Source organism: Hetaerina americana, unplaced genomic scaffold, assembly GCF_022747635.1.
Source record: "Hetaerina americana unplaced genomic scaffold, ioHetAmer1.1.p SCAF_100, whole genome shotgun sequence".
Classification (NCBI taxonomy): domain Eukaryota; kingdom Metazoa; phylum Arthropoda; class Insecta; order Odonata; family Calopterygidae; genus Hetaerina; species Hetaerina americana.
The window spans coordinates 957,950-1,030,038 of NW_027286071.1; the positions used below are offsets into that span (position 1 = coordinate 957,950).

Consider the following 72,089-nt stretch of genomic DNA (forward strand, 5'->3'; position numbering starts at 1 on the left):
GCCCAAAACACTTCCCAGATACGTAAACTGTTCTACCTGCTCTAGTTTTTGCCCTCCTATTTTAATGTTTAGCTTAGCCTTTTTCTTTCTATAAAATCGCATAAACTTTGTTGTATGTCTCATAATCTTTGTTGTATTGAGTCTCATCCCATATCTATCGCACTGAATTTCCAACTCACTCAGAGATGTTTGCAACCCCTTGGCTGACTGACAAACTAAATCTTGGTCATCAGTGAGCCTAACTGATTTTACGAGTTCCCTGCCGAATTTCATTCCTATCGCCAGCTATTCCCATGCCTCTTTAATCATTTCTTCCACATACAGGTGTACATTGAGTAGCACCGGTGACAATGCACAACTTTGGCTTACACCTCTTCCTAACACTGCCTATCCAGACTCTTCGTTCCCCACTCGCACCTGAGCAGTCTGAGACGTACAGGTGGCGGATTGGCCTCCTGTCTCTCCAATCTATTCTTATTTCCTACAAAATACTCAATAGTTTTTCCCAATATACTCTATCAAACGCCTTTTCGAAATCTACGAAACATGCAAATACGTCCTGATTTAATTCTAGCCAATGTGACCATTATTTGGTATCTATTTATGTTATGAATAGGTTTACCTGCACTCTAATTGTGCAAACATAAGCTGAAGCAGAGAGTGTTGCAAAACTGATCTCGGTAATCGGCGCATGTTAAATTCCTACTATTATGAACGCTTTCTATGCGTATATAGCATTCATATCTAATATACTATTCCTGTCGCTACCCATTTCATTGCATCATATTTCTCTTATTTATTTCACTGATCATCGTTTCTCTTATTTATTTCACTGACCATCACGCTGGTGATTTGAATGGTGGGGAACGGAAAGTTGAACACGAAAACATGTTACGTGAAAGTTGTCCACAATGTTATATATGGTATCTTTGGCCCGTATCTTTTAGCTTAAAACCTTTCTTGAACATTTGCGGCGATATTTCACCGCAAAATTACTACGAAGCAGGGCAATAGTTTGAAAAGTAGAAAATTTCAGGTTTATCTATTTATTTCAAAACTCGGTCGGAAACTAGAGTCGTAAAGGCGTACTACTGACTGGGCTTCAAACCCAGGTCAAAGATCATCAACCTCTGTCTCTTCTTCTTTCCCCCACCTTCTCTGTTTTGTGAATATCTGATCAAGTGGCGCTTTTCATTGACATGAGGTCTACCATTATCTATGAGATCATCCCACGGTTTGGTCCTAGTGTTTTTCTCATAAACAAGCGGATTGAAAGTAATAAATTAGCCCATTACTGAGAAATCATTGAAAAGTTTCACAATTGGTTTATTTATCCTAAAATATATGTTGTAGTAAATTAAGGCGAAGTAATGCTTGATGCTCGGACATTCTTTTGCGTATGTCTTAAGTTAAGAGACTTTAGGAGTCATGTGCTTACACTCTAAGCATATGTCATGTACACATTGAATAAATGAATAACTCCAATAGCCGTAAACAGGTTACAGGAGTTTTTCATTTATTCAATACTATTAGCCGTAAGAGCTCAATTCTATCAATATGTACACATTAATAAAACGTAACATGAATCGGGCGGGTGATATCGGATTTGGGATCGAATAGCTGGGTAGATAATGATAATAGATAAATATAGATTAATGAATGAGGTACAACTACCCAATGAGGAGACACTCTTGTGACTTCTTGTTGTCTTCCTCATAGAACTGTTTTTCCGTACCAACCCATGTAGTTCCCATCTTCAATCATACGCAAAAGAGATGATGCTCTCCCATTAACGCAATCCGAAACTTATCACACATAGCTTGATGCTTCCAATATACACGCCGTCTCGTATGTCGTGGCGCTTCCATAAGATTCTATTAGATTTTATCAACCCAAAGATAGGCCTTAATAAACCCAAACATAGGTTTTATTGACCCAATGATAGATAGACCCATACAACCTGCAGGTGCAGCAGTTCATTACCCATGACTGTTCGTGGTCTGTGCAATTAATGCGCAAACTGGTGCAATCTGGCGGCCATGACGCGGACTATAGCCCCGCCCACTAGCGGCGCTAGTTGCCTGAGACCCAATGGGCCATCTGTGATTGGCGGATCGTCGAGCTGTGTGAATGGAGCTAGTTATGTTAGTTTCTGTTGTCCTTGTTTTTACTGTTTGTCGAAAATGGAGATTGATGAAATCACGGAGCAACGAATCAACATAAAGTTTTTGGTGAAGTGCGGTAAAAGTCATCAAGAAATTACTGAAATATTGACAGCTGTTTATGGTGATAATGCTCGGAAGAAAACATCCATTTCATGTGGATTAAACGTTATTAAGATGGCCGACAAGACGCCACGGATGATGCAAGGACAGGACGACCTTCGACCACCTGTGTTGACGACAAAATTGATCGCGTGCGGTCCCTTGTCCTTACCGATAGTATATTTATCGAGTACTCTAGTTTCCTTCGCCGTTAATGTCAACATAAGAGGTCGACTAATCATTTGGGAACGTGGTATATGTACTTGGTAGTTTGACGTTAGGGCTGGAAAAGGTTTTTTGAAAGAAAGGAAAAAGAAAAGCCACATTGACACACCTTTTCCCGGTAGATCACCGGAGTTGAGCAATATTGGGCTCGGATGGAGGTTAGATGGGTGACTTTCAGTGCCTTTCCCGTGGTGTTCTTCTATCCTTTCTGCATTTGGCAGGTAGGCTAAACAACGGTTTCCGCAATGGACCATATACCTAACTCCTCAGTTCTCTTGATAAAAGGCACTGCATCCCCTCTCTGCAACGTATCGTGATAGGAAGGAACTGACTCATGCGCTGATCGCAATGTCTCGGATTTGTAATCCTTCCCGGTTGTCGACATCTTGAGTTCTCATATCGTTGAATCTTGTATCTAGGCTTGAAAAATTCGTGTCTCGATACCTTAGGCGTCAAAGTACCGGATACCACGAAACTAATGTTGTTCTAACCGGCGGTTTCCATTTCTTCTAATTGAAAATTGGAGCTGATTATTATCACAATATTTTCAGGTGCCCAAGGAACTGCATAGCTTAAGTATTCTTAAAACCTATGTAACTAAAAAGCTCTGTTGAATCAGATTACGGAGCGTGCAACTTGCATTTGTAATATTATGTGAATGTTGCAGGAATACTCTTAATTGGTAAATTCTTTTATTTTCCTTCCTCCGCAGCAATATTGGGTGTCTCTTCTACATAAAAAATTGGCCGGAGTTGTCGTCCTAGAGACCAGTCCGTCATTAAGAAATGACGTTCCGGCAAATTACTACGCCCACTGCACTCCTCATTCTACCGATTCATCCCCACTGACAGTAGATGCATTTCCAAAGGGTTCCGTGACAGTGTATGCGGTGAACCCGAGGAATGAGGCAACACAGGCTCTCCTCCGTGGATTCTCCCGAAGTGAAAGCCTCCGGGATACCGATGACGGTGATTCAGTTCCAATGATTTATGAATATGTCCTTACTGAATTTATTCCAGAAGAAAACTCTGGCAATAATTCAAGGTGAGAAAATCTTTTCAATAAAATATAAAATAATTTATGTAATTTCTAAAATATAATTGCATAAAATAATGTCAAATTACATGTCTAGTCACATAAAATAACGTCAATAATGGTTGCTTGTCGCAGGCCAGTTGCGTCAAATGATTAACTGGGTTGTAAAACTTAGGATTATTATCATAAATATAACACAGCATAAAGTAAGTTATTACAGCTACTTAATGCGCAGCGTTTCACTCTTGGAAAACATGTTGAGATTATATATTAAGGTCCATAGTGTGTCTCAAATTATTATGTTGATGAGAAATTGTAGCTTAAAGTATCCAACCCCGTGCGAGGTTCCCATGTCAGGAAAAAAAGATAATTATTCGCTTTTCAGGATAATGAAATTTGCAGTTCAATTTTGCCATCGATTTTTGTGATCGGTTCCAAGGAAATACGATGGCAAGCAAAGAACCATGAAAATCACATTGATACATCGGTAATTCAGTAGCTTCGACTAATTAAAAAAATAATTATCATCACGGGCCATCTCGGAAAAAAATTGTCTGAAAATAAATTGAATGGTCTAATTTTGCATAATGAAATTCCATTTAAAGCACTTTAGAGTAATATATTAATTGGATTTAATCGGGCATCAAAAAAGCTCATCATTGCCCCCACATTCTAATGCATGTCGGATAAAAAATGTGTTAAGATATTCAGAGCCATATACGAAAGACATTTCCAGCCAAATTATGATTACATTAAAAGACAAAAATAACCCACCATAGCAATTTAGCAGAGAACTCCTGAGTTTATTCAACCAACCAAACCTGGAATAAAACTAATTCCAAGGCTAAATTCAAACAATTCAATGTCTCATTAAGTATATACTTTAATAATAAATGTTTAAGGATAGTTAATGCAATCATTGTGTATTCAATGTGCATTGTAATTACTTAATTGGGAAAGTTGTAATTGCGTTTAATTTATTGTTGGAATAATATGTCATAGATGAACATCGAGTACGAACACGCATTATCAAATTATTTTTGTTTTAAAAAAACTTAAAATATTTTACAGGGGAACATTGTTGAATGGAAAACTATTGAAGATGGATGAAAATGGAACATTGCCTTATCTGGCCCCTAATATAATACAGATGACGCTGGGGGAGTCAAGAAAAGTCAATGAAGCCATGAACATTGACAACACCATTAGGAGCAAAATGGCGGCCGATGAAGATCGGTATGAATTGAAAACTAGAGAAATGGGAAATAAGAAAAAGAGGTCAGCTGGAGATCAGAGAGAAATTTTGCTGAAATTGCCCGCAAAATCAATCGTCTTCTGGGTTTTGCCACCAAGTGCCGGAGTGAAGCCTTGCTTAGGGAAGGAGAGTGGAATCGAGCGGGAGACTTCAATGCATGGCCGTAAGAAGAACGACATTAACTCAAGACGCGCTGATCACCATAAAACACATGAAGTGGAAAAGACGGGGGAGTCATACAAAAGGAAAAGTAGAGTCCACGAAAAAGAAATGAAGGAAATGAATAAACGAGAAACTATCCTGAATATTCTGAGCGCGATGAGGAAAGACATAAGAAATCCGGGAGATGTATATACAGACAGGGAATTCGGCAGAAGACGAAGAGATCTCCCACAGCTAAGTCTTCCGAAATCACTGTTTGAGATACCACCTCTAGGAATCCGCACTCCTCGACCAGCATTGATTAATAGGCTCGGGACTCCTGGGATTTTCGGTTTGAAAGACGGACGAAAACTCGGACTGAAGAGTCTTCTCAGTGGAAAAGGCGTGATTGGAGCAGGTAGCGCGGAGGCGGACCTGTGGAAAGAGCAGAAAAGGATAAGAAACCAACGAACAAAAATAATGAATCTTCCTAAGGTAGTTTCCTACGACGTGGGTGAGGAAGAAGAATCATCATCAGGGGAGGCTTATGCCAAAGGAACCATGTATCTCAGTGAAGATATCCCCTCCCAGAGCAAAGAAGGCTATGACAGATACGATGAGTCTGTTGATGATTATGACTACTTGGAGGATGATTTCGGTGAAGACAATGGAGAAGGAGAACTCGAGGAAGAGGGCGAAGAAAACTCCTCCAGTTCTGCAAAGGCCAATGAAGAAGCAATGGAGACAGAGGAATATGACTACTCCTGGTCACCCTCCCAAGATGGACTCGGTGGCACACCGGAGGGACACTTAGGAGAAATTAACATGTTTCCCCAAACTTTGGGGACAGATGAAAGCGAGGGGAGGGTAAATGACCACGAGGAACAGGACATGGAACTGTACCAAGCTGAGCTCCCCTACCAGAATTTGGTCATGGAGGGAGAGGAGGAAGTTATGCTGGTCGAAGAGCCGGTAGAGGAAGGCAGTTTGCAGGAACCAACCAAAGAGGTCAACACGTATTCAGAAGAGGGAGAAGGTTTTGAGAGGACAGAGAATATAGAAGATAATAAGTCCCGAGAAATATTTTTAAGCAGTGACAAAGTCGGAGAAGAAGTAGCAGATATTTTAACTCGTGAAAGGTTGACCGACCCTGTCCAGGAGACGGACAATGCGTACGCCGAAGCGAGTAAGGTTATTCCCAAAGAAACTTATACTAGCTTCGGGTCAATAGGAGATTCTCTTGGTGACTTGAAAACTTTAGGGGGTGAAAACAACGCTGAAACTTCCCAAGGAGTTTATAGTGGTGAAATAATCGACAAGGAAGCATATACTGATTCAGCTACTGAAGGGGAAATAGAAACCGGTAAAATGGAAAATGAACTAACTCAACAAGCGGATGAAATTTATGTAGTGGACGGAATGGAGGAAACTATTAAGGCGATTACTTTGGAAGAGGAAGAGGCTGAACATGCACGAAATGAGGAGGTTGAAGATCTCGTCAATAAAACCCACGACACGAATTCCAGTATGCCGTCGTCAGATTTGAAGGAAACTCTTCCAGATTCTGATCCTGCTGGAGATTTGAAAGAGAGTGCAATCATACTCCAGGGAGATACCGGAATCCTTGAGGAAAATCTGGAGGGATTTGAGGAAGACTCGTTCTCCGGTAGAGCAAGTCGTGAAAGTTCTGCCCGCGAGGAAACTTCCAGGTTGATGGCAAGTGGTGAAGAGGACCCGATACCTCCGTTGACTGCCCCACCTAGCAATTTAATGCCAGAAAATACAAAGTTATTGGTTATGAGAAGGAAAAGAGAAGCATCTTTTGAAAAAACCGTCCCAAGCGATGCTTTGATCAATGGTTCGGACAGAAATCGAAGATCACCTGAAGTAAACCGAGAGGCATCCGAGGTAAGTGCTCCAGGAGTGGCGGGCAAAGTGTCAGATAAGATGTCTAGCAGTGAGGGAAGCAAATCTAACGACGGCATCGGGGATGAAAGCAGTCGTGCCAAGAGGGATGATGCAGCAAGTGGAGAGGAAAGAAACAATATTACTACACCCACGTCAGCAAGTGTTCCGAATACCTCAACAACACCTTCACCCCAAGGTGAAACACTACAAATAAGAACTCCATTTGAAATCGGACTAGACCTGAATTTGACTGATCGTGAATTATACCAATTGGATGCCAGATCCCAACAACTTCAGGCATCGAATGAGAACGATATTTCCAGCTCCTCCACGGCCGTGCCCTTAACGGCGGGAAATTTCTCGGAAAATCCACGCCCGGCCACGAACATCAACAGTCCCACTCCAAGTTCTAACCGAGGCGTTGAAAATATTCCAATAATTGAACCGGAGGATACTATCAATGATATATCTGAAGGTGGTGGAGAACCATTGGGTAGTATCCGTGGGCTCCCGAGGATTCAGGGACCTAGACTTCCCTCAAGAGTAAGACCTGCTGTACCAACGAGAGAACGTATGCCACCAATTCCTGCAAGACCAAAAATACCTGTGTTGCCTGCTGGCCAACCAGTGCCAATGATTCCCATGGCACCTCGATCATCCATCCTGCCTTCAAGCCAACCAGTACCAATGATTCCTATGGCACCTCGGTCATCTATGCTGCCTTCAAGTCAACCAGTGCCAATGATTCCTATGGCACCTCGAACATCTATGCTGCCTGCAAGCCAACCAGTGCCAATGGTTCCAATGGCACCTCAATCCCCTATGCTGCCTTCAGGCCAACCAGTGCCAATGATTCCTATGGCACCTCGAGCATCTATGCTCCCTGCAGGCCAACCAGTACCAATGGTTCCAATGGCACCTCAATCCCCTATGCTGCCTGCAGGCCAACCAATGGCTTCGATGACACCTCAATCATCGATGATGCCCTCAGGCCAACTAATGCCAATGGCTCCAATGACACCTCAATCGCCTATGCTGCCTTCAGGCCAACCAGTACCAATGGCTTCAATGACACCTCAATCCCCTATGCTGCCTTCAGGCCAACCAGTGCCAATAGTTCCCATGGCACCACGAACATCTATGCTGCCTGCAGGCCAACCAATGCCGATGGCTTCCATGACACCTCAATCACCTATGCTGCCTGCAGGCCAACCAATGGCTCCGATGACACCTCAATCATCGATGATGCCTTCAGGCCAACTAATGCCAATGAATCCTTCAGTACCAAGAATGGCTATGACTCCCACGAGACCGCAATTGCCTATGATGCCTTCAATACCAAGAGCGTCTATGCTTTCTACAATTCGCACAGGGTCACCAACGTCGGATAGGTCCTCAATGGATATGAGTGGACGAGTTCCCGCGAGGTCCCGGACGCTAACGGTTCCTACCAGCGCCTCGAGGTCATCAACGGGTGAGATTCCACCGTCTTCGGGAACCGGAGTCCCAGGCAGGCCGACTGCCACCGGTACACAAGTTCCCTCTACCCCCCAAAATTCCCAAATCATCGTTTCCCCCACGAATGACTCACTGGCACTCCCAAGGCCCCTGCCGGTGTTGCCTGTTCCTCGAAGGAGGAGGCCCTTGATGCAGTTGGCTGCTCGAGAGCAGCAGCGGCAAGAGAGGAGACGAGCTGAAGCCGAAAGGAGAAGGATGCTCACAAATGCTTCGGCTGCGAGTAGGAGGGCGGCCCTGGAAGCTTTACAACGCAGACTTGCGAGACCGGCCAGAGATACCGGAACTACTGACGGCGATAAAGTCAATAAGAGGGCTTCAGAGGTCATGCGACAGCTCTCCGAAGAAATAGCCACTCCGATGAGGCATTTGTGGGAGGACATGAAGGACAGGATAGGACACCTGCGAGAAATACTGAGGGAGAAAGGGGACCAGATTAGAAGACGCCGAAGCATAGGATCGGACACGAAAAAAGAAACGGCGGAGGATATAAAGATGAGGGTGTTGGATGCAATTGCCAAGAAGCGTTTAGGGAAGAAAGTAGAATCGGTGGAAAAGAGTTCGGAAAAGTTGCGCGTCAGGAATAGAGTGAAGAGGGATATTCCTGGGATGGTGTGCAGTGACTCCTCGAATGCCGATCACCAAAGGGCTGCCCGCCTAATAGAAGAGCTGAGGAGGAGCCGGAGGCATTTAGTACAATCACTTGTTCTTTCCCAGCCAACAAATTCCAGGGCCAAGCGAGAGATCCCGGATTGGGGAACATCAGACAACGAAGAGTGGCCGGTTGATAACGAGTTCATGTACTACCCGTCGGACGGTTTCGATGAATTTACTGAAATTTTGACGGGCAATGAACACCAAAACAGAGAGGACATGGGAAGCCCTTGGCCGGAGTCTGAACACGATGACAAATTAGACCCGTCCTACTTCGCGATCGACACGGCTAGGAGGGGACTGTATCCTATTGGACCTTACGGGGTCATAAATCACCTATATGCCCAGGGGGAACTGTATAAACTGGAAGACTTGATCAATGATTCGCATGAACATCATGATGCTCACGAAAATCTGGCGGGTGTAGAGAGATCAAGGGACAATGCAGACGAAAATTCCAAAAAACTAAAAGGTAATTTAAGTAGTTTGGAAGACATTAAAGATGAGAAAACCCCCGAGGAAGGGATTTTGTCCAATGAAAGCAAAGACATATCTGAAGTGCACAAAAAAATAATGGAAAATGACAGGAAAAGAATAGCAATGAGGAGAAAAAGAAGGTGGTCTTTAGACTGGAAGGACAATGACCTCAACGAACAAAATCAATTAAAATGGGCCATTGCTACCCATCCAGTGAGTTACAACGACGATCTCATTCCGCAAAAGGAAGGCATGCTCCCGGAAGAATACTTGAGATATTATTCGAACCGTGAGGGGGAGGGAGAGAATGTATACCTGGTGACGTTGCAAGATGAGGAGAAGAGAGAAGACGAATCCCACGACGATTCAAAACTGATTCGCGTCGAAAAGAAACAATCAAAAAAAGAAAATTCCTTTGATGAGAATTCGATACATAGTATTATTAGTGAATATGAGAGCCGAGTTCAAAGGATTCCCTCAACGGAGGAAGATCATACGAGTTTTGATTCAACTGATACCGAAAGCACTAGTGTAAGCGCCACTCCCGAGGACTCAGAAGCAGCGGTAGCGGTGGATGCATCTAATTCCTTCATGTCATACGTTATGAAGAACATGACAGAAGTCATTAATTTCTTCCGCTCTATGATAGGGTGGACATGACATCAGTGAAGTGCACTTTCCCGAGCAATTTACTGCGGTGAACTTTGCAAATTATGCACCGTGGCCTTATTATCACATTTCAATGCAACAATTTCAGAGTGTAAAAATCATTCGCCTTGACTTTATTATCACATGTTAGTACCAACTAACACTGTTACACTCAGCTATACTGTCATATACCAAGCTGTAGGAATGGATAGGAGTGAATATTTTTTAAATGTGAATATTGGAAGTCGTACAACGCGGTGTGTCCCAAAGTGTGCATGCGTGCTATGAAAGCCATTTTATCACCTCTGTTTATGTGTTAGTCTTGAGGATCTCATACATTTGTAATTTTCCATACATTGGCATGATAAAAGCATTAATGCGGAACATGTAAGCGGTGAACCGCATAAAGACAATTCATGTACCAATGTTCTCTGAGTTCGTTAAAACTTATTTTTTCAACTGAATGATTCAGTAATTCTACATCTTAATTCAAGCCATCGAACAGCCTCAGAATTTTTTGTACATATCATTGTTAACAGACCTTTCGCAGAACTGGGTATTTTTTTGTTATTTTTTATTAAAATAAAAACTACATTATAAAGTATCAATTTAATATTACATTAACAATCATATAATTTGGTGACATGAAATGGATTCTCTCTTGAATAATGTTTACGAAATCAGCAAATAAGGAATTATAATTTGAATTCGGAAAGGCGAGACACCTTGATTTCTCTCGTGAAGTGCTGAATCTTGATGACAATGAGCAATACCCTAAGAGTTGAAAATCTTTGCAAATTATAATCATTTACCACAGGAAAGAGTGTTTGGAGGAGTCGACTCTTAATAAGTGACATCTTGCATATTAACTAACAAGTGGAAGAAAAAAGAGCAATCTCTGCAGAAAATTATCTCTATCTAACACTTGTACATCTCGTAAAACATGGAGTGTCTGAAAGGATATAAAACCCTTTCCATCACCAAAAATGTATCACTTCTTAAATCACAGAAGAGGTTCTGACCCTTTGGAATCGTCCATATTGATCATCGACGTGATACAATGCTGGTACCTCATTGTTATGTTGAATGCGCAGTAAATACATAAACTGCAAATGCGCAGTTTATGTATTAACTGCGTATTTGCAAATCTCAAATGGAATATATGTAAAAACAGGGACGCACCCAAAAGTGGTAGGACTGATTTTTTTACAAGAATTTTATTGACGATATACTTACATCGACTTAATAATCTTCAAAGTATGCTCCTTGAGCTGCTATACACTTAGTATAACGTTGCTCCCATTCCCCGTACGCCCGCTGGAAATTTTCTTTGGGGATGCCGTTGATGACCCTCGTCGAAGCCTCTTGAACGGCCTTTATCGAGTCAAAACGTCGTCCCTTGAGCTGTCTTTTCATCAGGGGGAAGAAGAAGAAGAAGTCCGGTGGTGCCAGATCGGGAGAATAGGGCGGGTGCGGCAACGTGGCAACGCCGTATTTGGCCAGGAGCTGTCTGACGACGAGCGCGCCATGGCACGGCGCGTTGTCATGATGAAGCACCCAGCAGTTTGCGATGGCCGGTCGTACTCTTTTCACGCGTTCTCGGAGGCGGGTGAGCACCTGCACGTAAAAGTTCGCATTCACAGTCTCCCCTGGTGGGACCAACTCCTTGTGAACAACTCCATGACGGTCGAAAAACACAATCAACATCGTATTGATTTGCTCATGCGAGCCTTTTTTGGACGTGGGGACGCGGAAGTGTACCATTCCGCCGATTGTCTTTTCGTTTCGGGGTCATATTGAAAAACCCATGTTTCATCACCAGTTATCACATTGTCCAAACAATTTTCATCTCGGTGCAAATTGGCTAACACTTCTTCGGAAATGCGCACACGCGTTGCCTGTTGGTCGACACTCAGAATTTTCGGCACCATCTTGGCGCACACCTTACGCATGGCCAAATCCTGTGAAATAATGCGTTGAACGTTGGATGCAGACAGACCCAACTGGTCTGCAATTTCTTCACTGGTTAAGCGTCGATCTGTGCTCAGCAGTGTCCTCACTCTGTCCACATTCGTGTCGATTCTTGCCGTCGACGGCCGTCCGGAGCGATGGTCGTCTTCAACGAGCTCCCTACCCTCTTTAAACAACTTGTAAGAGCCCCCTCCACCATACCCTGCCAGGCAGAACCCCCTCCACCGCTCCGTTCGCGCCAGAGAAAATTAGTCCTACCACTTTTGGGTGCGACCTTGTATATATATATATATATATATATATATATATATATATATATATATATATATATATATATATATATATATATATATATATATATATATATATATATATATATATATATACAATTATACATATATATATACATTTTAGCTAGGGGTTTCGTTAATTCGTGAACGGCTATTTGCTGCGATTATTTACAATGGAGGACTGATATTTTTATTTAAGTATTTTGTTGTAAAAAATGTTAAAAGTCGTTTCCGTCTTTGTAAGATTATTCCCAATTAGACTTGAGAAATGAAGTAAAAAGAACAATAATAACTGGTTCAGAGAAACATGTTAAAGTATGACGTAAATCATCGTTCGTATCCCGTTCTTCGGCGAAATAAGTCGACAAGTTTGAATCCCGCTTGGGTGGTAATCATAAAGAGCTCTTAAAAACTAAAGATTTAATTAATTACGTCGGGTTTTCACTTCCCGTCAAATACTACGGTGTAAAAAATGGCAACCCCCCTCTTGAGAGTGGAAATATCACCGCTTCTGAAAAATAAGAAGCAAAGAGAGTTTCTAGGGGAAATGTAATTGTGTCGAAGAAACTTTGCTTGCAGTAAATAAGAGGAGGAAAGCTGGCGTAATCACTTTTTCTCTGGAAAAGTGACTTCACCCGGAGAGACAAGGAATCAAGCGGTTGCCTAATGGTACAGTATGCAAATTATGGCCCTTGACAAACTTATAAAGCCGGCGTGAAGAATATATTGCACCTCAGAATAGAGGCTTCTTCAAAGGCTGACCCTTTTTTACGGAAGCCACGAGGACTTAGCAGACAGTACCTAATCAACTTATTACGAAGATTTCTACCGGTAATGAACGAAAGTCGAATCCCCTGAGCTGTTGAAGTTTCTAAATTAATTGATAAGTGGAAAATCCTAAGTGCCAGATAGAAACCACTGAAATGAATAATCGTGCCAACATGTTATAAGAAGGCTTCATTGTGAGTACCTGGGGAGATTACTAGGAAGACGTTTTTGGTGAAAATGAGAGGAACATACATTTTCCAGAACGGAACATCGCTGGACGAGATCATCTGCAAATTATCCATCAACAAAGGTGAGGGTTCGCTTTAATTATAAGTTTTCGATGAATTGTACAAATCTGCCTTGCTTAAATGGCCTATGAGAGTCTACACACTACATTGAATTTAACCAGGAAGTATAGAGGGTCTTTATTTTTATTCCTTTGCATGGGGCCCTCATACTATGCACATGGGTATAGGCATACATATTCTTCGGTAGGTCACACACTCCAAGGTGAATGCTAAAATTGGATGGGGCCCATTGTTAAAAACAGGATGGCACTGATTAAGTTATTAAATTACATAATTATTTATTTGCTTTGATCGCTAACACAATTTACGGTGTCATCAGCTATTGATCCTATTATTTCTCAATAGAAGTAAACCCAGCTATTGTTCATCCTTAAAGTTTAGGTACTCGATGAAAAAACTCAATTTATTTTATAACTTCATACATTTAATCTCTTCATTCATGACCCTTAAAAACTGAAAGCTCAACTGAAAACTTCAGTAACATTGGCCATCTTAGATCCTTGGAAAATCTTTGAAAAACTTTCACCTTCAACTATGTCTTCTTTTCCAAAACCAATTCCTTTAGGACTATTGCCAATTTTGTGTGTTTTAGTGATTTTCTGCCATCAATGATCGCAGTCATGTTTAAACATGTCTTAAGTAACGAGATAACCTTTCAATAGTAGAAACTTCTAGAAAAGGGTTGTATTGTTGTGGTTATCGGATATTTTTGTGGCAAGAATGAATGTACTGTCTTCTTTGAACACTTTGGAAATTTTCAAACATTTTAATGTTGGTTAATCAAGATTTTGTCATAGAATAATTCATAAGATTCAGCATCTTTTTCAATTTATGTTTAAAATCTGCAGTGGTTGAATCCAAATAAGGAGGAAATAAAAATATATGATATTATGGAAAATGCCAGTATGTTGTCCTCACTCTCCAATAATGAGGTAGATTTATTAATGTAGGTTTGGAATATGAATGAATAATTTACAGTACTCAGCAGGTGAGGCTGTAGGAGGATTCAAATGGTGCTGCTGATTTTTTATAATTTTCTGTACCTGAATTTCTACTAGAATTTCCTCAGTGATGACATTGGTGGAAACAAGAAGACCTTGCTCAGGGGAATTGGTAGTTCTGTGAATCACCTTGGTCAAAATTTTCTTTACGTGATTCACCCATTGAAGAAAACTTTATTGAAGACTATTGAACTCTTAATTGAAGAATTATTGCAGCATGTAGTAGCATAACAGCGTATTTGGTCATTATGTAGAAATAGGTAATGAATATAAACTTCATGTCAGCATAGTGAAGCTGAAAGGCTTTATTTTTTTTGTGGCAGCGCTTCTTTCTTCTCTCAGTCTCTTCAGACCTTGAAAAATTCCTACAAATTTGTTTTTGAGAATGGAAATGTTGCTGTATTTTATAGGTCACTTTATCTGTAATGTCACTGACAACTAAATTTGGAACATATTTTCTCCTTAAAATTGATTCTCAAAAAATATTTAGCCTGTCATTTATAGCAGATACTATATTATGAATTTGCTTATTATGAACAGACCTTTCCTGATTTTTTATATTCTAATGATTTGTATACCATAGACTTTCCCTGCCTTTATTGCACAACCCTGACATCCTTGTCTGGCACAGTTTTGTGGATCTAGTCTCTTCTCTCTTTATAAATTTGTAATTTGGGTGCAATATCTTCCACCCTCATTGCTCAGTTCTTTGAATCTGAGACCCATTTATTTCTTTTCACTCACACATTCATCAGACTTCATCACTGAAAAATCTCACTCTGAGATATAACTGTTCTTTTCTTGTTATTTTGGATGCTTCTTCAACCAAGTACAATTGGGAGATGATATTTTTAATGTCAGAGCATGAATTCTTGCACATCACTACCACACAAATCAAAGAATTCATTAAGTATCAGCACTAGCACATATGAGTATGTGTATCAGTTTTTCTTCTATTGGTCATTTTAGCTCTGCATCGCCAGTGTCAATTCTAAATTGAATCAAATCTTCTAAAATTCCCTCATACTGATCTTTTCCTTTTAAAGACAAATTGTAGACACCATAGAAGATTATGGTTGAGACAAATGGACACAATGATCTACTTGTTTTCTGCTGCTAACTTCTGGAATGCAGAAACTATCTGAGCTCTTATGGGTAAATCCTCCATTAAGTATTATTTTTTACTTTGGTTTCTTTTAAGGCAAAATTTAGCACGGATAGTCCAATAGCAAGACTTTTAAAGGTATAAAAAAGAGAATGAAACACTGAGCCTGAGGTATTCTAATTAGTACACATTTTGGTAATAAAATGAGTCTTAAAAGCAGTAAGGAAAATGAAAATTTTTATCAGAAAATGCAAAGATTATACTGCTCTCTACATATTAAGTACCTATACTGCACAGCTGTGTGAGGAAACATATTTTGTAGCCCCTGCCCCTCTAGTAAATTAGACTCTTAATGATGCATAGTTGGATGAGAGACCTAAAGAAAAAGGTCTTATTTTATGCAATAATATATCTCTATGATTTTATAGTTTGCAATTTGTAGAATCCATTACATAATGTATTTATCAATTACATTATTATTACTGGCCTGCAAATTAAATAGCTACTTTCAGAAGTACAGTCAAGGCCAGTGGAAGATCATTCAAAAAAGGAGCATCATTCATGTGTTGCAATAGTGACTGCATCAATGGAGTCATGAACTACACACATAGATATCAACCACAAAATCAGATATTTCTTAGCAGTCTCTCGATAGTAGGTGTTTTTGTGATTCATGAAATTTTAACTAATAATTTCCACTTGCATCAATTTTAGACCTCTCCAGAGAAGTTTTCATTCTTAAAGCCTCCTATGAATCTGTTACTTAACCTTTTTTGGAAGATTTGGAATATGCATTGGCAGAAAATTGTATTGCCTAGATTTTAGCCGGGGGTGCTTAATATGTCAATTAGAACTGTACCAAGGACACAGGTCAGCACCCAATCATATACTTTAACAGCCAGTTCTATTCATGAGATTTCCCATATATCTGTAGTTCATTGTCCTTGAATTGGGTTGGGTTGGGAAGCAGTACCAGCAGTCCTCTTTACTCCCCCACCATACCTAGAATTTCCCCTTAGTCCACTTCACCTTCTCCACACCCACATTTCAAAAGCCTCCAATCTATGCTGCTTAGAAAACCATGTTTCTGCACAATACAAAACCACTCTCCATGTTAAAGTTCTTTTTATCATTTTTAACCCAATGTCCCAGCCATCAATTCTCTCCTCCTTGCAAAAGCTTCTTTGTCTGATGCATACTCCTTAAGTCCGTTATACTTTGACCATTTTGATGCAAAACACTTCCGAGATTAGTAAACTGTGCAATCTGGTTAGTATTTAAAATAATACTTACAAGTACCTTAAAGTAATAAAGCCTTGATAATGAAGGGTAAGGGAAGGAGTTACACTTTATGACACTTTCTCCAACTCTGGTGAATAAAATGTTGATGCCCTAATAACATTTGTGGAACATTTCTTCTCATGCAAAAATAATTTTATCATTGATTTATGTATTATTAACATTCTGAAAGTGCAACACACTTCCCTGTACGATAATTGAAGGCTTTGTTGTTTTTCTGCACTGTGAAAGTGAATGAAATGCACAAAATGAAAATGAATAGAAAAATTCTGTTTCCTAGCATTTGATCAGAACTAATAAGGGAAAACCTGATTTTTTATGGAAGGGGACTGAATTTATTGAGTATGTTAGTTCAGTGGATAGAGTGCTGAGTTACTCCCCAGGGGGCTCAGGTTCAATTCCAGATGACACATCTGATCACCCTTAGCTTCATCCAAACTGTGAGATTTTTTGAGCAACACATCTTTCTGGAAAACCACAGGTGGTAAAGGGAAAGAAACTGGCCCTCCTATCCTGATGTGTGATTTTTATGTGACATATTTGGTTTGGCAATAGGTGTTCTTTACATATTTTGAATATGAAAGGCCTTTGTCTTCCATATTCAATTCCATCATCAAGCTGTAGGAAAGTATGGGGAAAGTATGGCAAATTATGTGATTTATCAGAAACAACTTATGGATAAGATGCAGAAATTAGGTGCCTAATTACTGAGATCTTAATTTTAACTGTCATAATTGGAACTATTGTAAGTGCCATTAAAAAGAGTCTGGAGTACTCTTTATATAATGCATTTATTCATCTTTACAATTAAGCAACTCTTGAAGATTAAGCCCAGTTTATGATTGGAGTTAATATGAACTTCAGTATCAACCTTTTGCTTAGAATATTTGTAAGTTTCTATGAAGGGGTTTACCATTGGGTGATGGTGACAACAATGAGTTTCAACGGCAACGTTACAGCTCAACTGGCCCCAATTTTCAAATTCAAAGTTGATTGCAGCAGATTTTCACTCATACAAGACGTCAAAAATCAAAAAATTACGGTTAGTTGCAATGTAAACTCCCATTCTGTTTGACAAATCAGTCACAACCATGAATTTAATTCTCAACTACATTTGACATTCCAAGTTAACAGTAATTGTAAATTAGTCTTTAAACTTTACAGAATGATATTCTTTCAAGAACTATGATCCAAAACAAAAACTGAGATTACTTATATCTCTCCTAGACTATATTTTGTCTCTATGCCTTCTTTTCTGTTACTTCCTCCAACTCTGCCCCACCATCTTCACTCCCTGACATTTGAATGTACTGAAGGAAAACTGCTACCCCAGAGTGTAAAATCCTACACCAAATAATCCTTAAACGTATACACCTCTGCCAGCTATTTCTTGCATATGTGATAGTATTAAATATCCAGCACATCTCTTTCATTTGTGGTGATTCAGAAAGCCGAGTAACACACTGACAGTGAAAATACGTCTCTTTTTCTTTTCCCTTCAGAGGTTTTGTTTCTCAAGAGAGTCCTCTCCACTCTCCCCATAGTATTCAACTTTATGCTTATGCTCCACCTACTGTGAACAATATGTATGTATTACTTGAATAACAGAAATTATTAGATTTGAAGTAGTTTTAGGGGAGGCAACCAACAGCTGAGGTCATTTCCACCATTAGGGATGGACAGGAAAGGATGAAGAGTGGAGAGAAACCTGGCATTGGCATTAGCCTTCTCTTAACAAAAGGCACCAAGGGGTCTGCAGTTTAACACCCCATCCGATGGACGGCGTACTCACTCAAAGTGCCTTCCACAACTCATCTCAAGTAAGAATTGGGATATCACTGAGAAATATCTGCCATTGCCAGGATTTTAATCTGGGCCCTCTAGGCGGGAAGCCATTACGTTAGCCACCATACCATCCAGATCCCCAAAATTATTAGAGCTTGAGCAGCAGCATCGACCTGAACCATAATGACAAATGGAATCAAAGGAACCCCTATTATTTTTATAAAATTCTATTGAATGTTCTCAATATCACACTGCTTATGTATGTCAAATAAACAAAACAGATTATTTATTTGCTAACCTTATTCACATTAATTTGAATTTCACTTCAACAGGTTTGGCTTTGCAGAATTATCAGCTGTTTGACTCTTCGAAGTTCCATTTGAAACATCAAGGTCTTGATTGGACCAGATAGAAGAACTCTGTAAAACGGTGCCATGCCATCATTTCATTTTTATGCATTATTGGTGTGTAATCTTCTGTATTTTTGCGTGTGCCTTTCATTTCCTTGGTATCCTGGCAACCCGTCCCTTAATTACAATGGGGGTGACCCATTGCCATTACCACCAGAAATCTATCTGAACCATGCTGTGTTTCAAGAATCAGACAAATCATCAGGACAATTAGATGCAAAACTGTATTCTCAGAAGGATGTGGGAGGAATTTGGTGTTTCACTGATATTGAGCATTTATTCCCTCCATATGTATTAATTAAACCAGAGCTTAGGTCACAACTTTTTGTTCCATATCGTGATCTCCACTTACCAAAACGCCAATTAATGAAGAGATGCCCTCCCAGCTCATTTGAATTTAGAAATTACAATGGAAAAGTGAGGAAACCATTACCTCTAATGCAGATCCACAATTCCCCTGTGTTGCAAGCAGCATCCCCTGTCCCTTATAATGAATTCAGATGGCCTGATGACCCGGCAGTGGAAGCACCTACCTACTTGGAGCCGGAGCAACCACTGGAATGCTGCTGCTGCTGCCGTCAACATGAAGACAAGAGGCAAGAAGGAAGTGAACTAATAATCCCATTGCAGCCATTAGCAACTGATCAAAGCTCATCCAATTCCCCACCTCATTATTCAGTTAAAGGGAGTTTTTCAGATCTTTGCAGTTGTGAAGATAATGCAAGAGACAATTGTGATTGCAATTGTATGGAAATAATCCCTGGAACGGACTTTGCGCATGACAGAAATGCTAAGAAAAACTTAAAGCAGTTTTTCAAAGACATTAAGGCTAGTATAGAATCTAAAATAGCTAACAGAATGAGAATAAGCTCCCCCACCTTTAGTCAACCAAACAAGAAAATTCAACACTCAAGTGAACAATATAATTCCAAGGCATCACCTCATTCATCGGAGACTCTTGGAAGGAAATCTTCACAGTCTCTGACAGAAAATTTGCCAATCATTAAAAATTTCATTGATGAAGAACAATATTTAACTAATGAAAAATTTTTTAATCAAGGTGAGAACAGTATACAAAACAAGCAAACTGATTTAGACAACATCAAGAACAGTGAATTAACCAATGATGAAAATATATCCGGGTCCTTAAAATATTTTGACAAAATTGGTATGCTGGAAGTAATTCCAAAAGTGAAAAATGAAGACATTGAAAAAATTAGGACTTCAGTAAAAGTAAGCGCAAATCTACCTGAGAGGATTAGTGCTGCAGTGAATAGAAGTGATAGTAGTTACTTTGGTGAAGATCTGAGTGAAGATGACATGAAAGTAAAAAGCCAAAAAGACTACGGGCTGACTGGAAATGCTCAATATTTTAATTTTGATATTAGCTCATTACGTAAAGCAATCAATCTTGAAGATAAAATGAATATTAGCACTAAAAATGAATTTCTCAAAAACGAATTGAAATACAACACATCAACATCTCCACATATTCTGCTAACAAAGAATATTTCAACTCAATCAAAAGAGCAAATTCTTCATTTGCCTAATATCCCAGTCATTTCAACACACACAACAGTAAAAATGGATGAAGTGTCTTCAGAAATGTCTTCTGAACCTGCTCTTACATTATTCAAAGAAGAAAAATCTACAAATATCTCAATACACAACTATCTAGGAAATAATAATATCACTCAAGATTCCTCTGACACAATGGAAACCTCTTCCTTGTCATATGAAGATCTTGGCGATGAGAGTGGACCATTTTTTACAATAAATAGTTCAGTTGCTAAAAGCATTGCTGGGGATGCTAAGAATATTACTGTAAATAATACATTAAATCATAACACAGATGTTCATAAATTACTTGATACCAATGAAACTCTTCAAAGTTCTACTAAATCAAATAGTGTGTATGCTACAAAAAGTCCACCACTTGATAATCAGCATGACAAAATTATTTCAAGAGGCTCGATCACTGACAAAAATGGAAATAGCTCTCAGTTAGCATTAAAGGAAAATTTCAATAACAGCAGAAGAGAGGAAAACAAATTAGGCTGGAATAGCGGCCAAAATATCAAAAGTGTTTCAGAAACTTCAAATGATATGGCATATGCCAATGATGAGATTGGCTACAGAGTTTTCACAACTCAGGCTGCTTCTCTAATTTCACAACAAAAGCCAAATCTGATCTTTAAAGGCCCAGATAACTATCAAAAGAGTGAATTAGGAACAAATTATAATAGTTCTGAATTACTGAACAATGAAACCTTTTCTAGCCATATTTCTGAGGATAATATGGAACCTTTAGAAGAAATAAAAAAAATCAAGTATCTTAGCAAAGCTAAAACAATTCAACTGCAAAATCAAGGGAAGATCAATAATATGATTCCAGAAGAAGAAGAGGTTTTTTCCCAGAAACAACAAGCAAACTATTTACCTCAAATAATTGAAGCACCAGTTTCATTGACAACAAGCGGTCAATTTAGTGACAATAAAAATATATGGAATCCAGTTTTTATCACCGATGCCTCTGAAGCTTCAACTGATGACACCGATTTGATTGAAACTAAGGGTATGAATCAAGATGATGTAGCAGTCAACTTTGAATATAGCACTGTCAGAGCAGAAGAAATGGGACATGTTTCATTCAGAACCACTTTACAAAGCATTTATAATACAACAACGCAGAAAGTTGACTATTATGTTACAAGAAATGACTTCCTCTCTTTAAAGAATTCAGAGAAGGAGGGCAGCTTTCCAAAGGCTTCCAAAAATGGCACTCTTAATGGAACAAATGCCTTGAAGCAAGAATCACAATTAAGTCATTCAAAAAATCTTATATCATCTGACAAAAAGGAACATCAGCCTTTGGTAGTGTCACCTAATTCTTCTGAAGAAGAAATTGAATTTTATGACAACCCTGAGTACACTAATGTGAATGACAGTGCTACTACCATGAAATATGAAGTACTTCATGACTTAGGAAATGATAAAATACATTACACAGTTATGTACCAAAAATCTCCAACCACTTATGCTGGCCGAGAGACTACCATTCCTAGCAAGGATGACAACCTTTCAAATGAACCTGCATCTAGTCACTTCGAGGTGACAGAAAACAGCAATACTAATATTAAAACATCACCTCACTACCTCACAACCCCAATAATTAATTTGAAATTAAATTCACTTGGAAACCAGAGCGACAGTCTTCAAACAGTGAATGGCAGCAAGAATGTGCTCATAGGAAATGTAAAGCTTGGAATTTTGAATTCTACTGAAGAGAGGATTGACTATTCCAAAGAAGACGGAACAATGATCAATTCAGAGCACAGTATGACAGTGCCTGTACCCTACATAGAGAAGACTCATCTTCCTAATATTGTGTCCAAATTTAATACGGATGGCAAGCAATTAGTTGATCAATTGCATCAGTTCCAGAAGTATGATGATGATTTGCATCCCCATTTCCTTCCAACAAATCAACCATTAAAAGAAGGTTCCATCCCTCTAAGCATGGAGACCATAACAGAAATTGCTCAAGCCTATGAGAACTTAAATCAAAGGAAAGAAACGGAAGGATTAAACATAATACTCATTACAACCCAAAAGCCACCTATGGCCAGTACTAATATGCAAAAACCAGTGAACCCTGACCCTATTCTTAAACTTCCATTACCAGGAGACCCAATAAACTCATCAGAGAAAGGTGGGAAGGACACAAATTTGCAATTTCAAGGGAATGAAAACTTAAATAAAATGGTGGAATCTGAGGGTTCACTAGTTAAAACTAATAAAACCAGAAGCTTGAGTGCTCATAAACCATCTGACAAAAAGGAACATCTGTTTTATGATGAAAAGGGAAACTTAGTTGAGTTTCCTCTATTTGATTTAACCACTAAACAACCAGAAGCCTCTGGGGAGAATAAAAAAAGTACACTTGGTAATTATATTGAAAAACAAGAAAATACACCATTTCCATCATCTGAGCTAAGTAATAAAGTTATAAAAACTCAAGTAAATATAAATGAAACAACTGCCTCTACTGGAGGAAACCTTAATACCAAAGCAAATGAATCTAACCAAAATGTTTTAATTCCATTGATGAATTACCCACAGAAAATAAAAAAGACTACTATTAAAGTAGCCAAAGGTGATCTAATCTCATCTCCTGCTGTAAATTTGCCAGCATTCGCAGAGAGAATCTTAAAACCATTAAGCTGGGATGAATCAACTTTGAAATATGATGACTTAAATGAAATAGGCATAAATACTGGAAAATCTCCTACAGCTCTTCATTCAAAATATAATGATGAAACAACTACAGTAGATGTTCCAATTAAAAATTCTGAGTCAACAGTTCCTCTTCAAACCAACCACACCCCTTTTAGTAAGATCAAATCCAACCAGAGCGGTGAGATGGATCAATACAATGTTAATAACAGCATTTATCCTATTGCTGATGTGACGTTTTTGTACAGTGACCACTCTTTAGGGAGTTCAATGGAAAATGGCACACAAGAAACGGGCATTGTAATAACCTCCAATGAGTTCAAAGAGGCACTGATGAACACAAATGAATTAAAGAATGGCCTGGGAAAGATAAATGATATTAAAGATGGTTTAACAGAGCAAATTAAAAATGATTCAAATATTACATATTCAAGTGCTAAAGGTTCAACAAAGAATGACAAAGTGGAACATGTAATTTCAAGTCTATCAGCAATTTTGAATGATTACCAGAGTTATAAAGAAGGAAAAGGTTTAGGGAATCAAAGTGATTTTGCTTTATTATCTCATATTTGTGAAGAGTTTGTCAATGAAAGATTAAAAATTATAATATCGATCATTGAAGAGTTGAAAGATGAAATGTAATAAGGCTACTATGGATTATTTATGTAAATAAATGATTTTGGGAATTGCATTTCCTCAACTTTGTACTTGTTAATATATACATAAAACCAAATTAACTAATTTATGACTGCAATGAAAACTCCTCCTCCCACCCAGCATCCCAATGTCCTCATGTATTTATACTGCATAAACCATTACGTGTTGGGGTGCAGGCCATAGCAGGTTTACTATCAAGTGACTTCAGAAAGTATACAAGCTAGTTTAAGCTATGGAAAGCAGGCCTAGGGGTTGGCCAGGTTTTGATGTTGTTGGTGGTAGGCTGAAAAAAAGTGCCACAGCTATTTTGTTTAGTGCCATAACCATTAGTAGAGAAGATACCTGAACATGGCAAAGACTTTACAAAACCTATCTTTCATAGCTTAAGAAATGAACTAATGCCTCACACCTTGCTTTCAACAACAAACACTTTCAACCTTGTGTTGGAGGTGTTTTCCCTTCGATTCGCTGAAGAGGGCCACTTTGTGGCCGAAACACGCGTGTTCGACGCATTTCCTAGTTGCTCTTTACCTGTGTCCAGATTCTCCCAGAAGTTGGGCCCTTTTGAGCGTGTGTTTCTTGAGTGCTTGTGTGTGTGATTGGTCTGTACCAGTCACAAAGCGTGTGCTTGAGAATATCCTGGAATCTTTAACGGGGTCTACTCTACAGCCTCGTGAAGTATTCCATCTCCATCTGAAATTCTTTAACAGGGTCTTACAGCCTCGTGAAGGATTTCAGTCAGGATAGTGTGCGTGTGGCTGTGTGTTGGTCCCTGACGCAGATTAATTTCCCGTAAACCACCACAGAGGGTATTCTGGTCAAGAGGTTGTGGTTGGTCCCTGACGTAATTCCTGTTAAACCAACACAACAATTGGTCTGACGAGAGATTGGCAACTAATTTTTACGGCCATTGGAGTTTTCTTCCCCTTTCTTATTTAATTGAGAGGCCGTAGAGCTCATTATTTCTTACTAATATAGCATCGTATAATATTTAGAAATCATATTTAAGCAATTGTAAGTACATCACAAGATTCCCAGAGATTAGAAGACAGCTAACGTAACTTCAATACTTAAAAATGGATACAGGGGGGAACCGAGCAATTACAGATCTTTTTCCCTCACATCTGTTTCGTGAAAGGTTGTGGAACATATAGTTGCTAGTTCGATCATGAGACACCTCCACAATCAGGAGTTATTCATGAAAAATCAGCATTGTTACAGAAAAGGTAGATCCTGCGAGACACAACTTGCACTATTTGTTCATGATATTCTTACTTTGGGAGAAAGCAATGTTCCTGTGGACTCGATTTTTCTAGATTTTAAGAAAGCCTTCAACAAAGTATCTGTACCTATAGTAAACTACTCGCAAAGCTAGAAGAAGCATATGGCATAGATAATAATATCCGGGGTTGGATTAAAGACTTTTTGAATGGTCAGGTGCAGAGAGTAGTGATCGATGGAGTTAGCTCAAATGCAGTAATTTGAATTTGCTTCAGGTGTTCCCCAGGGGAGTGTTATCCAACCGCTATTATTCCTACTTTACTTTAACGACATTGCCTCCGTAGTCACTAGTAAGATATGTTTATTTGCTGACGATGCAGTGGATTAACGTGATCCTTAAAACACAGCAGCTTTATCAGATGACCTTAATACTATACTACGCTGGTGCGAGACTTGGCAATTGGAATTAAACTTAAAAAAAGTGCGTAGTGATGAATTTTTGGAAAAAGAGCAATTCTCTCCCGAACGCCTACTGCATCGGGAACACGAAAATGAGTACTCAATTAAATATAGGCGTTTCCCTCACTCACGATCTCTCTTGGGTGAAACACATATGGGGACAAGCTATCAACATTTAGTATTTACTAGCTGAATACCCGGCTTTGCACGGGTTAGGGAGAAATAGTAATAGAAATATACTACATAAATAAAAACAACAAATTATAAAGTACAATAATACACTACTTTATACAAATTTAAGAATCTTTTTTATTTAACACCTGTTGATAAACTACATTTTTTGTTTCATATCCAGGAGAAAGAATATATAAATTTTTAGGCGAACCTACTCTGGAGCAAGCAACATAAAGTTGCCCGTGGCTAAAACATGGCGATCTTAGATCAACACCACAAAACTTTAAAGACTGTCCCTGTGATTTATTAATGGTAATTGAAAAAGCTACCCGGACTGGAAACTGTAATCTTTTAAAGTTGAAGGGAAGATCGGTTGGGATTAGAGGTATCCGTAGAATAAAAATTATTTCACCTTTTCCTTTTCCAGTTAAAATGACTGCCTGGATTATATTTTTCATTAATTTTGTCACACACAATCGTGTCCCGTTGCAGAGTTTTGGTGGATGTAAATTTCGCAATAAAATGATTGGAGATCCTACTTTAAGTACAAGGCGATGTTGTGGCAATCCAGCTGGATCAAGTGAATTTAGGAATTCCGTTGGATAATCGACGGCTTCGTCAGCATCCACTACGGTATCAACCGATTTATATTCAATCACGTCTCCTGGCAGCATGGCTAGTATCTCCTTGTTAATTTCATTAACATCATCGTTCTTAGGAGCAAGAATATGGCTCTTTCTCGCAACCATTCCAATTTTTTATAATTTTGATTAACGTTGGGATAGACTGCTAGTATCATATCGCGGACAGTTTACACCGATACACATAAATTTGATGACAATTTTATCATACCAGATGCTTCAATAACTAATCTATCTTCTCCAATCTCCAAAAGTTTATTTGCAAAATTTTGAGCATTCCCATCTCTTAAGAGGATTCGCATGTTTTGTTTAAGACTAATTTCTTGGACATGATTCCATAGAACAGAATGTTTTAAACAGGCATAAATTTCATCGGCTGGAGTCGATTTTGGAATGACAGGCAGAGTTTGACGGAAATCTCCACACAGGAGTACCAGAGCTCCTCCCATTAAACTGCAGTTTCCTCTAAGATCTTGAAGTGTTGCGTTGAGGGCCTCAAGAGATTTTTTATGAGCCATCGTACACTCATCCCATACTATCAATTTACATTCTATAAGAACTTGTGCCTGGCCGCTTGTTTTATTTATATGACATGTGGGATTTTCTTGTCGGGAAATATGAAGTGGCAACTTAAGGGCAGAGTGGGCTGTTCTTCCTCCTTCCATTAATGTCGCTGCAATACCTGAAGATGCAACGGCTAGAGTAATTTCTCCATGAACCCTGATTTCAGCGAGAACTAAATTAATTAAAAATGTTTTTCCCGTGCCACCAGCAGCATCAAGAAAAATGATACCTCCTCCTTGTTTATCTACTTGATCCATTATTGTTTCGCACGCGAATTTCTGATCTTCATTAAGAAGTGGCTTTTTATCCGCGATGTATGCTTCTGAGTCTAAGACATTGTAGCTAGTTTCACGTATATAATCTGGATAAAATACACCCTGTTGATCTTGTACAGGTGCAAAAAGACCGAGTTCCACTCAAGTCTTGTTAACCATGGTGATACACTTTTCCTCCAAAATAATCAAAGTTTTATTAAAAATGTCGGAGTTAAACGTAATATCCAATGTAGGATTTTCACTTCGAACTTTAGCCAGTATATCCTCACTCATTGATTCTTTATATATTTCCCATAATGTTTTTGGGTTAGATGGATTACAGGAGGTTATTATGATGGCAAACAAAATTCGGATTTGTCCTGGAAGAGAAATCAAACTGGCCTCTCGCAATGAGTCATCCCAGTGTTGATCTCCTTCTAGCAACCCTAAATTCTGGCAAGCTTCTCTGAATGTCTCACATATTTCTCCGTTTACCGTTCTTAATTCTGCAAATGAGCGAGGTCCTCTAATGGTATGTAGAAGCATTATTAAAAAATAACATTCGGCGTTGTTAGGATGGACTGTGTAGACTCGGCCCAATGCGTCACATGAATAAATATTATTCTCAGGATCAAAGTTGCCCATTTTTCTTCTACAAAAGACTTTCCTTGATGTATTCCACGTATAATATCTCGGCAATTCTGAATACAATAGTGTTCTTGCAAAAGTATCCTGCTGGCATAGTTGGAAAAATGCTGTTTCTATGACAGCAAAAAAGTAAACAAATTACATACATACAAACAAACACTCTCCTTTATATATATAGATTAGAAGAGTACTGGGTGTGATGAACGAGAGACTCAACAACGAGACAACTGGGGTTAACAAAGAGGATGTTCTGTCATCGGTTAAGCCTCATTTGAAATATGTTGCTAGAATATGAAATCCTCATTAAGTTGGATTGATTGCGGAACTGGATCGCGTTCAGCGTACAGGAGTTACATTAATAAAATGTTATAATAAACTTAGTAGCGTATCCAAAATATTAAAGCAGCTAGGCTGGGAATCACTCACGGAGCGAAGGTAAATTAATTCTCTAATATCAATTGGGAAGAGGTCATTTCAGCAGTGATGTTGAAAATGTATTATTACACCCATCGTACTACGGTAGGAGAGAACATGCCCATAAACTCAAAGAAATCAAGTGTAGAACAGATAAATTTAAGATGTCATTTTTTCCACGACCGATAAGGGATCAGAACAACATTGCCCAACCTCGGTAGGGTCATATTCGGGTCCAAATTTGTCTAACGTATGTCTACCCCCTGCCACACACCCTAGCGGTGGCTTTGCAGGCCACTAAAACAAATCACGTTTAGCGTGCCTTCTGAAGTAAATTAGCAATAGAATACACGGGGACTTTTTTAAGACCCTGGAATAGTTCCTGGATGCATCGGTTGCCAGGTAAAATGCTTCAGGGTTGACTCGCAATAAACCTTAAAACAATTTAAAATTTGAATACCCACTTCGATATGTTAAATCTGTACGATTGACGCCACTAACGTCGACTGTATCAACGGTATCGATGGTATCGGCTATGTCGATAGCCAAGCTCCATAATCGATAACCTTATTGTGCGACTTAGCACATGTTCACGTTGGAATATGAGGTTGTTGACGTAAGATTCGAATTATACCCAAGGTATTGTTTTAAGAAAAGGAAATTTTCCTATTAAAATATAAAAAGATATAACTAATATTCATCATGCAGCACGATGATGTAAGTTAAAACTGGCTTTCTGGATTTATCGCGGTCGCTGTAACTTTTTCTAGCTTGAGTTCGATTTGTTTATATCTGTATTTCTTTCTTTTGATAGGTTGTCTGGAGTGTTATTAACAACACATTTTGCTCATTCAAAGTCAAGTAAGTCCTTTTATTGACTATTTGTAGTACGCCTTATACTAGTTGAATTGTTCTGGACAAAGAATTTTTTTTCAGCACCAAAACCCAACGTTTTTGTCGTCACGAGTATAATTTGACCGGACTATGCAGCAGAGCTTCCTGTCCACTTGCAAACAGCCAGTATGCAACCATCAGAGAAGAAAAAGGTATCATTTATTTATACATGAGGACAGCAGAGAGGTTAGTTCGTCCGTTATAATGTTCCTTACTGTTGATCTACGGGTTAAGATGGTGCCATTCTCTCTTATTATGCCCAATTATTCTTTACAGAATTGCCTTTCCATCCAAATCGTGGGAAAAAGTGAAACTTTCAAGGAATTTTGAAAAGGCGATTCATCAAATCAATGAAAATCTATTGTACTGGCATCCATTCATCAAACAAAAATGCAAACAAAGATTCGTGAAGATCACTCAGTATCTAATTCGAATGAGAAAACTGAGTTTAAGGCGCCAGTAAGTATTGAAAGAACTTAATGGTATTGTGTTTGCATATAAATGCATTTTCTAAAGGTACTCCGAATGGTTATTAAATATCGCCAACACAACACTCAGAACTGACGGAATAGTGTAACTGTTACATGAAAAACTCACATCTGGTAAATATGCTCGTGCGGCATACCTGATGGTTAATGTAACCGACAAGAAAAAAGCGACACTCGCATATCTCATCATCATCACTTTGTGAAATAGCATATGTTAATTTGAATTTTTAAATTCTAGAGTTACAAAATGTAGATTTTTATAAAAACATTTTAGCTGCAAGCGCGTCATGAATATAGCCAGTTATTTTAAATTATTAAGATTATCAATTATGATCTTGTTTATGGTACTTCTCTTGTGCATTTTCTCCGTTAACATTAATACTAGAGCTTCAGAGGACGTCTTCCAAGGGTTTTCAATCTGGGAATTAATTTGTAGCAGCTCTTCAAACTATCATGTCCCCCGACATTATCTTTAATCTCTCGCAGTTCCTTATATATCCCCTGCTTTTCGTCGTTCAACATCGACCTTCCCCTGTAATTTTTCGTCAGTTATGTCCTTCAGTAAGGTATGGTGGTGGGGATCGAGATGGTGTGGTGGCTATCGTACCAGCTTCCCACCTAGAGTTCAAATCCTGGCGGTGTTGAATATTTTCAGTGGTATCTCGAGGTGCTTTGTGGAGGGCACTTTGAGTGAGTACTCCGTCGGATGGGACGTTAAGCTGTTGACCCCTTGGTGCCTTTCGTAAAGAGTAGTCTAATACCGACGCTGGGTTTCTCTCCACCCTTCATCCTTTCCTGTCCATCCCCAATGGCGCAAATGACCTTAGCTGTCGGTCGCCTCCCCTAAATACTACTACTAGGTATGGTGCCTCAGTGCCTTTTGTCTAATTAATTTCACCCTTTTTCTTGTGAGTGTCCTCCATTTGCCTTTCTTCACTCATTCTTCAAAGTACTTAATTTTTTATTACATCTATCTATTTTACTTTCAACATTATTCTGTGGGACCACATTTCTGTTCCCTCTCAAGTCGCACATCCTTAGAAAAGTGGACTCCATATATTACATTTAAGAAATCACTTCCTTATGTCTATTGATGGTAAAAAAAAGCCCTTATTCCCCATGCCTACTGTAATGCCATCTTACTACTTCCATCATAAATAATCCTGCTGCCTAAATAGCATAACTCATCCACTTGTTCCAGCGTGTTTTTCTCAAGTCTTGAAAATTATCCTCCCTACTTCAAATGAAGCTCACTATCCTAGTTTTAATTTTGTTTATTATGGGCTGGATACTTTAAAAAAATTGTAAATAAAAGAATGTGCATTGGTGGATCACTCCATTAAGACGGCCATCATAGTATCTCTTGCAGTGCCTTGATTATCTCAGAGGGAAACACCTTCGTGCTTAAATGTTGGTTCTAACCCCATTTTAGTATGCATAGCTCACTTAACCTTCTGTAAGTACAATTCATAGTGTCATTTTTATAGACCTTTGAACAGGTTCAAGCTAGGGCCAATATTTCAGCACATTAGTGTGTTCAGGCAACCAGAGAAGACAATGTGTTGGAACTGTGCCTGACTTCATACTGGGAAAATATATTATTATTATTAAAATTTACATGTGCAGATAGAGTGTCAGGTGGCACACAAGTCCCAAGTAATCACAAAAGATAATAGATAAAATCAGTCAGTAAAACAAAAGTACACTTAAAGGAAACTTCCAAACTTGCATCCGAGCATCACCTGGAATTCAATATTCACTCGAAATGTAATTTTTTTGGGTATTGATTCAATCACAGGCAGCACAGGGGAAGGATTGTGTCCTGATATGTGAATTTCACAGGTGAGCGCAATCTTCACCTACTCATATCATACCATCCTTGGGGTCCATTACTATGGTTTTTTTGGTTTTGTGGTTTTTCACATGCTTATAACTGTGTTGCTTTGGTATATTACCTTAGGAATTTTCAGTTAATTCTTCAATGTTTATTGATCAGCTTGTCGCAACGCCAGAACCAGTGTCAATATTTACTTTCATGAAAGCAGGCTCCAGATCCATTTACCACTGATACTGTTTTCCCTCTTTGCATGATATAAACCAACTTCTATGTTATAGGGAAGAACAAGTTCTCCATAAGCTTTCGGTAGAATTAAATTGCCCTCAGCTGACTATTTGGTTCAGGGAAAAGCAAAATTCCTATGCAATGTCATGTGTTAATGTAAACCATAAACACAGTAATCAACCCGAAGGCCGGTTTGGTAGGTGATGGTAGAGTTCACCCAGTACTAAGCCCTACACGGTATGTGAAATTCACACACCAGGATTGGGGGCCCAGTTCCTTTCCTTGTGCCAGTCATGGTTTCCCAGGAAGATCTGTTACCCAAAAAATCATGTAGCTTGGGTGGAGCTGCAGTTGCTCAGAGAGGCTTCCCTGGGGATCGAACCCAGTCCCTCCAGTCAGCAGTCCCACGCTCTCCTGGACTACCACGACCCATTGTCGTGTGTTACCTCCATAATTTCTCTTTAGGAAATTTAATGCATTAAACTGATATCATTTATATATCACACATTAAGTTGACAGTATAGTAAGTTAAATGCTTGTAAATTTAACAAATAAAAAAATTATGGTCACACCTGGTTTAACAGCCATTGCACTTGATTTGTACCAGATTAACAACTCTTTGCCCATTGCCAGACCACACAATATTCAGGGTAATGATAGACATGAGATTTTGGTACAGTTCAGCATGCCGGTCAGGTTATTGTGGGCCCGATGATTCCTCTACCCCTCTCAATTTTTGTATGGATAACATGCTTTTTGATCTGGAAAAGTTAGGGAATTTTTAAGTCTGAAAAAATTGGCAAACCTGACATTTCCTTATTTTGTATGTGATCTTATTTTCACCATTAGCAAGAGGTTTCAATGACTTATAGCATACCTTTCTGGTCACAATACCCATAATTTCTTATCATCCTTTATAATATACATCCTGTTGTCCACTTTCCTGTTTGCATAACTTAATTCTACCTACTTTCCGGAGGCAGCATCAATAGTGGGGGCAACCAACCTTTCCTTCTATTTGTATTCTGTTCATATGTTGTTTGCAGAACTTGTAGGTGCAAAGACGGTTAACTTATTATCATACCATCCTTCTCAGATTATGAAATATGAGCATATCATATATAATGGGTTTTTTAATTGATTGAGTATAATTGAGTATCAGGTAGCAGTGAAAGAAAAAATTGATGTTTAAGATAGGTCTTGGTTACCACTAAAAGATGATTACTATCACCTATGACATTCTTGTAAAATAACGCATAAGGAGGATGTGTCAGGGTTTCAAGGCTTCAAAATGAACTGACATATTTTGAAAGAACTAAAATTTTTCGATAAATTTATGTAAAGCAGATCAGGTTGCTGTTCATTAAGTTTAAAAAACTAGATATTTGCTGAGGACTTTGGAATACAAGTAAAATTGAATTTTGTCATCAATATCTTGTTTTTTTCTCATACTTTATTTTCTCTTCATTAGGAAGAAATTGATTCCACTTCAGCGAAAGATTGAGAGGAGGGAGAGAAGGCGAGAAGAAAAGGCTTTGATTGCAGCACGACTTGATAATGCCATTGAGAAGCAACTTTTGCAGAGATTAAAGAAGGGCGTGGTAAGTACTTTGTTTGATTCTGCCTATGGAAGTTGTCAGTGGTAGGTTAACTGTTTTTTTTTTTAACTTTGAATCTCTCTTGTTTATATTTTTGTTAGGTTTTTGTTTGCCCTTGAACTTTGATAAATTAATATGTCTCGGGAGGAAAAAATGCATCTACTTGTCAGGCATTTTCCAAATTAGGAAGGTGCAAGTTATTGCCCTTCACAAAATGATTAAATTACATCCTAATAATTATTGATTTTTAACTATTTTATTGTGGTATTAGTTTAGCATCTGAATGTCTGTAGGGGTCAAATACCTCACAAAGTATTCTCAATTTCCTGTAAAGCCTGCACCTATTTACCTTTGTAAAATCATCAGACAATGCAAGCCTCCACTTTTCATTAATGTCTTTTCTGTACATTCCTGTCCAGATATGGTGACAATTTGACTTAAGCTTGCTGTAGTTACAATAGAACAAAATTTATCCACCGAGTAAAAAGTTATGATGCAGGAAAATTTATTTCATTTAAAAATCCAAGCAATTGGAGGGCTTGAACCTAACCTTTCCCTTCCCATTGGTATAGTACCTTATTCTCATCACAACTGAAGCAAAGATTACCTCTTCTTCATTAGTTAGAAGCTAATTAAGAGCAAAACGTTTGTGAGTTTTAATATGAAGTGGATGCCAAGTACTTAAGGAAAAGAAAACTTGTATATTCCTGACTACAATGCTTAAGTGTGAACAATCCACGCTGAAGCAATCGGAAGTTCACTCTACTGGGAGTCTTCCTGGTAATGTAGGTGTAGTATTTGCAGTGTAGGGTGTAGAGAAGGTGGATCATTTTGTTCAGGTAGGGCAGAAGCTTGCTCAAATGTGAAAACGATTTGACGGTGCCTTTATAAGCACCATTGGGTCCAAGATCCATCATGCTTTTTTCTTTTGAGGAACAAGTAATTATGTCAATTCTTTACTTAACTAAATAACCACTCTTGACTTAGGGTAGATTGCTCATCACTCTGGAAACATTTCCCGCTCAATGATGCTGTCTGAGAAAGTGAATGGCCAAGTTTGAGGTCACTGATTGTGGGGGTTGATTCACCAGTACAAGATATTCAATGGTATAGGATTACAACAAATGCACATTGTGATTGGCAATTTCGCTTTTTATTTTCAAACTAGAAACATCAGAGTTATGGATGTAAAATTTAAATTTTTCCATTATTTTTGATGAGGAGTTTGGAACTTAACAGGCTGCATTGAAGTTTTTGATACCTTCTAATTCAGGTGGAAGTAAACCTGCTAATCAGCATTACTTATTACCTGTCATTGTTAATGGAAAACTGGACTTTTCATCTTGCAATGACTGTCGCCGATGTGATGCTGGAGTCAAAGTGAAGAAATTTCTACCCCAGAAACACTGTGCATTAAGCTCGTGATACTTTGTCAAATTAAAGTCTTCCCATTACCTTTTTACCCTATACACCCCTCTACCCTACCCCCTTTCTACCATATACCTCCTGTATACTGATGAGTGTCTCCCTATGCACCTCCACCAGGGCCCTCTTCAACAGTATACTCACACACCATATTGCATCTCTTGTTCCTCTTCATATCCTGAATCCAAACTGATCCTCCTACATTTTTTCTCAACCCACTTCAATATTATTTTGACAACTACTCATGCACTTTAAAAATAATCAACTAGTATATTTGAGTATTATATTTCCTAGGTAGGGGAAACATTCGTTTAATGTTAAAGTTTGTTGGGTATCTCTATTTTGTTTGAAATGTCCTGCATAAAATATGTCATCTGCTTTTTTTCTTGATTTTTATAGTTCATAGGAAGTTTGACAAAAATGAAGTGTAATTTTTACATGGTTATGATGTATGAATTCCTTGAATGTAAAAGCAGTGGATGGCTGGAAAATATTAATTGCAGGAGCATAAATGAGTTTTAAAGGCATGAGAATTTAACACAATTGAAAGATAGCTTGTCTTATTTTATTTTTTTAAAGACATTTTAAGTAGATTTATGAGTGAAATTTGAAGCGTTAGATGGGATGTAATTTCTCATCACTGCAAGCACTGTTATCACTGTTCAAAGTGATCGCAAATTTATTTTTTTTGCTATGAAATATTTTCCTGCCATGAGAACCATACAGTGATACCCAATGCCTTGAATTTTGAGTGATATTGGGGCTGTCTGCATTCTACAAATAACCAGTTAAATTATTTGTCAAGCTCAACATATTTTAAACTCATCGTTGATGGAGCAAACCATTTTTAAACAAAGATGGGGTTTGGAAATGGTTTCTCTCTTTTCATGCCCACTGTAATGGTACTGTTTGAAATATATTTTTGTTGACTTAGACTAGGTGATGAATGATCCAGTCTTTTTTACTTTTCATTTTGAGATTTCAGGAATCTTTGCTCATTATAAAAAAAGGTGCAATGTGACCAAAGCTATCAGAACACCCAAAATTCTCAATTAGTATTAAGTTATGTTTATTATTCGGTAACTTATGATACAGGTATTGATTATGGTATTGATTTACCTAAAATGTTTGTTTTTAATTTTCAGTATGGTGACATATACAACTTCCCACAGACTGCATTTGATAATGCCCTGAATGAAGAAGAGGTGGATAGTGAGGTGGAAGAAATTGAGCAAGAGGTAAGTTGTTCCTATTTGTAAAGCTGCTTAGTACAATTGAAGAGTGATCAGGCAAGTCCATATGCCCAATCATGTATGGAGTTGAAGAATTATCTATCTGCTCCTAGTTCTGTACCCAAAAGTTGAGTTACTACTTACTGCCAGCATCAAAATATTGTAGAACATATTTGCTCAGTAGAGAATTGGACTCATTATTTAAAATATAATGATGGTAAATAATTGAGTTTGACTAACATACTTTTAGAGTATGAAAGGATGTCTTAATTTATGCTATATACATGCCATTTATGTCCGAAGATTTGATATTTTTTCCCTAATAAAACAGCTTGTGCATTTATGTATTATGGTGAAATACCTGTTATGCTAAAAAGACAGCCTGCGCCTACAATTTCTGTCTAAGAACTGAACCCTTTTCATGTACAGTGGTAATAGGTCTTAGTTCTTGAGTAAAAGTATAATTGTATTAGGTGTGAGAAAAAGTTCAACAAATCTCTATTTTTTCAACTACTGGAAAAGTTTTGTTAATCTGAAAGGAGTATGTATCTCACTTCATTTATCTCTGAAAGATTTATAATGATAAAAAATATATTTATATGCCCAGCAGACGCAGTGTACAGTATTGAGAATGCAGGACAGCTGAATAGGACACGTCGATTGGATATAGATCACATTATTCCCAAATAAAAGTACCAAAACAGTTATGACAGGAAACTAATGTACCCTTAAGTTTTACATTAATATTCATTTACACTATAATAACACTCATCAACCAGATATGCAAATAGATTCTTCAGGAATAGAGAAATTCTTGTCTCATTTTTTGATGTGGAAGATAATTTTTTGGAATTTTTAAAATAAAACTTTGTGACCATTGTTATTTTTTAATTTTATGAAAGTGCTGCACAGATGAATTTATTTGTCAATTAGCAGTCCTAAATGGTGGGCAATTTTGACTGGGCTCATTGTAATTCTAGCACCCTTAATTTCGCTCACCTGTAAAACTATTGTGGAGTTTGGTGGTTGCTCTGGAAAAATCTCTATTTGATACATGTATCATGTAGGGAAGCTCAAGAGGTTGTACTCGTTTGCTCTTTTGCATGTATCTTCTTCAAACCCCTTGCTCTACTTAACCTTGATGAAGAGGCATTGATATAGCACAAATTCAGGCAGTGGTTCATGATTTAGGTGGAAATTAGAGGCTAGACACATCTCCTAATTATTATTTAATTTTTATCAATTTTTTCTCAGGTACCTGTGTAATTGTGATTTTTTTTCAAATTTATTGAATTTTGTTTTTATGTTTGTCTAGTTGCCGATTAATGGTTAATATGGGATTATTCATATTCCCCTCATAACTGTTAAGTGTCCTTTCTGGGGTGAACCATTTTGTTGAAAAGTTATGTCTCCATATTCCTCGGGATATTGCTTTCATTATCCTGGTGATCCATGATTCTCTATGGAAATGCGCACTTCCAGGAACTTGCAATTTCAAGAGAATTTATAATCAGTATTTTTTTACTGTATACTTTATGTGTATGTATGGATGTAAATTTTGAAGAGGAGGAGAAAGTTTTCATCAGGGAGAATTAAATGTCATTGCTGCCATGTGAAATAACATTTGGGTTAATGTTAAACACTCTTTCTCATACTATTTGTGTGTAGAAGTTCAATATGTTTCTCGCCATGAGACATTCACAATGAGACTACTAACCATTCCTTTTAATTGCTGACACATGCAATTAATAATTGTTGACATGTAATCCGTATTTGCCCAAACATAAGCTTCAAGGTTGTGGAACACTTTGGGAAATTGGAAATATTCTCTGGAAACTCTTATCCTGATTGCTGGATAGTGGACACCATGTGCCAAAGATCCACAGTGTAAGGACAGTACAATGTCACTGATAGTTATGATTTGAGTTGCCAGTTGAAGGAATCTGTAATTCATAGGATTAGGATAGTTTCCATTCAGCCTTTGAATATTTTTTCTCCATGGCAAAATCTTTGCATAAATTACTGGACGTCATTATTTTTTCCCGAGTCCTCAGTAAAGTATTAGTGTTATTCCGGGGAAAAAATGGATGCAGTAAATTGCTTTTTTTATTTGGAAGCATTGTTTATGAATAAAGATGAGAGAGGGGAATAATTAGGAAAGACATGCATCTCAGGTTTTTTACGACATTTTGGGTGTTTATCACACAATGAAAATGTTTACAAAGTTTGTTGTATTAACTTGTTTGTATGATCACACAGAACAAATTTCTCCGATGCATCCCTCACATGCTTGAATGATGGCCTTCATTCTCAGTCTGAAGCATTCGCAGGGCTGTTTTAATGTACCACCGTTCAAATGATGAATTTCATTTCAATGATGACTCTCAATGATGTTACTTTTGGATTTTTGGACTTGTTGGTGATCTTTTCGACCACGCCCCTCACATAGTAGATTAACAGTTTTTAATCTGGACTGTTGGGAGGCCAGAATTCTTTGGACCAAAACATATCGACATTGTGCGACATCGAATTTTGCATCAAATAGGCTGGTCACCATCCTGCTGGAAAATGCATGGCTTTCACAGATGACGCAGTTTCCATCCACGGCTTCACTACATTTGTCTGAGCACGCAAATAAACTTCTTTGTTGATATTTTCCACTTTGCTAAAGAAATGCTGTGGTATAACATCATCCTGACAACTGTCAGACGCCCCAACAAGGGGTCTCCTGTTAGTGAGTTTTCCTTGCTGGTGTTGTCAAACCATTTTTGGGTTTTTCTAACTCCTTGTGCTTTGTGATGACATCTTATATCATTGATCTTGGGTACTCAAAGAACAATAATTTCTGCTGCTGAGTGACCAACAAGTACATTTTCAATGATTGCGGGTCTTCGGTTATATTCTGCACTTGATCTTAGCTCTGCGACTGCTTTGAGGGTATGAACTGTCAGTCTATACATTAAGTTTATATGGGTGTCAATGTTGATCTTATCATGTTTTATAAAGGATGGGAATTTCAAATTGAACTTTGTCTGGCCACACTTGTTGCACTTTGTAGACAGCAAACAGATTGCACCCGAGTGCTTAATGGTGTTGTGCCGCTTACATTGTCATATTAAGCCAAGGTATTTATTTGTTCAAACCTGAGAAGGCATAGGAGTTCGTAAATACATTTGCTGGCCATCCTGGAGAGGCTGTCTGAATGACTTGTTAGCTTAATCGTTAAGGCCAGAATAGCCTTTCTCAGTAAAATCTTACTGGTAATGTTTTCATTTCAGTATGCTCATGTCACTGTGAGAGTATTTGTATAGTTGAATTCATACATTAGATTTCCCCTATGTGATGTCTTGTCATTTTTTTGACGCTGAATTTGTGTGATATTCTCTATTCCATCTCACTGTCCATGTCCCATTCACTTGAGCTGTAGCATTTGAAAATCTTACAATGATTCTGAAAAGTAAATTTCACATCAATATACAAAGAAGAAATTGAGTAGCTTCTGGCGTGATGTGGTGGAAATTGAACATCATGAATGACTGATCGAAGCACATTTCCTCTTGATAAAATTTTTTTTTTATTTTTACGACCGGGTTTTGATGCATTGCCTGATGATGATTCAATACATCAAAACCTGGTATAAAATAAAAATGCTAAAAATGCAGCTTAAAATTCATTGAAAAGCATATTAATATTTACGAATTGCAAATGAAACAAAGTAGAAGCCAAGAGTGTTGGCATGAGTATTGCATCAGTGGCAGCAGCCATTGCAAGTTGAAGCATACATATTCGGTTTGCCTATATTTTGGAGCCAGAACCTTTCCCAGATATGACAGATTTCTGCTTAGTACAGGACTTAGTTCAAGGCAAGTTTTGTTGAAGTAAATTCAAAAATATTAAAATTGTTGTTTAAATTAGACATGAATTATCCATCGTAATACTTGACCCAATAACAGAAAGCATATAATGAATAAGCTGTTCCCCTACGAGGAATCAGACTTGTTCCAAGAAAAGCATGTTCACTCTACCATAAGGTGGAGCAGTTTTGGACATTTTCAATGATATTTTGTCAATAAAAATTTGAGTGTCTTTGTCACATGGTATTATATACCATGTCTCATCCCTCATTTACAAATTTCTTATAGCAGAATCAGTTAGCTGAAAAATTGGAGTAGAGTTGGACACTATTTTCAAGGTCATCCGTATTAAAAAGTGCTACATTGACGTATTAAAGTGCCTCATTAGCACATCTTTTAGGTGAGGAGTTCTGTAGATATCTTCTCGAATAGGTTGTGAATTAAAGCTCCTGTCTTTATGGAATTGCGTTCCATATTCTGATTTTAGAGGTTGTAATGTTTCAACAGTGGTCGGCTATGGTACTCCTTGAGACATTGTCTTCTTCTGATGACTTTTGAATGTATTCCTTTAATCATTCAATGCCCTCCTTTTATATCCCTAATGACATATATAAGATTCCCATTCACATATTGGAAATGTCCTTCATTCCCAAAGCATATTTGATGCACGTGAACCGTGTCCAAAATTACCATGCGAAATACTCTTGTTATTGAAGATACTATACTATAAAGTTTTGCGTGACTCATGTGGACTTCAAGCATATGGAGTTTTTTTCTATTGACTTGATTGATGGAAAATATAATAAAATTGGCACAGAAAATGCCACCAACCTGAATGTGTTCATAATGCCTCTGTTTAACAATAATTGGAAAAAATTACTTGGTTTGAATATCTCAAGCAGACTAAGGAGTTGAATTACAAAATATACATCTGTCCAAAATGACCACGCTTGTGAAAAACAGCCCTCAGCTCCGGCCACTTTATGGTACCATTGCCGGAACTGCCTTTATAACCACGGAATTGTTGCAAGCTCAGTTCAAAGAATCAATATAGTGTGCATGCTTACTTATGACTCTATAAGTCTAGTTCTATTGCTATCAACCCTGGGATAATGAAGGTAATCAGTGACCTAGGTTTTTTGATCTCACTTAGCTATGCTTTTTACGTATTAGCATGCATTCTTAAGAGGAACTCGGACCCATGATCTCTGGGCTAGCAGCAAAGGGCTTCATTGTTCAGTGGCTCATTAAATGCCATGATTGGTGCTTGGGTGGTGGGTACCATTCTTGTTGAAGGAAACGATGTAATGGTTGGCTTTTTTTACCATATGATCTTGGATGATGTGTCGGCTTAAAACCCTTTACTGTTCCTTTGCAGCATGAAGAAGAAAGGGAAACAGAGAGGGAGGTGGAGATGGAGAAGGAAATGGAGAAGGAGGGAGGGGCAGAAACAGTTTACGTGGAGGGTGAGAGTGATGATGACATCTCTGATATGGGAGATGATGATGGCGCGTCTGACATTGAGGTGAGTTGCGTTACGTTTGGATGTTTCATTGTTTTCAAACTTTTTACAGCTTTACATCGATGGCCAAGGGTACCAGTTGTATTTTGAATTTATAAATATTGCCTTATCATTGTTATCTATAATTATTAATTGCCCATTATTAAAGGCCATTGAAACCCTTCCAAAAGTTAAAAACATAGCAGTTACCATCCAAGAAACATTGTTTTCAACACATGATTCAGCGTACAAGGTCTGTCCCAAAAGTAGTAGGACTGAGTTGATTAAAAATATTTATTGCCAGAATTGATACATTCTGTCAAAAATCTTTGAAGTAGCACCCTTGTGCGTCCACACATTGTTTGATTGAAGTTACTGTTGCAGAATTCCCATAGTTTCTTTGAATGAAATTAATTTAGTACTTTTTTGATAATTGGGTTGTTAGCTCCTTAGTGCTTTGAGTTAGATTGTTATTTTGGAATACCCATTGAAGATAAATGATTTCCTTAGTATCCTGCTTAAGTATAATGTAACTTGATATTTTGATAAATAGGCTCTGTATAACCTTTTAATTATCTTGCAGGAGATTGCCTCAACTATTGCCAGTATGCGAGGAGATTTGTATCGTAACAATAGTGCATCCACGTCGAACAAGAAGAAAAGGCCTAAAATTGAGATTGAATATGAGACTGAGATGGAAAAACAGCCTGCACCAAGTTAATTATTATTAAATGTATAAAAATATTAAACTTTAATTTTGAAAGAAAACTGCTGTCTTTGGTTTTAATCATAGGTCACCGTTAGTCTCCTGTTGCAAGACATAACCTTCAGCATTTGTTCAGGAAAAAGTAAAATTTCAATGCAGCATAGTGCATATTGCATGTTGACAATAGTGCAGTTTGTGAACATGTCTCGATGGCTGCATCAGATGAAGTGCTGGAGTCAGATCAGTAATACTTATAATAATAACAGAATGTTACATTTATTGGGATAGGCTGAAATGGTTTTGTCTTAAGATTTTTAGTGTCTTCTGGTACAAGTTACCTAGACATAAATGGTTAGGGTTGATTCTGATCGAATGTTGGGAAAATTACTTGAGGGCCATGGTTGAAATCCAGCTTGTCTGGACAGCCATTGCATGACAGTCTCAATTTTTGAAGAACTTCTTCAGGAGATAACATTCACTAGAAAAACCTCAGTAAGTAAATCCATGTGGTATTGGTAATTAATTTAAAAAAGTGAAGTGAATTTCATGATTAACTGATTATGACATTTCAATTATGCAATGGAGTGACATTACGGGGGATGTTATAAAAATTAAGTTGTATTGGGGAGAGTGAAATTGGCTTCTACTTTGTTTCATTTGCAATTCGTAAATATTAATATGCTTTTCAATGAATTTACCCTACAAAATATGTATGACTATTCCCATGAAACGTGTGGTGATATGATCCCTAATTTCAAGGGAGACTGGAATAACTTAAATTTGCTGTCTCTGGTGTAACTTTGTGGAATTAACACAACATATTGAAATGAAATTAGTAACTTTGTAATTCCATGCACACTTTTAGAACACGACCTAGGTTTTGACGTTGGACATCGTCATCAGGTGGTCCTCAAAGAAGACAAGTTTGTACCTTCAGAGCAGGGGAGAGGGAGGATTGGTCAGGGTGGGAGGGAAAGGGTAAAGTGATTAAAAGGTAGATGGGAGGGAAAGGGAAGTACAGCTTTTGGTGCCAATCATTGACTCTTAATGGGAGTTTGTTTGGTAGATCCATGTGGGGAGAACTGGATGTTAAAGAAGGATAGATCTAGGATGAGGGAGTGGGAGGGATACAAAATTTCAGTAGCAAGTTCATCCTTGCAATGGACATGAAATAAACTGCCGGCAAAAATCCTAGGGAGAACTAATTAAAATTTTTTTTAAACTTCTTCACAATATACAGCAATGTCAATAGTTTTACTAAAATAATCTTTACAGTAGCCTCGTTCATTTACCATCTATATACATTTTGTGACACCATTTATTTATATGTTAATGAAAGAAAACTACTGTGCCATCTGGTTAAGGTCTTCCTGCCACCTCTTGGCAAACTTGAATGTGAAGTTCACTTCACGTTCTAATTTGCCAAGAGATGGCAGGATCCCACCAGGCTTTTCAGACCACAGGCTATGTATTAGACTGTGATAATGCTTAGTGGCAGAGTTTCCTCGTTTTAATAGCTGCATAGTTGGAGTTATTTTTTCATTTTTAACCAGTAATATCTATTTTTGTTTTCTATTACATAAAATTTGCACCAGCATGGTCTGCCGAACCCCCTTTGTCTTTTACCACTCGGGCAAAGCATTTCTGGGTTGAACTCTGGGCTCTGGACACTCTCTAATTTACCCGGGTGGGATTACTTGACCATTCTGATTTGTCAGGTTTCTGTTTGGCCTGGAATACCACAAAAAAGAAACTTAACACCATTACCTCAATGCATGGATTTCAGTTGATACAAGGCTTAATAAGAGATAAGCTATCAATCCAATTTACTGGTTAATTACTATTTTTGGTTAAAATGCCTCACATTTTTGTGTAAAATTATGGTGTAATATTTGCCAAATGGATTTTCGGGTACTTAATCTCCAAATTTTCAATCTCAAATCTGATATACTGATAAGAATTATCAGTCAACAGGGGAAGAAAAATTTGGAGGCATCCTGTTGGAAAACCAATTTGAAATCTGTAAGAACAGAGGTATGAGTGAGGCTATATTTTGTCCAAGGATTATTTTGATAAGGTTTGTTACTGTTATTTCTAATTTTAATAAACCAATATTTACCATGATTACTCAGTGCTGTGGATTCTTTTCAATGGAAATTAATTTTTTAATATTTCTTTCTTGACCAACGTTTGTTCAAAACACTGATTATATGATTTCACTAAGTACAGGCAATTAATATTGCTTTATTTTGTTTTCTGATTAATTCTAAATGGAATTTTTAGGCAATAGGGCTCCCCAGCATTTTGTGTTTTCATATTCAAGACTTTTTGCGCCATGTCCTAGTATGCATGTATCACCTGTTTTCCCAGATGAAATCCAAAAACAGCAATCATCATGCCATTTGGACTTTCTGTATTCATTGTTTGGTCTAAGAAACCCAGCTCAGACCTTACAAAGGTTCATCAAAGAAGTGTTTAAGGGCTCGGACCATTCATATGCATGTCTAGATGGTCATATACGTGGGGACTTGGTAGCCCAGGGAAGAGTGTCCAGACTACTGACTGGAGTATGTACGTTCGATGCTGGGCATACCTCTCTGAGTATCCTCAACTTCACCAGAAGCATGTCATTTATCGGGTACCAGAACTCATTGAATATAGATAGATAGATAGTTTTGTTCGCCATAGAACAATACATAATTGTATGGGCTTCGTCAAAAATTCAATTACATCAATTGTATACAGGTTCTTAGGAATAATAATGTACATGACATATATGAGTATTAAGGATTTAAAAAAGTTGAATTTCCTACATTGGCTCTTTCTGTGTACTCTTGGACGCTATAAAAAACATTATTTAAAAAGAAATGTTTTAACATTTTTTTGAATTTATTTTCTTGGGGGAGTATTCGTTTTAACTCTTCAGAAAGCCGATTAAACAGTAGTCTTCCTGAAACTTCTGGGGTTTTTTTTAGTACTGCTACTCTGCAATGGCCATTATGAAGATTTTCCTTGCCCCTGGTGTCGTACTTGTGAACGTCCCTATTTCTGATCAGTGAAGGTGTTTTCGTGCAGGCATACAATATCACATTATACATATATATACTGGGAATGGTCATGATTTTGTGACATTTGAAATACTCCCTGCAGGATTTTCTTGCATTTAGTTTAAATATAACCCTTAACGCACGTTTTTGAAGTGTGAGTATTCTATTGATGTTTCCATGTGCTGAACTCCCCCAGCAGACAATGCCATATCGAGCTATGGACTCAAATATACCATGATATACTGGGATTAATACTTCTGTATTACAATAGTTGGCAAGATTTTTTAAAAGGAATAGGGCTGAACATAATTTTTTACTACATTTTTCCATTTGGAACCTCCAGCTTAACTTGTTGTCTATTTCTAAACCCAATAAAGTGGTATGTTCTAACTCGGAAATCAATTGGTTTTCTATTTCTACAGAAATATTCGACTGAAGGTCTCTATTACTAAATACCAAGTAAACTGTTTTTCTTGCATTTAGTTGTAAATTATTTACATGCAGCCATTGAGCGACTGAATTCGCCATAGCATACATGTCTATTTCTAATTGAGATGATTTAGTATGACCTGCTGTTAGACTTATGTCATCTGCATAGATGCAGTTTCACTGCATGCACACTAATGTGCATGCAATCACTGCATGCAGTTTCTACACTTTTATTTTTTGTGAAGCCATGCTGTGACTGAGAAAGAACTTTATTTTTTATGAGGAATTTTAATAGTCTTTCTTCCATCAATTTTTCAAGTATTTTTGAAATACACGAAATTAGTGAGATTGGCCTGTAATTATTCAGTTGGTCTTTGGCTCCCTTTTTGTGTAGTGGAATAACTTTGGTTATTTTTAATTCTTCAGGAAATTGCCCAGTTAGAAACGATTCATTGGCTATATTGGTAATAGGTAAAGTGAAGGATTCTTGACAAAGTTTTATTAGATAATTTGATATGCCATCATGCCCACTGGATTTTTTGTTTTTTAGTTTCTTGATTACATTTCTGACTTCATTTTCTGTGGTGGGATTTAAGTAAATTGATTCACTAATGTACATTAATTTTTCTATGCTATCATTTAGAATGTTTTTCTGCGCTGTTGTTTCGCCAATGATATCTACGAAGAAATTATTGAATTCATTTGCCACATTTTGAGGATCTCTAATTTCTTTTCCATCAATTGTTATTGAGAAGCATTTATTTTTCGCGGGCTCTGATATTTTACTGGAATTTTCATTATTTACTACAGACCACAACGCTTTTGTTTGATTGGTAGAATTCGAAATAATTTGTTGGACATGGTCATTTTTTGCTTTCCTAAGCAGCATCCTGTACTCGGACTTCATTTTATTTCTTAAGGGTACCAGACTGGCATCCACTTTACTAGCCTTAGTTAAGTAGTTAAGCCTATTTCTAGCAGTCAGAACCTCATTTGTTATCCAGTTATATCCTTTATTTGCGGATTTATTTTTTATGGCTAGCTTTTTCAATGGGAAACAAATATCCCAGTAGTACTCAATAATTGATTGAAATTCTTTGAACTTGTTTGTAACTAGAGTTGCATTTAGTACTGCTGCCCAGTCAACACTCTTCAACTCCCATTTAAATAGATTCATATTTTCCTGTGAGTATTTACGTGTGTACACTGTATCTGTGTTTCTGTCACTTCTATCTGTTAGAGTGTGTGCGTTAAATTCAATAATTTGTGCATGATGGTCTGAGATAGTAGTTTCCAAAACTAGAGATTTGAAGTTATGCTCTGGTAGATTTGTAGCTATGTTGTCAATAACAGTTTCTGAGTGAGATGACTCTCTGGTTGGGGTAAAAATAGTTAGCTGAACTCTGTAGCAGAGAAGTATTTCTTTTAGCTTTTGAGTAGAGCTGTTATCTTTTGAGACATCTATATTCAGGTCCCCAGCAATGATAATTTTATTGTTTTTCTTGACAACTTTCTCAAGTATTTTATCCATTTTTTTGAGGAATTCATCGACTGGTGAACTTGGAGATCTGTACAGACCAATAAAAAAATAAGTTTCATATATTAGCAGATGGGCTATATCACAATTAGCCCACCCCATATTGAGTTTCACAACAGCACCACATGTGCGATATACCTATAATTAAAGTCTCGTAGACTTGGAAATCATGAAATACTAAATTAATAAATATATATGTTTAAAAATATGATGTGTATATGTACATGCACACACACACATAAATGTACATATAGGGTGCAGGAACATAACTTCCTTTTTTCAAAAGCAAAATGCTTCCAAAAAACAAAGTTATGTTGCCGCACTCTGAATATATAATTATATATATATATATATATATATAATTATATGTGTGTGTATTTTTTTTACTGGTTAAGGTAGGTTTTTGGATGGACACAACTACCAAAAAAATATTTAATTACTCCTAACAAAAAAAATCCATCATCCTACTCTATGACAGGTCCCTCTTCATCTCTGAGTACTTTCTTCCTCCCTTCATCCCGTCCAACATCCCTATCCTGTTCCTTCTCTTTCCTCGTTTGCCTAACATTCTCCCCTCAATTACAGTCTTCTACATCCCACTGCCGGTCAACACCCCCCTCATCCACTTTTCCTGCCTCCATAGGATTTCTCCCAACAAACCCCTCTCTTCGCCCACCATACCAAGTACTTCCTCGTTTGTTTTCTTCTCTGTCCATTTCACCTTCTCCATTCTTCTCCACCGTCACATTTCAAAAGCCTCCAGTCTACGTCTATCCTCCTGCTTCAATGACCACGTTTCCGCGCCGTACATAGCTACGCTCCATATCAAAGTTTTTACGAGTCTTCTCTTAACATCCTTACTCAGCATCCCCGTTATCAACTCCCTCCTCCTTGTGAAAGCCTCTTTGCCTAGCGCAATTCTTCTCCTTACGTCCCTACTACTTTGACCGTGTTGGTCCAAAACACTACCGAGATACATTAACTGTTCTACCTGCTCTAGTTTTTGCCCTCCTATCTTAATGTTTAGCTTATTCTTTTTCTTTCTAGAAAATCGCATAACCTTTGTTTTATTAATATTGATTTTCATTCCATACCTGTCGCACTGAATTTCCAATTCACTCAGCAATGCTTGCAGCCCCTTGGCTGACTGACAAACTAAAGCTTGGTCATCAGCAAACCTAACTGATTTTACGAATTCCCCGCCCACTTTCATTCCTACCTCCAGTTCTTCCCATGTCTCTTTAATCATTTCCTCTGCATACAGGTTGAACAGCAACGGTGATAATGGGCAACCCTGCCTGACACCTCTTCCTAACACTGCCCATCCGGACTCCCCGTTTCCCACCCGCACCTGAGCAGTCTGAGACATGTACAGGTAGCGGATTAGCCTCCTTTCCCTCCAATCTATTCCTATTTTCTGCAATACATTCATTAGTTTTTCCCAATTCACTCTATCAAACGCTTTTAAGAAATCTACGAAACAGGCAAATACCTCCTGGTTGTGTTCTATATTCCTCTCGATTAATAATCTCATTACTGCAATGCTATCACGCGTACCTCTCCCCTTCCTAAACCCAAACTGATCATCCCCTAAGTAATCCTTTGCTCTACTCTCTATCCTTTTGTTAATGATCCTGAGAACAACTTTAGCTGCGTGGGATATCAAACTTATCGTCCTGTAGTCCTCACATGATGTAGCCTTTACCTTTTTCGGAATAGGAACTAAAAGTGATCTCACAAAGTCTTCCGGCCAGATTCCCTCCTCATAAATACTATGGATCAGCCCATATAGCCTCTTCCTCCCACATAATTATATATCAGATTTAAATGATATATATATATATATAATTATGTATATATAAATAATTATATATATATACATATACAGGGTTCGTCCGGAAAATAAGTGTACTGAGCTCAGGAAAAAAAATGTATTTCACTTTTACATATCTTAAGCTAATATTCCTCAAAATAGGACCCTTGTGAGTCGATACACTTGTTCCAGCGGCGTTCCCATTCCTGGAACGCTCCCGCGAAGGCATCATCGGGAACCTCTCGAAGACACGTCGTCACGGCCTTTTTGACGGCGTCCAAAGTCCCGTATCGCGTTCCTTTCAAACTCCTCTTTATCTTCGGGAACAGAAAGAAGTCCGGTGGTGCCAAGTCCGGGCTGTAGGGCGGGTGCGGCAGCGTTGCCACGCCGTGCTTGGCCAAGAAGTCCGACACGACAAGCGCGGTGTGAGACGGCGCATTGTCGTGATGCAGCCGCCAGATGTTTTTGATCGCTGGCCGGACGCGGGCGACTCGTTTTCGAAGCCTGTCGAGCACTTGGACGTAAAATGCAGCATTTACAGTTTGTCGTTCAGGTACAAATTCGTAGTGGATGACTCCCCTTTTGTCAAAAAAGACAATGAGCATCGCCTTGATCCGAGATTTGCTCATGCGAGCTTTCTTTTGACGGGGTGATGATGGAGTGTGCCACTCCGCACTTTGTCTCTTCGACTCCGGGTCGTACTCAAAGATCCACGTCTCGTTACCCGAAACAACGTTCTCTAAAAAATGTGGATCATTTTTGCAGTGATCCGCAAGTTGTGTCGCGGTTTCCGAACGATTGAGTCTTTGATCATCACTGAGCACTTTCGGCACCAACTTTGCACAAATTTTTCGCATCTGTAATTGCTCCCTAATAATCTCGTGCACTATTGTTTTTGGCACATTACACTGCTCTGCTATCATCCGAACACTAAGACGACGATCAGAGTTCAGTACATCGCGAACTTTTCGCACATTTTCGTCGGTGAGTGTCGTTGATGGGCGTCCAGGCCGTGGTTCGTCGTCGACCTCTTCTCTGCCCTCCACGAACATCTTGTGAACCGAAAGATCATGTTTCTGGACATGGCTGACTCCCCGTAAGCCTGGTTAATCATACCGACAGTTTCGGTAGATGATTTCCCAATCTTTACCGCAAATTTGATGGAATAACGCTGCTCCAAAAACTTCGGCATCGCGTTCCGTGACGTGGGTCGAGCGTGGAGGTTCGCGTTAACAGAGCTCCTCACTACACCACAGCTCAGAGCCGACTGCCTTTTTCAGCGTCGCTTGCCAACATACCCCCCTCCAATCGCAGCCCGTCAGAGCGGTGCTGGGCGCGCCTGGAGCGGCGGGAAAAAATCAGTACACTTATTTTCCGGACGAACCCTGTATATATACATATGTATGTGTGTGTATATGTTGTGTGTATGTGTGTGTATATATTTGCATGTATATGCATATATATATATATATGTGTGTGTGTGTACTTTTATTATTATTTTCGGTAATCGACCAGATATGGTAGATTTTAGATGGACACAACAATCAAATATGTCTCATCTCCCCTAACAAAACAACCCAACACCCTACTCTACAACAAATCTCTCTTCATCTCCGTATACTTCCTTCATTCCATCCAATATCATTATCCTATTACTGCCCCTTCCTCAATTTTCTAATATTCTCCCATCTATCGCTTCAACATTACAATGCCAATCAATATGCTTTGCATCAATATTTCCTGTTTCCACATGATTTCTGCCAACAATCTCTTTTCCTCCCCCACCAACCAGAGCTTGATTTTTTGCTTTTCTGTCCACTTCATCTTGTTCTCCATTCTTCACCATTCCCACATTTAATTTAAGCCTCCAATCTAAGTTTGACGAGCCTTTTTTAACATCCTTACTCAATGCCCCTCTCATTAATTCCCTTCTTGTGAAAGCCTCATTGCCTAGTGCAATTCTTCTCCGTACTACTCAAGACTATTTTGGTCCTGAAAGACTTCCGAGATAGGCAAACTGTTCCACCTGCTCTAGTATTTGCCCTCTGCTATTAATGCTAAGATTTCGTTAATTTAATTTAATAATTTCATTAAAAAGTTAATTTTAATTACAAGCATTTCTCTTTCTGCAAAACAGTATATCATTTTTATTATATATATTGATTCTCATCCCATATCTATTGCACTGAATTTCCAATTCACTCAGTAATGCTTGCAACCCCTTGGCTGACTGACATACTAGAGCTTGAGTTAGAACCTAACTGATTTTGCAAATTTCCCTCCGACATTTATACTATGTCCATATCTTCCCATGCCTCTTTAATCCTTTCCTCCACAAAAATGTTGAACAGCAGAGGTGATAATGGACAGTCCTGCCTTACCTTCTCTTCCTAACACTGCCCATCTGGTCTCTCTATCCCCCACTCGCACCTGAGAAGTCTGAGACATGTACAGATTGGATTAGTCTCATAACCTACCAATCTATTCCTATTTTCTGCTGTATATTCAGCAATTTTTTCCAATTCACTCTATGAATACTTTTCGAAATCTATGGAACAGGGAAATATGTCCTGATTGTATTCAATGTTCCTCTCGATTAGTGATCTCATTAATGCCTTGGCATCACACGTGCCTCTCTCCTTCCTGAACCCGAACTGATCATCCCCATAAGTAATCATTTGCCCTACTTTCCATCCTCTTGTTGATGATCATGAAAACCACTTTAGTTCGGAGTGAAATCAAACTTATTATTCGGTAGACCTCAAATGATGTAGCCTTTACCTTTTTTTGAATAGGAACTAACACTGATCTCACAAAGTCTTCCGGCCAAATTCCTATCTTATAAATGAGCAAATTAAAAAATGAATCAGCCCATAAAACTCTTCCTTCCACATTTTCCTAAACCTTTAAGTAGTTCCGGAAGAATTTTGTCTACCCCCTAACCTTATTTGATTTCATCTCCCTTAATGCCCTTTCTATCTCATCATCAAGTATGCTTGGATGTAAGCTGTCATCATCTGCGTCATATTATCTTTCAATATCTAGGCTTTTTGAACTAAGTTCTTTATGATAAAATTCTTCACTATATTTTTTCCATCCCACTTGGATCTTTTCTGTTTCAACTATTATCTTACCCGACTTATCTCTATTTGTTAACACATCCTCCCTTCTTACTTCCTGATAGTGTTTTAACCTTCTTGTATAGTATACCAATTTCACCCTTCCTCTGCAAGCTTTCCATATCCTCACCACTATTATTTTGCTCTATATGTAACCCATCTTAATTTATTATTCAGCTCTTTGTGCTTCCTTCTCCCCTGTGTCTACATTCTTCCATTTCCTTCGCTCATTCATCATTGTAATGTGTTATCTCATGTGTTATCCATGGTTTTCTTGTCCTTTTCCCATTAATGGCTCCAATAGTTTCTTTTGCGGCTTTCAATATCCATTTTTGGATATATTCTCATTTTTCCTCGATAGTACTCGGCTGTTTTCCCTCATTCATGTTTTCTCTACAGCCTGCTGATACCCTTCATCAGTCCAGTTTCCTAACCCGCCTCCCCTGTCATATCTTTTTGAATCATACGCTACACTTAATAATCGCTAAATTATGATCAGAGTCCACATCTACTCCCGGGAATCGAGCAAAAGGTTCCTAAATCTGTGCTGAAACATAATGCAACCTAACATTTCTGAATCAACTGGCATTTTCCATGTGTACTTACTTGCAGTGGAGAGCATCTCAGCCTCCCTCAACATATACCTTCACTATCACAATCTACACCATGCACTTCACGCGGGTACCCAGATGAGCTCCTGCAAAATAAAATCCGCGGTTCCACCCGACCTTACAAACCACAGAAAAACTACCCCATATCTGACGTGGAACTCAACCTTTGCACCAACTATTTCCCAGCATCTCACGAAGATTGAAGTTGAAGAGGTTGAAGACGACCATCGCTCCGGACGGCCGTCGACGGCAAGAACCGACACGAATGTGGACAGAGTGAGGACACTGCTGAACACAGACCGACGCTTAACCAGTGAAGAAATTGCAGACCAGTTGGGTCTGTCTGCATCCAACGTCCAACGCATTATTTCACAGGATTTGGCCATGCGCAAGGTGTGCGCCAAGATGGTGCCGAAAATTCTGCCATGGTGCGCTCGTCGTCAGACAGCTCCTGGCCAAATACGGCGTTGCCGCACCCGCCCCATTCTCCAGATCTGGCACCACCGGACTACTTCTTCTTCCCCCTGATGATAAGACAGCTCAAGGGACGACGTTTTGACTCAATAAAGGCCGTTCAAGAGGCTTCGACGAGGTTCATCAACGGCATCCCCGAAGAAAATTTCCAGCGGGCGTACGGGGAATGGGAGCAACGTTATACTAAGTGTGTAGCAACTCAAGGAGCATACTTTGAAGATTATTTAGTCGATGTAAGTATATCGTCAATAAAATTCTTGTAAAAAAATCAGTCTTACCACTTTTGGGTGCGACCCTGTATATATACACACACACATATAAATGTATACGTATATACGTGTACATATATGTATATATATACATATATGTTTTATATATACCCGAAGGTCGGTTTGGTTGGTGACGGTAGAGTTCACCCAGTACTAAGCCCTACACGTCGTGTGAATTTTCACATATCAGGGTAGGGGGGCCAGTTCCTTTCCCTGTGCGGGCTAGGGTTTCCCGGTAAGACCTGGTACCCGACAAATCACTTAAGCTTGGGTGGAGCTGCAGGTGCCCAGAGTGCCTTACCCAGGAATCGAACCCGGGACCCTCTGGTCAGAAGTCCAACGCTCTACCCACTGGACTACCAGCTGTGGTAGCTGATTCCGGGCCGACCCCTTTTGGTCTGCGCCACCAGTGCCTAATGGTGAAATATTACACACACATTTATATTATCATAGTCAGAATTTCATATTTGGCTCACTATCGGACATTAGGGCATGGAGTGTCACCTTTCACAAGGAAATCACATCTTGCTATAATTTTGAATTTCTTTTATATTAATTAGCACGGTGGGATTGATGTCATTACAATATTTGCTCGTAATAAATCACTTGTACAAAGGAAAGAAAAGGTTCATGTTAACCTATCCACGTTTCAAAAAACTACAAGGTGCCACTCGCTCGTGGTTAACAAATTGAAGAATAAGACCCCTTAGATTCGTCGTTGTTCATGGATGATCTGCTATTTCAGCAACTCAGCCAAATGTTCAATCTCGTAATGGCACAATAGGGCATTTCAGCCTCATAGAGTTAACACATTACAGCCTTCAGTTTTGAAATATCCCATGAGGGATTCCAACGAGGGAAAATAAAAACAACAATATCTCATAGGCACATATTCAACAAATTGCGTCTCAAAAACAAGTTATAAAAAATTCTTTGAAGATTTTTGTAAGGACTTTCAGTCAGTTTCTCTCTGGAGCTATTTTATGGTCAAATTTCCTTCTGAGTAATGATGAAAAAGTTGATATTTCATTATAAAAATATCAATGAAATTTGAAATTTAATATTTACAATTATATTTTTCTCGATGGAAGAGACATTAGTAACCCTAGGAGATGCTACGGACAAACACATTACTGCACGCATTATTACATTGCTGCATTTTAACAATCCATGCCTATTGGGCAGATGGAGAAATCTATAGTGGCGCAACGTACAGGAGCTTCAAATAAGCAGTGCGACTGCCAGTGTGAGTGAACTAACAGATATTGATGCTGAATGCAATTTATTGGAGGAGGATACTTATGTCGTATGGAGCAACCAAATGTAGTTAGATCTCAATGCTCCAAGGAAATTAGGCTTGGGTAGATATTAATTTTATGAAAATTAGTAAACATCTCCAGAAATCTTCTTTCTCAATATGGCATACTACAACAGAGAGTACATTAAAATAATAATCTCAAGTATGGTTCTAAATACCAAAATGCTCGTGCTCACCGGTGATATAATTATCGATGTGCAACAAAACACCAGCCTACACAAATTGAAAGACAATTTCGACCTGACCAATATGAATTACCAACTGCCTTAGGCAACACTAGTTTGGCCTTCGCTCTTTTATGAAATAGAAGCTCGTGCTCGCTATTCCTCATATTGTCGTCTTTTATAAAATAAAACTCGAACTCCTTTTGTTTTAAATCCATTAAAAACTTCGTATTGTCCAACATATCCACCACGTAAATAAAGCCCCACGGATGTGCCTCCATCACAGCCTATTTCTACTTTTTCATCAGTTCATGAATCTCAGTAAACAAACGTTCCTCCAAATATTTTTCAAGATGTAATGTTAATTTGCTGCTCATAAAAATCAATTATCTTGAATATAAACACTCGTTATTCTACAAGAGACTTTAACGCGCGAGAGTTTTCTTAGCGCGATGAAATTCTGCCTTAGGTATTATTAAATCTCTTGTCTCATAAAGAAAAACTGAAAGGAAAGACTTTCTGCAGTCAGTATGCAAAAGATAAAATAAAAATAATTTTGAAAACCAGTTACAAAATACGAATTGAAATATGAGAGACTTCAACGCTCGCTTCCGTAGTTCAACGACGGAAATTACCAATATTTAGGCAATGAACTTAAACCATTTATAATTTCATATCACGGTTAGAAAGAAGGAGTTGCCACTGAAGGTGAGAATTATGGAGAAGATTACCTGAAATTTATGAGATGTTCCAAAATCGGAAGTCGTGTTCCCCGTAACTCTTATAAATACAGCTAAAAATTGAACTGTGTGAAATGGCTAGTGAAATAATAAGGTAAAATTAACACTTTTACGGACCTAAGACAAGTATCAATTGCAGCAAAATAATTCAGTGAACTTCAAATAAAACGTTTAAATAGTCTTAGAAAGACCGGCCTTGTATCGACGGAACCCCCATGGTCGCAGTGACAAAATTAGAACCTTCATGAGAACGTCGAAGTTGGATGGTTTGATGGGGACAATATATTGGCAATTGTATGAAGAGGATTCTTGTAGATATGAAGCAAGCCTCACGCTTATATTTCTAGGAAACAAAACTGACATACCAGTATAGTATGTATCTATGGTAAGTTATCGTGAATCATAGGATATTCCGTAGGCATCTATCTACAGAGATAACTACGATGCCAATTATTAATTTTTTCTCCAAATATAGTCACATTTGGAGAAAAAAATTATATGAATTAGTTACTTAAGTTAAGAAATGGACAAAGGAAATTATTAATTGAAATGCAGCACATTTTAAAAATTTCCGTTGCCTGAACGTCGTGATTTTTCAGACGACTCTAACATATTCAATAAAATCCTTTAGTTGGGAAGAAAAACTTGACATAACTTGATTTAAGATGCTTTTAGAGGATTCGGGGTCTACTGTTGCCATTATTTTATTGCCACTTTTTCAGGCACCATATCAGACTACGAAACAGGAGAAGGCTGGGTGACCCACGTCTATGGGTGCTTCACAACTTGTACTATCTCCATAAAGGGAAGTATTGCTTTAATGAAAAAAATTGGCTTCTGGATTTAAACAGAAATATGTTTTCAAGTCCTCTGGACACGTTTTGAAAGTTTTCCGAATGATGTCGGCGTTCTGTTTTCATGTGAAAAGATTTTTGTTGCCAAACTTACTCAAAAATTATTAGAATGAGTAAAAACACATTTGATATTTAATATAGTTATAAAGTTTTTTGGACTGATTAGATTTTGGTCTATAATTATCAACCAGAGGTAGCTGATTCAAACAACTTTTAATGGGTACCATTGGCGACGCAAATATTTTTTGATGGTGGCACTGTTCAAAAAACATTTCAATGGAGCGGGAGATCTGAGAACTAATATGCGTGAATCTATGAATGCAGATGTGCTTACGCATACACACTATCCAAAATATAAGACTCCTAAGGCTTGATTTTACTCTGTGTAACGTGTGAATGCAGAATGAGTAATTGAATCAGTTAGCGATGTAGTGTATCTATATCCTTTATTTTATCTGGGTGTTCAAATGTGATTACAATCATTAACTTGAATGTGAGACTATGATGATTATCTCTCGTCAAAAGTTACATCGGGAGTTCTGTAAACTTCATAAGAATTTACAGAACGTTTAGTCCTTTACAGCACTGCCTGTTATTTTCGTGGTTAAAGAATATTGAAATTGATACAAATTTCGTCGAAACAACAATATTTTTCTCAGTAAAATATGAAAACTATGAGCTATTAGCGCGGGACTGAGACATCCAGAAATCCAGGCATACAGAAATAGCATTGAATAATCTTACACTGTTCATCATATATCGAGTTATTCGGGAAATATTTGTAATATGTCGTCAAAATACGGATTTTTAGTGTTTAATGTGCTTCACATTCATGTGTTCACTATAAAAACTCCATCATCTTGGTCGGCTTATTCTCCTAAACAGTACGAATGTCAAGTTCACTTCATCTCGGGAGTATTGAAACGTCTAAATTACTACACATTTGAGAATTACATCTGATGATGTGATGGAATGCAATTATTAAATGATGAAAGTCATTAACAACTAAAGTAATGTTGATCGATACCTGTGTACCTTAAATCAATGCATTTCGAGTGTTAATTGTTCATTTTATTTGATCATTCAGTAACTTACTACTTAAGAAATGTTACAGTTATTAGTTGTAAGTACATGTTTGTAAGCGATTTTATTTAGTTACTCGACAGCTCCAGGAAATTAATAAAGAATACGTCACAATATTCAAAGCATTAATTTATCTATTAAAATATCTCAATAATTGACGCGAGGATACTGAAAATAGCAAAAGAGAGGAAATGATATTGATCAAAATGAGGAATGAGAGGGAACCGATGACCCTTCTTTAGAGGAATTATTTCTACAAAATCCAAACTTTTTCGGTGAGTGGAATCAATTAAACATTCTACAGCATCTGCCATATCCACTTACAAATTCCGAAAATTGGTTCCCACTCTTTGATTCGCATTATCTGAATGATAAAGTTCTACAAATGATCTAAAAATGAAATAGTATGCAAAATGGTATCTTGACCCCATGCTACTTCACAACGCACAAACATGAATACCGCCGCCTCCATTAGTGATGAACCAGGAAGCAAAATTATTTCGCTCGGGAAGATGATTAAAACAAATTTACTTTAGAAGAAAGACATCCAATTTTTGAAATTCCACCAAAGAAATTTACTCAAGAGTCACCCAATTAGTCGCGACTGGCGCCCGGAAAAATTAATGGAAAACGACGAATCGGAGATATTTCCAATTTGAAAGCTCAGTTCTTTTGTCACTCGTGCACCGGAATCATTATCGGCGGCGGCGGCGGGAGGGTGCCTCGCCCGCTCCACCTCCCGGAAACCTCTCGCATCCCCCATCGCCGAGGAATCGCTCTCAATTTTCACACGCGACGCAAAGTACTTTGCTGAATGAGTTCCGAGGGCTAAGGGAGTGCTTTTCTTTCATCATTCGTCAGCGAAGGCCGTCCGTTTCATTCTTCTCTCGCTCTCTCTCTCCCTTTCACTCTATATTCCTCTTCATTATTTTTTATTTCGGATGCCCGAAAGATCGCGAGCATCGACGCCATCGCGATGGGAATAAAGTGCGCCGATGCTTCCTCCTCCTCCGACCCCCATTCTCCCTCCATTATCTCCCACTTCCCACCACTCTCTTCGCCACCTCCCAAACCCCATCACCTCCCCCTGCACCCTCGTTCCACAGAACCCCTCCTCACCAACCTCCTCCCCCCCGGTCGTTATAGGATCCTTCCTCTCCGTCTCACTTCCTCCGCCTGCTCTCCTCATCCATTTGTCCAGATGGCGCGATATCCTAGCAGACTAAAGCATCAAAGAATTGAGCGCGCTCTCGGGGAAGAGGCGTGTGTTTTCGGAGGGGGGTGGAAGTGGGGGAAAAAGAGGGTGGGGGTTGTGGGAAGGAATAGGGGGCCCGAAAGCAAGGGGAGTGGAGAGCCGCTCCGGGGGCCAAACGTGCATTAGCAGCGCCGGGATAATTGGGACTCGGGAGTATCGTAGCGATCGGTTTTTTGGGCGGAGGGCAGGGGGAGGGGGGTAGGGGGGTGAGAAGAAGGGTTGGGTGGGGACGCGCGAGGAAGCGTTTTCCTTTCCGCCCGCCTTTGTGCGTGGAGGCGCATGTGCTGGCGCGCGCTCGTCCGCGCTTTCGCACGCCTCTCTCTCGTGCTCGACCATCTCCTCGGGCACGGCAATAAATGCGCTCCCGGTCGCGAACCGGGTGCCTTACTCCACCCGCTCGTACACTTCGACCGGGAATCGATTCCGAATCGGTCGAGAGGAAGCGCGGGGGGGGGAGAAATGGGATGATAGGGGAGCGGAGTGAGTTGGGTTGGGTGGAGGGGCGGCTTCGAGGTGCATGTTCGTTTGACTCTCTCGAGCGATGCGGAAAACGTTCCTCTCACTTTATCTTCCTTTATTCGCATTTGTGAATCATTTTCCTTGCTCTCCGCACGACCCCAGACCTCACCCTCCCCCTCTTACCGAGTGGCAGGGGCCCTGCAATTCCCCACCCCTCCGCACCTCCCCTTCACCCCTTTCCCCACCGTCACGGATGCCGCGATGGATGCGAAAAAATCATTGGGCGGAATGTTTATGCTTCCCTGTCGTGTTGGTTTGTCGGGAGATCGATAGGTGGCGTGTGAGAGGAAAGAGAACCGTCGAGCTCTCGCCAAATTAAGGAATGGAAGTGGAATGAGCTCTAAAGCGAGAGCCGTGTTCGAGCTAATGGCGCGATAGTTGTCCACGAAAGCGATGGCGAAGAAAGGAGACGGGAGATGAAAAGCAATCGCCGGGTTATGTGCGCACTTACATGCAAAAACGATCATGTGCCAGCAGGAAATCATGAATTTTCCTAGCTAGTTTTATGACTTGTGAGCTGAATGAATGCTTGAACATATTTAACTAAAGGAATGGTTTGCAAGGCTCTCCAAATCATTGTGGGAGGGAGCAGAAAATTTTTCTCGGCGAGGACATTCATTGATACTGAAAAAAGTGTAATTTTCTGGAATAATAAAGTTGAAATTGAAATTCTGTTGTGGAGAGTTAGTTTTTGAAGACTCCTGGAGAGAAAAAGAAAAGGGAGCTCTGGGGACTGGTAGTGAAGCCTTACAAATTATAATTATCCACGAGTTTAATATTTTCATATCTCTTAACCGTCAACTGCTAATTAACCAGTCGCATATTTCAATCTAGGCCATCTATGGAGAGTAGTTTAAATGCTCAGAGAAGTGTTTCACCTTCTCATAAGAACGAGGAATAATTGATAGTTAACAATCTGGCGACTAATTCTCATGCATTCAAATGTTCTGCTTCAAGTCACACTTTCAAAGTTATTGAATTGAAATTCTAACATACATAAAAACTAGTTTTAAATTACTATGTTATTTGAATGATAAAAGATAATTAAATGATTGAGATATTTATTTACATTACTTGATGGTTGAATGGTTTTTTTCATGTTTACTTCGTAGCCACATTTACTTGGAACGATTTGTTCACTTAGACAAATTTTGATGTGTTTAGTGCAATCATTTTGACTTATTAAAGCATTTTTTTTACAATTTTCACAAGAGATATTTTTGAATTTCAGACTGGATCATATGTAATTTTGAAGTATTCTCTTGATATCGTTTTTCGTCTTGTTTTGGAGCCACAACATGAAATTAAAGCGCAGATGGTGACTTGCTCGGTAGCTAAAGTAGTGACTCAGAGTTAAAATTCCTTAAGTGCAAGGACGTCTCGCGTTGTGATTTCACCGGGTTTTTTTTAATTATTAAATTACTGATAAGGAAATAAATCAGCCAACTAATGTTTTTGGTTATTAGGAAGAATATTCGAATATTTCAGAGAAGTTTGCATTAGCACTAGGGATTAGATTAAACCAGATAAGTTTGTTGTATTGTAAAGTTTTGTCAATGTGTTATCAAAATTATCCTCTTGCCCTCAGAATGGAGATATTATACCGCTGTCACTCAAAAGCTTTCACAAAATACTGCCTTATTACTCTACGTAAAGTTTTCTCGGGTTGCAAATTATTCATTGATAATTAAATAGCTATTTTTTTCTCTCTTGGCCTAAAGCAATAATAAAACAAATACGACGAATCTCTCTTTCTGCTCCCCAATCTGTCATTACTTCTTGGTTCGTGGTACGATACACCCATGCCATGGTATGGGTGTAGCAGGTTGGTTCGGCAAAACATTTTACACCCCCTTTCGGCAGCGCTCTCCAGTTTCTTTCCTTTAAATTTCTATACTCACGTCGCCGATGCGAGGAATAAATCCATTAAAACGGACCGCGCGTCATTTACACGTTCGTACTTATTTACGGCCATGAAACATGTGTTTTATCCCCCGCATAAAGGAAAAGGAACGGCAGGCGCGGTGCTCCTATTGTTTTTCCGTCTCATTGTTTTGCAGGAAAAAATGATCGTGTCATCAATTAAAAAAATACGAGGCTCTTCGTTTCAATACCTCTGGAGACAAGTTCGTTAAAATTGTCAGAGAGCAAAATACCTCGTCGCATACGAACGCTCTCGTTCAGGACAAAAGCTTTTGATGCGGTGATGGCCCATCTGTGGGTGCTTCCCCAGAAAAGTTAAATCACAACTTTTTCATCGCACCAGAACTTGTAGCTCGCAGGTTGAGATCATTATGCACTCTGTGATGCGCCACCGTTGTCTGAGTGTGAAACCCACGCTTTTTGTTCTCTCCGGTGCATGCATCGCCGTAAGTTTGTTAATTAATATTATACATATCTTTGCTTACGTTTTTAATGAATCCTCCATCACTTGAGAAATTCAAAGTCCTTGCGTTATCGTCGGCATGAGCACGGCCACCTGCCATGCCTGTATGACTCATAGACCCATGAATGTGCATATGCTATTTATATTTCACCACAAATATGGCAAAATTATATGCGCAGAGTTGTTTCATGAGATTAAACAAATGATAGGCCTGGCATACACTGAGTAGAATTTTGGTTAATGTTGGATGTTATGAACAATAAACAGACCACAGGGTCACTAGGGATATTTATCATTTATTTAGTGAGAAAAACAAGATGACTATTGTAAACTATTTCATCCTTTTCAAAGTAATCAAACCTCAAAAACAACCCATTTCTCCCTGAAAAGAGAAACAAAGGACATCTTTATGCGGTACATTCTCGATCCACTTCCTTCGCCTCTCTTTTTTCAGCAAAATGTTTTCAAATTTTCTTGCAGTTCAGCTCTATTAATGGCAAAAAGTGGTGAGGAAAGGCTGGCGGTATCTAAAAGGATAACAGCCAGCTAGCCATTTCATTATGTGACCTATGATTTATTAATAATCAAATATGGTCATTAAAGCGCGATGATTAGCGTAGATTGGAGGGAATTTGAGCTTGGGATTGGGTTTGGAGAAGGATGGAGAAGGTGAAGTGGATAGAAGGGAAATAAAACGAGGAAGTGGGTGAAGAGAGGGGTTTGTTGGGGAAAATCCAAAGAGAGGCAGGAAAGATGGTTGCAGAAAATTTAGATCGGCCATGGGATGTTGAAGACTGTGATGGAGGGGAGAATTTTAGCAAAACGAGGAAGGAGCAGAAATTGTATAAGAATGAATAAAGGAGGAAGGAAGTATGCGGAGTTGAACAGGGGGATTATCGTCATGGAGAACGTTGGGTTGTGATTTGTTAGTAGAGAAAAGGATATTGTCACTGTACCGTCTGGTAGCTTGTGCCCATTCAAAACCTACATTGATGGAGAATTACTTATGATAAAAATAAAATGAAGTGGCCTGTGAATCAGGATACAAAAGTGATACGTTTATCCATGAAAAATGTTTTCATTATTATTTATTTTTAATTATCGTATTGCCCCGGTAATTATTCAATGCCATCACTTTGTTTCCTGATAGGTGGCTGAGTAAGCCAACCTATGGTCTAAATTGGTTTCTATTGAAGTCATATAAGCAATACATTGAATTTAACTCTTAAATAGTGTCTTGAACAATGGAAAACGTAGCTCAGAGCTAAACATTCATTGAAAGGAAGTAAGTAAGTAGACTCAGTAGTTTAATATAACGGTAACAGTTTTTCTCTGACATACGCATGAAGTGCTGAATGCAGACCGTAGGTTACGTTTGCGCATGGTTGCAGATCGTATTGGCATTGATGAGATGGCATAGGACACCATTATCATTGGAAATTTGATGAGGCAAAAGACTTGCGACCGTCCGTCAAGCCCTCGTCCCCAAGGACTTGACGGACTTTAAGGGAGATCTCAGTTTTGGTAATAGGAAAAAGTCCGCTGGTGACAATTCGGGCCTGTAAAGAGGTTGGGGAATTGTTTCGATTGCGTCACATAAGGTCTTCGCAAGCACAGTCGATTTTCTTCTGGCGAAGACCTTATGCGACGCCATCGTGACGATTCCCCAACCCCTTTAAGGTCCCGAATTGTCACCAGCAGACTATTTCCTATTACCAAAACTGAGATATCCCTTAAAGGACTACACCATAGGACCCCAACTTCCACCAAAGAAGCTTGCACGCGTACTCTTAAGAACCTTCCGGAATCCTCAGACGCAGAAGTGGAAACCTTGGAGTCGCGGAAAAGCCGCTGGCAAAAGTGTGTCGACGCTCAAGGGATGTACTTTGAAGAATTTTGAGGCATTGTGGCAACATAAATCTATTTTTCCGATATCTTTTCCGATATTTTTCTACAAACCATTTACATGTGTTTAGAGGTAGGGTGTTCGACTCTCATACCGAGGCTCGTAAGTACTAGACCATAGCACACGGAGAAAATTTTCTGACTATTTTGTCGGAACATTTACCAGGGATTGACAGGTTTTACTCGCAACACAAAATGACTCCACTACTAAGAGGAAGCGGCTCTCAGCAGAAGGTATTGATGGCGTAGATCATGGAGGTGAGTCCGGCATTAACAGCCACAGCTCTGGGCGAGAGTGAACTGCCGTTCCTTCCTTCTCTACCTTGAGAAAGGTGGCTTGGATCACCGAAAATTCGAAAACTATTGAGTTTCTTTTCTTTATTGTGTTTTTGTCCCCGCTAGTGCTAACTTCATATACATTATTATTCACATCCACGAGACTCACATAAGTTATGTGTATATACATATATATATATATATATACTTATATATATATTTTTTTTCAAAGCAATTAATAACTTCGACGGAATTTAGCTCCGTCTTACTCAAAATGTGTGTGTGTGTGTATATATATATATATATATATATATAAAAGAAACCTGATATATATGTGTATGTATATAAATAAACAAATATATTTTTACACATAGATATGATTTCGCTGAAGTAACACAGAAGTGTTGACTAAAAGACTTGGACAGGAACAAACAATATAAGAACACATAACAAGAACACTCACACGTTATTTCATAATAACTTCGACGGAATTTAGCTCCGTCTTCCTCAGAATGTATACATATATTTATATATGCAAATTTATAAATATCCGCATATATATATATATATATATATATATATATATATATATATATATATATATATATATATATATATACACACACACACATTTTGAGGAAGACGGAGCTAAAGTCCGTCGAAGTTATTAATTGCTTTGAAAAAATAAATAAATAAATAAATAAATAAATAAATAAATAAATAAATAAATAAATAAATAAATATATATATATATATATATATACAGGTATACATTAGTAAAGAAATATTATACATGTATATTCGCATAATTAACGTAAAGTTAATATGATGGAGATACTATTAAAAATTATCATTTTGAGAAATATTCTATTTTTGGGACCAAATTTACTCCTGAAAGGAATGCTGTTTTGAATCAAATGGAAGATATTTTGGCTTACAGAAGGAAAATTATTAGAGAATTTTCTGGTTATTCATGGGCGGTTTCGGGTTCTAAGCTCGCCATTCGCCTAATGTTTTGATTTTAATTGGTAGATAACAAATGTATGCAATCCACATCATATTTTTCTTCATACTTAAACCGATGCCGTATATTTTTGATTTAGTGGATACATCTATTTACACAATGAATCTATATATTTTTGGGAAACCTTTACTCCATTCATTGGATCCTAGGTTACAGAAATAACAAAAAAGAATCAGGAATCCGACATGTACGCATATCCGGGAGGCGTGTTTTTTGGAGATGGATGCAAACAAAAAATCAGCCCATCCTCCCTAATACCCATCGAATCCTGGAAAAAGTTAACTCTCCACTCAGGAGACCCGCTTCGCTCATTCTATTTGACGCATTTTAGCCCAATTTCATCTTAAAATGGTCCTCTCTTCCCTCCTCTGCTTGAAAGCCAGGGAGAGAGAGAAAGAGAGGAACGCTGAGAAAAGAATACAAAGGAAAACATTTCCCACCCTGATTCATGACATCTCCCTTTTCATTCGACCAGCGTCGCAAATAACAAACAAAGAGGGGGAAACGGAACGAGAAAGCGAGGCGAAATGAGATAATAGGGACGCGAAACCCGAGTATCACGTGGGCAAAGGGAGAGTGTGTGGGTGAGAAAGAGGAGTGACATCTATGGAGGGATATTTAAAATAAAATAAAAACTCCAAAGGGATAAACAAACGAGGCACGACTACCGTCCTCCCGCTACTTCTCCATCAAACATTCCAACTCCCTCCCCATCCACTGAACTTCCCTTCCCTTCGAACCTCCGGCCACCTACAAAAACCTCTGCCCACACTCTTTTACGCCTGGTCCGTTGGCGTCTCTTTCGTAAACCGAGCCGAGTAATGGTTTTGAAATGTTTACGTATATTTTTAAAGCGGGAAGGTGAGGGCAAAAGAGAGAGAGAAGAGGATCGGGAGAAGAGGGCTTTAATTCTTCCCTGAAATGCTGGGACCGTGGACAGTACAGGGTTGAGGAGATTACAAGGCTCGCGCGTCCGCTTATCCGTTCCCAAGCGACCGGGCCGCTGGAATAGCCCTCTTTTTTTAACAAAAAAAGAGTCAACGCTCCCAAACTCCATCCTTTCACCCAAACACTCCGGCACACCTATTTGCTTTCCCCACTGCGTGTCATGCATCCCATCCCCTCGCCTCCCTCGGAAGCGTCCCCTGTTGTTTCTGGTTAAAACGAATGAGTCAGATGAGAACTGGGCGACAACCCTACACCTTCACCCGCTGAATTCCACAGCGCTATCTTCACTTTAATTTTCTCCGTTTTGTTTAGCACTTAGGTTTCAGTTTTGCTTGATCAGAGGATGTATAAAAAAAGCTACCTATCCGAGGCTTGAGGGGAAAACCTAGCCGAGGGTTTCTTGAATTATAGACACGCGGCAAAGGAATTTCCGAGGTTTAGCGTGGAATTTTAACGAAAGGTAAATTGCATGCATACATTTTAATGCATCCTTAGAGTAGTTTGAGTCCGATGCATGTATCTCTTTGCGGTCTTTGGACACCCATAGTATGAGAGCCCTGCCATTGAAACCTGAGAACTGATTATTAAACTCATTTTCTGGGGTTAGATTACTCCCTCCAATCCCATAAGCCCAGCGAAACAAATTTTCTAAAGAGCAGAGCCCATCCGAAAATTTAGAAGTCAAGCGCACCCATGGCTGTACTACAGGATAGCCATGAAAATAATTTCACAAGAACCTTTTTGCCGAGGCACGACCGTCGTCATCAGAATCTGATGACGACGGTCGAAACGTCAAACTACATATGTGATTGTCCTTTCTTTGTGTTTCTATGTTTAAAAAATCTACATCTGTGTTTATGTATATATATATATATATATATATACATGTATAAATATATAAATGTATATTTATGTATATGTGTGTATATATATATATATATATATATATATATATATATATATATATATATATATATATATATATATATATATATGTATTCCAACTGAAAAGTGAATCAGTGGCATGAAATCCAGATCCAGGTCGTATTATTACAATAGTGTACTTTTCTGATGCCGTAATAGAGTAGACAGTGGTGTTCTTTATGTCGTATGCGAAAGTTCACTCATCTTCAGTTTGATTCAAACTAATCTCAACAACTTGATATATCTCGGAAGAATTATTTGTAATCAGCAACTTTTGCCAACCACTTAATTAGTCACTACAGTTGAACGAATCTGTTGTTATCGTATCTATATCATCAGTATTTCAATCCTAACATTGATTTATAGTAGCTCTACAGTATTCTTTATTTAATGCTAACTCCCACCCACCCCCTGATAGCTTCTCTGTTTGTATTACGATTCAGAATCAAAGAAATTGACGCAAGAATTAGAATGCATTGCCTCTTCTGAACAAGGCCCATTCGTCTTAAAAAATAAAGTAAAAGCTTGAAAGAAAGAAACTATAGTTGTACGTAAATAAAGAACTGTGGAAAGATACATTGCGTTCTCCATTTAATGAAAATAAAAGCTCATTGAGGATAGATGCGACATTATTTTGTGATTGCGAGGAATTTTTAAAGAAATGGGAAGTAAGTATTTTTTTTAATTTTATTTTTACACAATTACGTTGCAATTAGGCAAATTTCCTGGTGGCAACGGTCAGGTTAGGTCAAAGATAACTCTACGAACACATAAATACAGAATTACATACGAACACATAAAAACAGAAGAGATAAAATATTTTTACATAATGACACTTCCACATCACATACAAACAAACTTCCACATCACATACAAACAATATTTTCATGACTACAATGAAGTTTATTACCCAGTGGCTGCTTTACATTTCAACTTAAAACTTCTAAAATTGGATGGAAAGGGCTCAAACAAACCTCCAGGCAGCTGATTCCAATCAATTATGGTTCTATTTAAAAAAGAGTATTTTTTCTTATTGGTTTTTTGAGTCCTTATTTTTATTTTGTGGCTATGGTCGTTTTTTCCCTTAAAGTTAGGCTTTTCTATCCCTTGCCATAAATCTTCCCACGCTTCGTCCTTTTTAACAACTCTATACATCGCGCCTAACCTACTCCTTTTTCTTCTATTTTTCAAACTCTCCCATTTCAGTACATCTAACATATCCGTGACACTATAAGTAATGTTAGTCTAGTAAGTAGTGTTAGTCTTTTTCATTATTCCCATAATTTTTTTCATGCACATGTTCACTGTAACATTTTATCAAAAATTGGTATCAAGGATATATTTCCTGAAAAATATTTGTCAAACCTAAAGTAAGTTTGTTTTTATTGTTAAGACTAGAAAAAGCTGAGGCATTACTCAAAGGGTCCAAAAGACGAGTTATTTTGTAATTTACGAAGAATAAGCGTTAAGTACTACACATGTCCTTAATAACACTAATTATAATAGTATCCCATTTAACATGAATCAACCAAAAAAACAGCATACCCCTCGACACAATTAAATAAGGATACTAGGCAATCGATTATGCATGCACTCTTCTGCCCTTTTAATTTTAAATGCTATCATATCTATCGTTTATCGTAGAATAGAGGTAATTTACATATTACATTTATTATTTTGTATACTATTATTAAATATGAGATTTCCAATAGTGCATATTTAAGTCTAATATGTAATATTATATTTAAAATACTACCTTGATCAAAAAGTTCCCGGAATAACCACCGTGTGGCGCTCCCATCGTTCCGATTTGAGTTCTGTTTTTTTTGTCAAATTGGTACATCTGTTGTTGATATTCCCTTTAAATCTTAGTGTCATAACTTGGCATTTGCAAAAGTTACGGTCGGTTTTCGGTATGTCCATCAGTGCTTCCTGCGATTTTTCCATTACTTCCTCTCGGCTGCTAAAACGCGTTCCCCGTAATGGTTTTTTTAACTCGATTGAAGAGAAAGAAGTCACAGGGAGCCAAATCAGGTGAATTCGGTGGCTGTTGGATGGTATTTGTTGCATTTTTCGTCAAAAAATTACGAATAATGATAGCACTGTGCGACGGTGCGTTATCATGGTGCAAAATCCACGAGTTTTCTGCCCACATTTCTGGTCTCTTTCGGCGAATTGCTTCACGCAAACGTCTCATAACGCCCAAATAATACTCTTTGTTTACTGTCTGGCCTTCTGGCAAAAATTCATGATGCACTACACCGTTGTAATCCATGAAAACCGTCAGCATTGCCTTCTTTTTTGACTGAAAACGACGTGGTTTTTTTGGTCTCGGCTCATTTGGTGAACGCCATTCACTTGCCTGATGTCTGGATTGCGTGTCGTACTCATAAACCCACGTCTCGTCTCCAGTAATGATCCTTTTGATGAATGTGGGATCGGATTCAGCCTCGCAAATCATGTCTTTTGCGACGTCAATACGGTCTCTTTTTTGCATGAAATTGAGGTCTTTTGGCATCAACTTTGCTGCTACACGACGGAAACCCAAATCATTAACCACAATGTCTTGGGCGGATCCATAGGCAATGTTCAAGTCCTCCGCTATTTCTCTGATGGTTAATTTGCGGTTATTGACCAACATTTCTTTTACTTTATCAATTTTTTCACCGACTTTCGATGTCGATGGTCTGCCACTGCGTTCATCATCTTCGATTGACTCACGACCACTTCTGAACCGCTCGTGCCACTGGTAAACGACCGTTTTTTTTAGAGAATCGTTGCCGAAACACTTTTCCAACATTTCCAACGTCCGTGCGCCACTAAATCCGTTTTTTATGCAAAATTTAATACAAGTTCGTTGTTGCAAATTTAAATCCATTTCTGCAATTGTAAAAAATCGCCAACACACACAGAGATAGATGTACTCTTGGCTACGTAACTTTTGCAAATGTCAAGTTATGACACTAAGATTTAAAGGGAATATCAACAACAGATGTACCAATTTAACAAAAAAAACAGAACTCAAATCGGAACGATGGGAGCGCCACACGGTGGTTATTCCGGGAACTTTTTGTTCAAGGTAGTATTATTTATATCACATATTAATAGGGTGAAGTTTTTGGTATATTTTTTTTGGAAAGCAGTGATACGTCTATCTCCACATATCATTAAGAAATCGGACATTTGAGGAGAAAACATTTAGATATTTTAATAAATATCTCTCGACTAGGTTAAGGTAATGACTGCATTTTGATTAATTAATTATTTTCCTGAAAGGAGTGATCCAACTAACAATGTATGATTAGGGTACCCTTCACCACTACCGCTAACGATGTAAGTAAGTAAGTACATATTTGAAGAGGGTTCACGGGTGAAAAATTATCTTTCGTGTAGCACTGCATTCCAGTTAAATTAAAAGTGATGTCAACAAGCTAAATTGCCGCGAGCTATGAGGACTGATATTTGCTCACTAATCATCAAGGATGAAGAGCTTGCCCTCGATTAATTAAAGCTAATAGCATCATAAAGCGCCTTTTACCAACTTTTAAACCTTCATTGACTCAACCGCTGCGATATTAACTGATCAATGAATTCTATTGTGGCCATATCATCTGTTTAACGCAATCTCAAAGCAGCAAGATGGAATTTTTTTCGAGTTTCCTCATCTATTGTCGGGTTGTATTTAAATTTTCGTAACATTTTTCGGGAAGAACAACAGATATTTACCGAAAAAAAGTGATGGGTCGGATTATTCCTTGGGAATTCCAAGAGCGCCTGCTAATGAAAATGAAATATACTTAATTACCCATTAATGCACGAGGCAAGGGCTCATGTATCCCATTAAAGCCTTGAAATATTAGGTGGAGAGTGTTCCCTGTTGTGCCGTATTAACCTTTTCATGCTTGGCTTCTAAATTAAACGACTTTGCCGGGATATTAATGGCTACGCTTATTAACTGCATCCTAACGTATACGTCAACTACTATTTGTCCTGCTTCCAAACGCTTAGGGAGAAGTAACTCCTTCGCTTGTGGGCAAGGCTTGTTTGTAGAAAAGAGAAATAATTTCAACGCTATCAAAATACCCCATGTAAGCAAATGACACTAGCCCAATGCTTATTCTGAGAAACAAGTTAGTGAATACATATGATTATGTCTAAATAATTTACATTGAAAACATCTGAAATTTGTATGAAAATTAATTTTTTATCTTCGGCATTACGAAGGAAACGATCATGGGACTAAGAGCATCATCGATCTTTTAATGTATTTATAAACGCTTGGGTGAATGTTTACAGACAGACCTAATAGATTTTAATGTGCCGTAGTCGCATGTCATGGGTACGTACTCACCCATAACGTCACCGAGGTAATGATAAGATAAACGAGCAAAGAAATACGTTTATAACATAATGACATTAGCATTGTCCCGAGAGCAGCTCGCTGCCTTTAATTACCTGCCGTTAACGACTCGTGTCGCGAATGCATAACGTAATGTCTGCAGGAAAAGTGAACGCCGAGCAAATCACCTTATGGTTACCCTTTGTTTTTGGCCAGAGTAACGCGTTTCTCCCCTAACGACCCACACTGCGTCCCGCCAACCAACTAAATGCACTCGCGTGATGCAAACCCCGCGCTTTTCGCTCATAATTGTGATGAGTAATTCGTGGTAAAGGGACGATGACTTATCTGAAGAGTAGCGTTAATTGATATGCACACATTATTATGGAGAGCGCGACTCGCCAGGAGGTCGTATACGAACGAGGACGTCATTTCATTCCCAGACACTTGAAAACAAGCCGTGCATAATTAAAATGCCATGTCGCAAAATTTGAAATTGTTATGAACGGAAACTGCTGTACAGATTTGATTTCTTCGCTACCCTTAAAGAGTTTGCTACGTTTACATTTTTCTACACAAGCAGGCAAGAGGATTTGCGTGATAATAATAGGTTTCCATTTAGCGTAAACAGTGAAGTAAAAGAGTCGTACATATTTGGAGGTTTTGCCAGGATTTTAGGATTATACCCTCAACGGGATTGGTCGATAAACATATCAAATGTTAATTTTAAAATGAGACAAGAGAATTTTTTTTATTTGTTAATTTTTAAACTTTTAATTAGTAATTAATTAATGCTTACAGTTAGTTTACTGCCTATATTTCAATGAAGTTGATGAACTGGAAAGGACAACCACAAGCACCTAAGATCTAGCCCAACAAGAAAAACTCGCATCGGGGGAAATCGAACCCAAGACGAGAATATTGCTCTGTCGCCATCGAGGCAAGCGCAAAACCACATTCACAGGGTA

The 72,089-nt window shown here is 38.4% G+C and overlaps 1 protein-coding gene across 1 annotated transcript; it reads left to right on the forward strand.

Moving 5' to 3' along the window:
- Positions 1–28,908: 28,908 nt before the first annotated feature.
- Rbm13 (RNA-binding motif protein 13) lies at positions 28,909–42,117 on the forward strand. Its single transcript, XM_071599030.1, has 8 exons — positions 28,909–29,044; positions 29,142–29,188; positions 29,264–29,407; positions 29,498–29,680; positions 33,243–33,372; positions 35,940–36,032; positions 41,259–41,405; positions 41,965–42,117. Exons 1-8 carry the CDS (start codon positions 29,030–29,032, stop codon positions 42,100–42,102), a joined length of 897 nt encoding a protein of 298 aa, XP_071455131.1. The 5' UTR covers positions 28,909–29,029; the 3' UTR covers positions 42,103–42,117.
- The last annotated feature ends 29,972 nt before the right edge of the window (positions 42,118–72,089 follow it).

Excerpts from the sequence above, each read along its gene's own strand:
- Rbm13 (XM_071599030.1), top strand. Across the intron at positions 29,189-29,263 it reads TTTTGCTCATTCAAAGTCAA|CACCAAAACCCAACGTTTTT; the intron begins GTAAGTCCTTTT and ends ATTTTTTTTCAG. Across the intron at positions 36,033-41,258 it reads TGGAAGAAATTGAGCAAGAG|CATGAAGAAGAAAGGGAAAC; the intron begins GTAAGTTGTTCC and ends GTTCCTTTGCAG.